The 72,089-nt window shown below is 43.9% G+C and overlaps 3 protein-coding genes across 3 annotated transcripts; 2 read left to right on the top strand and 1 right to left on the bottom strand.

Annotated features, from left to right (window-relative positions):
- Window positions 1-12,637: 12,637 nt before the first annotated feature.
- LOC149984728 (uncharacterized) lies at window positions 12,638-17,585 on the top strand. The gene is made up of 11 exons (XM_090230469.1): window positions 12,638-12,809; window positions 13,012-13,127; window positions 13,621-13,674; window positions 13,812-13,910; window positions 14,346-14,447; window positions 14,536-14,697; window positions 14,816-14,953; window positions 15,074-15,125; window positions 15,370-15,396; window positions 15,497-15,523; window positions 15,666-17,585. Exons 1-11 carry the CDS (start codon window positions 12,791-12,793, stop codon window positions 16,199-16,201), a joined length of 1,332 nt encoding a protein of 443 aa, XP_090086595.1. The 5' UTR covers window positions 12,638-12,790; the 3' UTR covers window positions 16,202-17,585.
- Window positions 17,586-37,394: 19,809 nt separating this feature from the next.
- Window positions 37,395-42,823, top strand: LOC110520654 (uncharacterized). The gene is made up of 11 exons (XM_036975309.2): window positions 37,395-37,701; window positions 37,904-38,019; window positions 38,519-38,572; window positions 38,710-38,808; window positions 39,236-39,337; window positions 39,426-39,587; window positions 39,706-39,843; window positions 39,964-40,015; window positions 40,260-40,286; window positions 40,387-40,413; window positions 40,555-42,823. The coding sequence occupies exons 1-11, from the start codon at window positions 37,683-37,685 to the stop codon at window positions 41,088-41,090; spliced, it is 1,332 nt and encodes a 443-aa protein (XP_036831204.2). The 5' UTR covers window positions 37,395-37,682; the 3' UTR covers window positions 41,091-42,823.
- An 18,386-nt stretch (window positions 42,824-61,209) lies between these two features.
- LOC110520655 (granzyme B) lies at window positions 61,210-64,228 on the bottom strand. Its single transcript, XM_036975320.2, has 5 exons — window positions 64,080-64,228; window positions 63,141-63,291; window positions 62,863-63,010; window positions 62,318-62,578; window positions 61,210-62,093 (listed from the first exon to the last, which is right to left on the bottom strand). The coding sequence occupies exons 1-5, from the start codon at window positions 64,123-64,125 to the stop codon at window positions 61,908-61,910; spliced, it is 792 nt and encodes a 263-aa protein (XP_036831215.2). The 5' UTR covers window positions 64,126-64,228; the 3' UTR covers window positions 61,210-61,907.
- Between the last annotated feature and the right edge of the window lie 7,861 nt (window positions 64,229-72,089).

The raw sequence follows: 72,089 nt of genomic DNA, 5'->3' as shown, positions 1-72,089 counted from the left end.
AGAATGGACCCAGCGACTTCGGATCCTCTCCACTCAGCCGTCGAGATCCAGGGAGCGATGCTAGGCAGACACAAGCAGGAATTGTCTGCTGCTCGACATGCCGTTGAGACCCTGGCCACCCAAGTCTCCAACCTCACAGAACAGGTTCACCATCTCCGCCTCGATCCACCGGCCACTTCCAGGGCTTTCGAATCTCCGGAGCCCAGAATCAATAACCCGCCGTGTTACTCTGGGGAGCCCACTGAATGCCGCTCGTTCCTCACCCAGTGTGATATTGTGTTTTCTCTCCAGCCCAACACTTACTCCAGGAGCACTGCTCGTGTCGCCTACGTCATATCTCTCCTTATTGGACGGGCTCGTGAGTGGGGCACGGCAATCTGGGAGGCAAGGGCTGAGTGTACTAACCAGTATCAAGACTTTAAGGAGGAGATGATACGGGTTTTTGATCGATCTGTTTTTGGGGAGGAGGCTTCCAGGGCCCTGTCTTCCCTATGTCAAGGCAATCGATCCATAACAGACTACTCTATTGAGTTTCGCACTCTTGCTGTCTCCAGTGGCTGGAACGAGCCGGCCTTGCTCGCTCGTCTTCTGGAGGGTTTCCGCGCAGAGGTAAAGGATGAGATTCTCTCCCGGGAGGTTCCTTCCAGCGTGGATTCCTTGATTGAACTCGCTATTCGCATTGAGCGACGGGTTGATCTTCGTCACCGAGCTCGTGGAAAGGAGCTCGCGCTCTCCGTCGCCTCCCTCTCCGCATCACTACCATCTTCCTCTGCCGGCTCGGGTGCTGAGTCCATGCAGCTGGGAGGTATCCGCATCTCGACTGAGGAGAGGGAACGGAGAATCACCAACCGCCTCTGTCTCTATTGCGGTTCCGCTGGTCATTTTGTCACTTCATGTCCAGTAAAAGGCCAGAGCTCGTCAGTAAGCGGAGGGCTACTGGTGAGCGCTACTACTCCTGTCTCTCCTTCAAGATCCTGCACTACCTTGTCGGTCCATCTACGCTGGACCGGTTCGTCAGCTTCCTGCAGTGCCTTAATAGACTCTGGGGCGGAGGGCTGTTTTATGGACGAGACCTGGGCTCGGGAACATGACATTCCTCTCAGACAGTTAAAGGAGCCCACGGCCTTGTTCGCCCTGGATGGTAGTCCTCTCCCCAGGATTCAGCGTGAGACGCTACCTTTAACCCTCACTGTTTCTGGTAATCATAGTGAAACCATTTCTTTTTTAATTTTTCGTTCACCTTTTACACCTGTTGTTTTGGGCCATCCCTGGCTAGTTTGTCATAATCCTTCCATTAATTGGTCTAGTAATTCTATCCTCTCCTGGAACGTCTCTTGTCATGTGAAATGTTTAATGTCTGCTATCCCTCCTGTTTCCTCTGTCTCTTCTTCACAGGAGGAGCCTGGTGATTTGACAGGGGTGCCGGAGGAATATCACGATCTGCGCACGGTGTTCAGTCGGTCCAGGGCCACCTCTCTTCCTCCACACCGGTCGTATGATTGTAGTATTGATCTCCTTCCGGGAACCACCCCCCCCCCGGGGTAGACTATACTCTCTGTCGGCTCCCGAACGTAAGGCTCTCGAAGATTATTTGTCTGTAGCTCTTGACGCCGGTACCATAGTCCCCTCCTCCTCTCCCGCCGGAGCGGGGGTTTTTTTTGTCAAGAAGAAGGACGGGTCTCTGCGCCCCTGCATAGATTATCGAGGGCTGAATGACATAACAGTGAAGAATCGTTATCCGCTTCCTCTTATGTCTTCAGCCTTCGAGATCCTGCAGGGAGCCAGGTTTTTCACTAAGTTGGACCTTCGTAACGCTTACCATCTCGTGCGCATCAGGGAGGGGGACGAGTGGAAGACGGCGTTTAACACTCCGTTAGGGCACTTTGAATACCGGGTTCTTCCTTTCGGCCTCGCTAACGCTCCAGCTGTCTTTCAGGCATTAGTCAATGATGTCCTGAGAGACATGCTGAACATCTTTGTTTTCGTTTACCTTGACGATATCCTGATTTTTTCACCGTCACTCCAGATTCATGTTCAGCACGTTCGACGTGTCCTCCAGCGCCTTTTAGAGAATTGTCTTTTTGTGAAGGCTGAGAAGTGCACTTTTCATGCCTCCTCCGTCACATTTCTCGGTTCTGTTATTTCCGCTGAAGGCATTAAGATGGATCCCGCTAAGGTCCAAGCTGTCATTGATTGGCCCGTCCCTAAGTCACGCGTCGAGCTGCAGCGCTTTCTCGGCTTCGCGAACTTCTATCGTCGTTTCATCCGTAATTTCGGTCAGGTGGCAGCTCCTCTCACAGCCCTTACTTCTGTCAAGACGTGCTTTAAGTGGTCCGTTTCCGCCCAGGGAGCTTTTGATCTCCTCAAGAATCGTTTTACATCCGCTCCTATCCTTGTTACACCTGACGTCTCTAGACAGTTCGTTGTCGAGGTTGACGCGTCAGAGGTGGGAGTGGGAGCCATCCTTTCTCAGCGCTCCCTCTCTGACGACAAGGTCCACCCATGCGCGTATTTTTCTCATCGCCTGTCGCCGTCGGAACGTAACTATGATGTGGGTAACCGCGAACTGCTCGCCATCCGGTTAGCCCTAGGCGAATGGCGACAGTGGTTGGAGGGGGCGACCGTTCCTTTTGTCGTTTGGACTGACCATAGGAACCTTGAGTACATCCGTTCTGCCAAACGACTTAATGCGCGTCAGGCGCGTTGGGCGCTGTTTTTCGCTCGTTTCGAGTTCGTGATTTCTTATCGTCCGGGCTCTAAGAACACCAAGCCTGATGCTTTGTCTCGTCTCTTCAGTTCTTCAGTAGCCTCCACTGACCCCGAGGGGATTCTCCCTGAGGGGCGTGTTGTCGGGTTGACTGTCTGGGGAATTGAGAGGCAGGTAAAGCAAGCACTCACTCAGACTCCGTCGCCGCGCGCTTGTCCTAGGAACCTTCTTTTCGTTCCCGTTCCTACTCGTCTGGCCGTTCTTCAGTGGGCTCACTCTGCCAAGTTAGCCGGCCACCCTGGCGTTCGGGGTACGCTTGCTTCCATTCGCCAGCGTTTCTGGTGGCCCACCCGGGAGCATGACACGCGTCGTTTCGTGGCTGCTTGTTCGGTCTGCGCGCAGACTAAGTCCGGTAACTCTCCTCCTGCCGGCCGTCTCAGGCCGCTTCCTATTCCCTCTCGACCGTGGTCTCACATCGCCTTAGATTTTGTCACCGGACTGCCTTCGTCAGCGGGGAAGACTGTTATTCTTACGGTTGTCGATAGGTTCTCTAAGGCGGCTCATTTCATTCCCCTTGCTAAGCTTCCTTCTGCTAAAGAGACGGCACAAATCATCATCGAGAATGTTTTCAGAATTCATGGCCTTCCGTCAGACGTCGTTTCGGACAGAGGTCCGCAATTCACGTCTCAATTTTGGAGGGAGTTTTGCCGTTTGATTGGGGCTTCCGTCAGTCTCTCTTCCGGCTTTCACCCCCAGTCTAACGGTCAAGCAGAACGGGCCAATCAGACTATTGGTCGCATCTTACGCAGTCTTTCTTTTCGCAACCCTGCGTCTTGGTCAGAACAGCTCCCCTGGGCAGAATACGCCCACAACTCGCTTCCTTCGTCTGCGACCGGGCTATCTCCTTTTCAGAGTAGCCTCGGGTACCAGCCTCCGTTGTTCTCATCTCAGTTCGCCGAGTCCAGCGTCCCCTCCGCTCAGGCTTTTGTCCAACGTTGCGAGCGCACCTGGAAGAGGGTCAGGTCTGCACTTTGCCGTTATAGGGCGCAGACTGTGAGAGCTGCTAATAAGCGTAGAACTAAGAGCCCTAGATATTGTCGCGGTCAGAGAGTTTGGCTCTCCACTCAGAACCTTCCCCTTAAGACGGCTTCTCGCAAGTTGACCCCGCGGTTCATTGGTCCATTCCGTATCTCTCAGGTCATTAATCCTGTCGCAGTGCGACTTCTTCTTCCGCGATATCTTCGTCGCGTCCACCCGGTCTTCCATGTCTCCTGTGTTAAGCCCGTTCTTCGCGCCCCCGCTCGTCTTCCCCCCCCCCCCCCCATCCTTGTCGAGGGCGCACCTATCTACAGGGTCCGTAAAATCTTGGACATGCGTCCTCGGGGCCGTGGTCATCAGTACCTAGTTGACTGGGAGGGGTACGGTCCTGAGGAGAGGAGTTGGGTTCCCTCTCGGGACGTGCTGGACCGTGCGCTGATTGATGATTTCCTCCGTTGCCGCCAGGTTTCCTCCTCGAGTGCGCCAGGAGGCGCTCGGTGAGTGGGGGGGTACTGTCATGTACTGTCATGTTGTCTTGTCTCTGTCCTTTCCCTTCACCCTGTCTCCCTCTGCTGGTCGTGTTAGGTTACCTTTTCTCCCCCGCTTTCCCCCAGCTGTCCCTTGTCTCCTCTAACTACCCATTCACCCCGTTCCCCACCTGTTCCCTTTTTCCCTCTGATTAGGTCCCAATATCTCTCTCTGTTTCTGCTCCTGTCCTTGTCGGATTCTTGTTTGTTTGTGTCATTCATGCCTGAACCAGACTGTCGTCATGTTTGCTGTAACCTTGTCCTGTCCTGTCGGAATCTGCCGGTCCATCTGAGCCTACCTATGTTTGGTAATTAAAGAAGCTCTGTTTAAGTTGATTCGCTTTTGGGTCCTCATTCACGCACCGTAACAAAAACAGAGAAGAAGAACATCTATCTCATCAAAAACAGAGAAGAAGAACATCTATCTCATCAAAAACAGAGAAGAAGAACATCTATCTCATCAAAAACAGAGAAGAAGAACATCTATATCATCAAAAACAGAGAAGAAGAACATCTATCTCATCATTTCAGTTACATCATAGGGGTTATTCAGAAGACATCAAACATATTTTTACTTTATGTTTAAAGCTGCCCAGAGAGGACATTGTTTTTATTGGCAGAGGTAACTCATTCCATTCTGAGGCTCCAGTATACAAGACAGTACCTTTCCCAGCATTACTCATTAACCTGTATAAGCAAAACTTGATCTGGTGCTGTGATTGTGTGCATCCCTAACATGAGGAAAGTAATCACTTAGAAATCTGGGCACAGGACCAAAAATACTCCTGTAAACCACACCTAGTCTAATCAGGAAAACCCTCAACAGGCAGCCAGTTTAGTTCCTGAAAGCAGCTCCTGCCTATGCGAGTACGTGGACTCACCTTCAATACTACCCTGATCAGCTTATTCTGGGCTATCTGGAGCTTCTCCTTCATAAATTTAGATAAGCCCCCAAACCAGGAAGTACTAGCATAGTCAAAATGGCAATGAATGAGGGCAGTAGCTAACACTTTCATGGAGTCCAAGCAGCTTGGACTTTCTAGCCAAAGATGTAGTCCTGGCATTAACCTTCCCTAGAACCTTATTGGCCATGCTCACACGTCCCAAGCTTCCATCAAGGATACATCCCAGGTAGCTAACAGAGGTTTTAGTAGTCAGCACCTCACCCCCTAACTTCACTCTGATTTCAGAGGACCAACACAATTTAGGTCTGGATCCCAAAATAATTTATTCAGTTTTCCCTAAGTGCAAAGATAGCTTATTATCTCCAAGCCATTTGCTAAAGTTAGTCAGCTCTGTGCTAAGTCTGCTCTCCAACATATTTTTACTTTTGTGAGACACCAGAAGTGTAGAGTCATCCGCATAAAAGGAAAAGACGGCAAGAACAAGCATCTTTCATATCGTTAATATACAATAAAAACAGTAGAGGCCCAAGCACGCTCCCCTGCGGAACGCCACAACTCACAGTTTTTTATATTGTTAATATGCAAATCCAATCTGACGTTAAAAGTAATGTCTGATCTTACAAACGCACATATTCCTCCACCGTTCCGATCCTTCCTGACGACAGAATAATTACCCTTCTCAATTTCTGAGTCAAAAACAGATGAATCCAACCATGTCTCAGTAAAACATAAGACACGCACCTCTGATTTGCAAACCAACAGGCGAATCTCATCGATCTTTGGTAGTAGGCTTCGGACGTTGAAGTGCACAAAATGTAAGCCTTTCTTCCCAAAGGCCTCTTTGAATTCCCGACCCACTTGTAACTCGCCTCCCACTGCACTGCCATCTTCCCACTGCCCTGCCTCCAGTGGCACCTCTGTTGCCATGGAGCACCCCTCCCCAAGTTCTACTCCATCGTCCTCACCACTGTGTCCCCCGTCACTTGCCTCTCTGCAGACTGGACAGGTACATACACCAGTCACCACAGACTGGACAGGTACATACACCAGTCACCACAGACATTTTTACATTTTAGTCCTAGAATAAAAATAATATTCCATGTAGATCCAGGATTTAGATTAATCTGTATCCGGGGAAACCTTCCAGATACTGTATGTTAGAGGTAAACCTAGAACCGGTTGAAATACAACAGTCAAAGTGTACACAGCACACATCATGTGCAAACATAAATCCACACACCATGATCAGAAAAACACTGAAATGGAAAATAACCACCCACAAACAAGAGTGAGAAAACAGGCTACCTAAGTATGGTTCTTAATCAGAGACAACGATAACCAGCTGCCTCTGATTGGGAACCATACCAGGCCTAAACATGGAAACACAACACCTAGACATACAACATAGAATACCCACCCACCTCACACCCTGACCAAATTAAAAATAGAAACATACAAAGCAATCTACGGTCTGGGCGTGACAGTATGGTTCATTGCCAACGCAAATATTATTCAAACGAGATAACATGCAAACTCTAGTTTCACTGTTCTAGTATGAACAAAAACTTCATTGGTTGGCTATATAACTAGGATGATTATCAATGCAAAATACATTTATTACCATCATAATAATAATCTTGTTACAAACAGCAAGGTTTCTCCTGCCACTATCTTTATAATTTCTAACTTCATTTGATTTCTTTCCTTACAGCTAAGATCACACTGGATGAAAAAACAGCCAAACCAAATCTCCTACTGTCCCCTGACAGGAAAAGAGCTTCATACTGCTGCTTTCAATCAGAGGGAAGTGGTTATACTGTGTGCACTTTTTGCTCAGTTGAATGTATTTCTGTTTGCATTCAGTTTCACTTTTCAGTCAAAATACAGAAGCCAGTGTCAACATCTGAGCATTTGTGACCGACAGGCTCAAATCGGTCTTACAGTATGTAGCAACATTTGAAATTGTATTTTTTTAATACATTGGATAAAAGTAGAGACTCAGAGCTACAAAATGGTTTATTACATACACTACAGTTGAGGAACAATCTGAAAGTAATTTTGCTTTGAAAGTTAACTTGTAAACTAATTTTTGAGAAAATGGCCTTTGAATGATTTGGTACTACTACTGGAGAACACTTCTTTGTCTACACCCATTCAGTGTTGTTCACACCCTCTTATGCTTTGGCCCCGCCCATCTCTTTAAGATCCAAACGTTCTGTACTAACAACAGCAGTCAAGCACCCAAGCTAACTTTCCAGCTACTTCCAGACATCTAAGTGAGAGAGAGAGAACAGCTCACTGAACATTATTCACCCTAGTAGAGCTGGTTAGGCTGTTATGTTATCCAGAGTGTTGGTGACTGCAACTGTGCTGTCAAATTGTCCGTTCGTAAATTCAGAGCGTTTCACACAGTGGATGCTCTGGTCAATGAGTTTACTGAAGTTTACTGACAACAGCCATATTCAACGGGTATTGAGCGTTTGTAAATTCATCAATTATTCTGTGCTCTCTGGCACACTCAGACGAGAATGCTCTGAAATCGGAGTAGAGGGCCAGACTGAATTTATTTAATCACCCGAAATGGTTACTTGCATAGTGGAGTCTTTTGTTAAGACATGTAGCTAGCTAGCTATACAATGAACCATGATCCCAACTCATGACGTTACTACCCTGAATGAATCTGCAGGTAGTTTACCAACCAGGTTGTAATGATGTGTCCTGGGAGTGAGTGTTTTAATAAATAAACACAACGTAATACAAAATAAGACACACAAACAATGCACAGAACTGACACAGGAACAGAAACAATAACTCCTGGGGAAGGAACCAAAAGGAGGCCGTCATTGACTTGCCTAGTTAAATAAAGGTAAAAAAAATAAATAATATATGTATATATATATATATATATATATTTATATTTATATATATATATATAGGGAAGATAATCAAGTATGTGATGGAATACTTATTTTCCACCATAATTTGCAAATAAATTCATTAAAAATCCTACAATGTGATTTTCTGGATGTTTTTCTCTCATTTTGTCTGTCATAGTTGAAGTGTACCTATGATGAAAATCACAGGCCTCTCCCATCTTTTTAAGTGGGATAACTTGCACAATTGGTGGCTGACTAAATACTGTTTTGCCCCACTGTATAGGGAAGGTAATCAAGTATGTGATGGAGTCCAGGTGAGTCAGATGACGCGCAGGTGCCCGTAACGATGGTGACAGTTTGGTGTCATAACGAGCAGCCTGGTGACCTAGAGGCCGGAGAGGGAGCACACGTGACACAGGCTCAACGTTAGCTAGCTAACATTAGACTATAGCTAGCCAAGAAAATGTTTCTTTCTGTCAAAATTAGAAACATTTCATATCTGATAATGTAGCTAGCCAGACTCCTCCTACCTGTATACCGTTACCTCATTCATGGATGCATCTCCTGTTGGGTGAGGATGTAATCCGGATATAATCATTCTCGAATTCCACTGATTTCAAAACTCAGTCCTCCAGAAAGTGGAGAGCAACATTTACGCTGTTTTAATACATACAATGCTTTTTTTTTTTTTAAAGCCGCGTTAAAAGTTTACGTTCAAACTGCTCTCCTGTGAAGTAGTAGCCTCATGCAGCGCAACGCATCTCCTTCACATAGAGTTGAGCAGGATGTTGATTGTGGCCTGTGGAATGTTGTCCCTCTCCTCTTCGATGGCTGTGTCAAGTTGCTGGATATTGAAGGGTACTGGAAAACGCTGTCATACATGTCGATCCAGAGCATCCCAAACATGCTCAGTGCCAAACCTTCATACCATAACTGCAACACACAGCCCATATAGTATAGTTGTCACCACATTAGCTAACATCATCATCAACATAGCAACTAGAACTAACGCATCCTAGGTTTTGTATTGAAGTCAATGTACCCAGAGGAGGACAGAAACTAGCTGTCCTCCTGCTACACCATGGTGCTACCTAACAAAGTGCTGTTGAGGCTACTGTAGACATTCATTGCAAAACAGTGTGTTCTAGTCATTTATTAGGTTGACATGTGAATAATTATTTTAGTATACTTGTACGTAAAAATGACACATTTTTCACTATTTCAATTTTTATGAAATTCATTGAGTGTGATGGTCCTCCCCTTCCTCCTCTGAGGAGCCTCCTCTGGTGTGAAATCCTCTGGTTTGTTTGGGTCATTCCAACAGCAAGTACAGTTCTTGTTTTGACTAGCTTTTTCTGTCCGTCAATGTGAATATGAATTTGCACTTGTAATTCCTTTCAGTTCAGAAAACTATTCGCTACTCTGTCATATTTGACACATTTTACATGTCCTTTTGGATACGTGGTTTAGAGGGTAGTTGACATTGTAGTTTAATGTAACAACTTCTTGCATTAGACTGTGGACATTCAAGAGTGTCTTAAAAAATGTGGATAGCTGCTTTTCCACTCAATCCTCAATCTACAGGCTGGTCATAGATCCTCAGTCTACAGGCTTGTCCTAGATCCTCAATCTACAGGCTTGTCCTAGATCCTCAATCTACAGGCTTGTCCTAGATCCTAAATCTACAGGCTGGTCCTAGATCCTCAATCTACAGGCTTGACCTAGATCCTCAATCTACAGGCTGGTCCTAGATCTTCAATCTACAGGCTGGTCCTAGATCCTCAATCTACAGGCTTGTCCTAGATCCTCAATCTACAGGCTGGTCCTAGATCCTCAATCTACAAGCTGGTCCTAGATCCTCAATCTACAGGCTGGTCCTAGATCCTCAATCTACAGGCTGGTCCTAGATCCTCAATGTATAGGCTGGTCCTAGATCCTCAATCTACAGGCTGGTCCTAGATCCTCAATCTAAAGGCTGGTCCTAAATCCTCAATCTACAGGCTTGTCCTAGATCCTCAATCTACAGGCTTGTCCTAGATCCTCAATCTACAGGCTGGTCCTAGATCCTCAATCTACAGGCTTGTCCTAGATCCTCAATCTACAGGCTTGTCCTAGATCCTCAATATACAGGCTGGTCCTAGATCCTCAATCTACAGGCTGGTCCTAAATCCTCAATCTACAGGCTGGTCCTAGATCCTCAATCTACAGGCTTGTCCTAGGTTCTCAATCTACAGGCTTGTCCTAGATCCTCAATATACAGGCTGGTCCTAGATCCTCAATCTACAGGCTGGTCCTAGATCCTCAATCTACAGGCTGGTCCTAGATCCTCAATCTACAGGCTTGTCCTAGATCCTCAATCTACAGGCTGGTCCTAGATCCTCAATCTACAGGCTTGTCCTAGATCCTCAATCTACAGGCCGGTCCTAGATCCTCAATCTACAGGCTGGTCCTAGATCCTCAATCTACAAGCTGGTCCTAGATCCTCAATCTACAGGCTGGTCCTAGATCCTCAATCTACAGGCTGGTCCTAGATCCTCAATCTACAGGCTGGTCCTAGATCCTCAATCTACAGGCTGGTCCTAGATCCTCAATCTACAAGCTGGTCCTAGATCCTCAATCTACAGGCTTGACCTAGATCCACAATCTACAGGCTGGTCCTAGATCCTCAATCTACAGGCTTGTCCTAGATCCTCAATCTACAGGCTTGTCCTAGATCCTCAATCTACAGGCTGGTCCTAGATCCTCAATCTACAGGCTGGTCCTAGATCCTCAATCTACAGGCTGGTCCTAGATCCTCAATCTACAGGCTTGTCCTAGATCCTCAATCTACAGGCTTGTCCTAGATCCTCAATATACAGGCTGGTCCTAGATCCTCAATCTACAGGCTTGTCCTAGATCCTCAATCTACAGGCTTGTCCTAGATCCTCAATCTACAGGCTGGTCCTAGATCCTCAATCTACAGGCTGGTCCTAGATCCTCAATCTACAGGCTTGTCCTAGATCCTCAATCTACAGGCTGGTCCTAGATCCTCAATCTACAGGCTTGTCCTAGATCCTCAATCTACAGGCTGGTCCTAGATCCTCAATCTACAGGCTGGTCCTAGATCCTCAATCTACAGGCTTGTCCTAGATCCTCAATCTACAGGCTGGTCCTAGATCCTCAATCTACAGGCTGGTCCTAGATCCTCAATCTACAGGCTTGTCCTAGATCCTCAATCTACAGGCTTGTCCTAGATCCTCAATATACAGGCTGGTCCTAGATCCTCAATCTACAGGCTGGTCCTAGATCCTCAATATACAGGCTGGTCCTAGATCCTCAATCTACAGGCTGGTCCTAGATCCTCAATCTACAGGCTGGTCCAAGATCCTCAATCTACAGGCTGGTCCTAGATCCTCAATCTACAGGCTTGTCCTAGATCCTCAATCTACAGGCTGGTCCTAGATCCTCAATCTACAGGCTTGTCCTAGCTCCTCAATCTACAGGCTTGTCCTAGATCCTCAATCTACAGGCTTGTCATAGATCCTCAGTATACAGGCTGGTCCTAGATCCTAAATCTACAGGCTGGTCCTAGATCCTCAATCTACAGGCTGGTCCTAGATCCTCAATCTACAGGCTGGTCCTAGATCCTCAATCTACAGGCTGGTCCTAGATCCTCAATCTACAAGCTGGTCCTAGATCCTCAATCTACAGGCTTGACCTAGATCCACAATCTACAGGCTGGTCCTAGATCCTCAATCTACAGGCTTGTCCTAGATCCTCAATCTACAGGCTTGTCCTAGATCCTCAATATACAGGCTGGTCCTAGATCCTCAATCTACAGGCTGGTCCTAGATCCTCAATCTACAGGCTGGTCCTAGATCCTCAATCTACAGGCTTGTCCTAGATCCTCAATCTACAGGCTTGTCCTAGATCCTCAATATACAGGCTGGTCCTAGATCCTCAATCTACAGGCTTGTCCTAGATCCTCAATCTACAGGCTGGTCCTAGATCCTCAGTCTACAGGCTGGTCCTAGATCCTCAATCTACAGGCTTGTCCTAGATCCTCAATCTACAGGCTGGTCCTAGATCCTCAATCTACAGGCTTGTCCTAGATCCTCAATCTACAGGCTGGTCCTAGATCCTCAATCTACAGGCTGGTCCTAGATCCTCAATCTACAGGCTGGTCCTAGATATGGAGGAACTGTTATAGTTTTTTTTATTTTTTACATCTTTACTTACGGTGAGAGTGAAAGAAACATAGGGAAGTGTTTGTGTGTTTTGTTACGGCTAGGAGTGGGTGGTGGGGGGTTAAGAAACTGCAAATCAAACTTGTGACACCTCACCATATACGCCCTATCTGATTATACAAGAGGCTATTGTATTGACCATGAATTCAGTCGTTTGGAACAGCGTGCATTTTTTCCCCAATACTGGCTTACTTTTCCAATCCATTAAGCCAACGGTGTAAATAAAGTCTTTCTTCAATTCTCCGGTTTTGGTGCTTTCCAAGTCCAACTCTCATAAAACCCAAACTTTCCAACATGTATGTAGCCTACGACTGAAATAATTAAATTAAAAAGTACTTTTGCTGCTCTCTAGGGGGCGGGGAGTGTCGAGTGTAGGGGGAGGGGAGGGGAGTGTCTAGCTACAGTTGGTATCTGTTTACTGAATATTTCCCCTTTCAGTCTCTGTGGGGAGCAGGCTTGGCTACTAACTCTGTACTAGACAATTAAATTATGTATAAAAGTTTCAGAAACAATGCAAAATTGGACTGCAGGTGAGTCAATTGATGCAGTAAGACTATAACGAGGCACATTTTATAACTGTCGATATAGCTTTCACTGTGTTTTTCCAAATATTCAAACATGCATATTTTAATTACATTTGATCCAAGCAGTATGATAAATTAATAGATGTTTTTATGTTGTTATTGTTGCTGTTGAAAGTCTATTCTCATTGGTTGTGATGATCATTTCCAGAAACATTAAACGACAGCCAGAGCTTTGGAAGTTTTGGCAAATCTTGGGAAAAAGTAACACATCCTTATGATTGTTGTTCACAACCATTTGGGAAGCCTAATCTCAGCTTTTATCAGGTAAGGAAAACAACAAACAAGTCAATTTACGCAGTGTCTGTGTGTGTGTGTGTGTGTGTGTGTGTGTGTGTGTGTGTGTGTGTGTGTGTGTGTGTGTGTGTGTGTGTGTGTGTGTGTGTGTGTGTGTGTGTGTGTGTGTGTGTGTGTGTGAGTGTGTGTGTGCGTGTGTGCATGCGTGTGTGCGTGCGTGTGCGTGTGTGTGTGTGTGCATGTGTGTGTGTGTGCGTGTGGGTGGTTGGGTGTGCGTGTGCATGTGTGTGTGTGTGTGTGTGTGTGCGTGTGTGTGTGGGTGTGCATGTGTGTGTGTGTGTGTGTGTGTCTGTGTGCGTGACCTTTATTTTTAATATCTGTCGGCGTGGTGCCAGTTTTTTTTCTTGTTCTTTTTTGGGTGTAAACAACTTCAGAGTTTTGCAACTTCCTCTTCAACTCTGCTTCGAATTCTAGAATAGGTCCAGTGTTGATGAACTTCTACCATATTTATTTTTGCTTGCAGACAATCAGAAGACCGCTGAAGAAATGTCATATTTTATTTAAGAATTTTCTGAAGGTAAATGTAATACTTTTACAAAATTATTGATTGAATGCTTTGTTTTGTTGAGTTAATCATGAGTATTGTATTGTTATTCTATGTTGTGTCAAATCAGTGAGACACTATAGAATTCCTAACAGTTGTTTTCTGTGTAGGGACCCTCTCGGATTTCCACCGTAGAAACAAGCTCATCTCTGGATGAGTGTAAAGCCATAATCAGAGAACTGGCCACCGAGCTACATCGGATATCAAAGGTAGTCCTGGTTAACATTTGAACAGGATAACCGGATTAACAGGAGTGAAAAGGATTGAACGGGATTACATGTTGAGAAATAGCAGAGCAGTAGAGATAGAACCGTCCTGACACAGTATAACAAACATTTGCATTGCAACATCTGATCGCCATGGAACATTTGAATAAATAAATACCCCCAAAAAATAGGGGAAGAACAGGGAAAGAATAAAGAGTTTGCATTGTAAAAGGACACATGAAAATTGCATGTGCTGCAAACACTGCCATTCAAAACAGACAGAGAGAGAGAGAGAGAGAGAGAGAGAGAGACAGTGAGAGAGAGAGAGAGAGAGAGAGAGAGAGAGAGAGAGAGAGAGAGAGAGAGAAGGGTCGAGGGGAACATGTAGGTGTTTTCCCTTCAACCTTTCAGTTGTATATGTCTTTTCTATCTCCATAGTATCAAGATAATTTCAACACCAGCCACGAGGATGGCTACAGCCTGGCAGAGTGTCAACAGTTCATCCTACAATGGGCGGAGGAGTTGAGCATCTTACCAAAGGTACTGTTGAGAACAACCACCAAAAACAGCAACATTATTGAATCCATGCAATGCTCCTGTAATGAGTGACAAACATCTGTGTTCAAAGATATCCGTGGGGCAAAGCAGGAGCTCACCAAAGCCCCTGCGTACCTGCTGGGAGGACTATGAGGTAGAGGAGAGAACATCTCCAAAAGAGGCTGAGAGAAGACTGGCAGAAGCTCAGCGCATCATCTCAGGATGGGCTGCAGGACTACAAACACGAAAACAGGTCTCACAACTAACAACAAACAATTTTAAACAACCTGTGCTTATTAAGACAAAAAATAAAAGCATTTCAACTTTTTAAGGTTTGTAAATTCTCATATATAATTTCTGTGTCTCTGTAGGACTCAGTGTGTCCAGGAGAGGATGTCTGTTCAGTCCTGCAGGATCTGGAGGGACAGTGGAAGAGTGGGAAACTACCCAACATGCTCCCTGTCATGGACTTCATAATCTGGACTGTGTTACAGGAACAACCTAAAGAGGTGTGGCATGATAGTAACCTATTATGATAGGGGTTTTTCCTTAATTTATGATGTTGGAATATATTTCTGAGTGATTAGTAGGACAATTCATCATTAATCATTGGTCACTTTGTCATACAGGGCTCCATCCCAGAGCTGTGGCTCAAATCCAAGCAGAGGTTCAAACACTCAGGTACCTCTCATTTGAGCTCAGATATCTATTTCATTTTCAACATGAGCTAAGATATCCCTTTCCTTTTCAACATGAGCTAACATAACATTAGTATTACACTGACTGTAGGCCTACACAATACTTTCAGTATATAGTTTGACATGCACAAAACCTGTTTTTTCATTCCTCAAACACTTTCTGTTTGATTAAGCAAATGCCTGCATGAATTGACCGTTCCTCAAAAATGCTTTCATTTTGTCCTCAGGCTTCAACACAGTGATTCCTGAACCAGGTAAGCAGTAGGATTAAAAATAAATTCAGTCGAATTCACTTTTATCAAATTACTTTTCGGTTGTAAACTCATCAGGTTTTAAAACATTGTTTTATTTCAGTATGGGACTGGATAAGCAAAGCATCAGGTAAATTAAACTACTAAACCATTGTGCTATTTCAACATGACAACGGCAGTCTTCATTCAGAATTGTTTTTAATATTTTTGTTTCATGCACCAAAAGTTTTTTATATTCCGGAAATCAAAAGTCATTTTTTTTTTACCTACAGTTGACATCCTCTTGGACCCTGAATCAGCCAATCCAGATTTCATAGTGTCCAACAATCAGAAACGTGTGAGAGTGGGCAAAATAATAGAGAGTAAACATGATCCTAGAGACGGATACCGTCACTGCCGCGCATCTCACAAGTATGACGGGTGGTGGTGTGCACTGGGAACACAGGGCTTTACCAAGGGTAGGCATTACTGGGAGGTGGGGGTGGACGGGAAGACAGACTGGAGGATAGGGATAGCTAAGGAGTCTGCACCAAGAAGAGGCTTCAGTCAACTGAACACATCAACAGGTTACTGGACACTACGGATGCAGGTCAGTGGGCTGAAGGCTCTAACTGTTCCGGCTGTTGATATCAAGATTCCAGAACATCTCAAGAAGATTGGGGTCTACCTTGACATGGAGGAGGGGCAGCTCTCCTTTTATGACGTTGTAAGACGCAGCCATATCTACACCTTCAATAACACGTTTTCTGAACAGGTTTATCCAGTCTTTGGCACAGTAGAGACAGACAGAGACCTTATCATACTGTAGTACACAGCTAAATAGAAAATAAAAGTCACAGAAGTTATTGAGGATGTCTCATGACTAAGAACCACCCTAGACCACCCTAGACAACAGTAGACCACCCTAGACCAGTCTAGACAACCGTAGACCACCCTAGACAACCGTAGACCACCCTAGACAACCCTAGACAACCGTAGACCACCCTAGACAACAGTAGACCACCCTAGACAACCGTAGACCACCCTAGACAACAGTAGACCACCCTAGACAACAGTAGACCACCCTAGACAACAGTAGACCACCCTAGACCAGTCTAGACAACCGCAGACCACCCTAGACCACCTTAGACCACCCTAGACAACAGTAGACCACCCTAGACCACCCTATACCACCCTAGACCACCCTAGACCACCCTAGACAACCGCAGACCACCCTAGACCACCTTAGACCACCCTAGACAACAGTAGACCACCCTAGACCACCCTATACCACCCTAGACCACCCTAGACCACCCTAGACAACAGTAGACCACCCTATACCACCCTAGACCACCCAAGACAACAGTAGACCACCCTAGACCACCCTAGACCACCCTAGACCACCCTAGACAACAGTAGACCACCCTAGACCACCCTATACAACCCTAGACCACCCTAGACAACAGTAGACCACCCTATACCACCCTAGACCACAGGCCATCATTTATTCTAAGTGAAGACATCCCCATATTTTTAACATTGACATTTTGGGGGAAATTACTCTGCCCACGATGGCACCAATTATGCCAAAAAAAACACAGCTAATTCCATACATGACATGGTGTATATAATATTTAGTAACTTTGTTCTGTTCGCACAGCAGGTCGATAGTAATCCATAATGGTGACCATCTATTATCCTTAATCCAGTTAGAAATCAGCTGTTTGCTAGTCTATCTTTCTAAAGAGTGTCTGCATTATGATTAATGAAGCCAGATGTATCTTTCTTTATGACTTGGGAAGCTTTACTTTCTGAATTTGAATGATAATATGACATTAGATGTTTACTATAATTTCATAATTTGAGGTTAGCTACAGTAATCATTTTTTATTTTTTTATACTTCCTCGATGAGTTTGTACAGCACTGACGAAGCTACAGAAGATAAAAAATGTTTGTTTATTCTTTGTTTATGCACTTTGCACTTTCTGTTATTCTTTCAAGTATGGATTAATGAGGAAAAAAACATTGAAGCTATTTTATAATAATGCCGTAACGTAACAAAATGTGGAAAAAGTCACTTTTCCCGAATGCACTGTATGTAAATATTAGACACCACAATGTAAATAAGTCCCTGATCCCCGTCACTTTAAACATCTTTGTGTACATGTGTATTTTCTTTTATTTTCAAATAAAAACAGACAATCAATCCAAACGGTGCCGATTGGTAAATAGAAAGAGACACCTGTTACTAAACACCAAAAAGTTGAATGACATTCAGAGATTGTCCTACAAGAATGGGAGGAATCTGTTTGTCCAGATTTACATAGTATGTTTATTGTGGTGTTGAAAATGCAAACCATGATATTGAAGAGCCCGAAGTCAGGATACTTTGTTTATTGATCGTGTGGTGCATTGGCACAGAAACCTGTCAGTCTAAAATTTGTTGCATATATTTTATATAATTATAATTATAAAATGGCATCAATTTCTCCCTAGATAATCATTGTCTGCAGCTACAGTGGGGCAAAAAAAAGTATTTAGTCAGCCACCAATTGTGCAAGTTCTTCCACTTAAAAAGATGAGAGGCCTGTAATTTTCATCATAGGTACACTTCAACTATGACAGACAAAATGAGAAAAAAAATCCAGAAAATCACATTTGTAGGATTTTTTATGAATTTATTTGCAAATTATAATGGAAAATAAGTATTTGGTCACCTACAAACAAGCAAGATTTTTGGCTCTCACAGACCTGTAACTTCTTCTTGAAGACGCTCCTCTGTCCTCCACTCATTACCTGTATTAATGGCACCTGTTTGAACAATAGTGTACCTATGATAAAAATTACAGGCCTCTCATCTTTTTAAGTGGGAGAACTTGCACAATTGGTGGCTGACTAAATACTTTTTTGCCCTACTTGTATCTCTGGTTGCAGTGTTTGAAATGGGGAGACTGAACTCGTCTGTTGTGGTCAGAAAACTCTCAACCCTTCTGATCCGTAGCACTGCGTGCAGGGTTGGGGAGTAACGGATTACATTTTAGCCCCTTGGGTTCTGCCATAGATTTATATTAGAAGTGCCCATCCAAGAAGGCTCAAGGTCATTGGCCACAGATAGAATGACATCAAATCACGTTGTATCTACAGTAGCTTTGATTGGACTGATCACGTCGACATCTAACTTTCAAAGTCTTAGCTAGCGGTCATCATCAGTTGCCATCAAGTCGACAATCTACAGGCAAATCCTTTCTAATCCTTGTCATATGAAGAGATAAAAGCTTGACTGAGACACAGGCAATGTCATGTTTGAATGAAAGACAATACAGGATTTGTGTGCGAAGTACCTATTTTCATATCATCTCACCATCTTACTTCCTGGAGTTTGCTAAATGGCATTGGCACTTGGCTTGGAACCGGTGCTTTGGTCACATGACAGGAAAAATAGAGCTCTTTGGCCACGCCCACCAGGGGTGGGTTTGTCCACTGAAAAAAAAACTCTGATTGCCGTGTATGAAACAGGGAGAGTGAGGTCATCTGTGGTGGTCAGCGAACTCTCAACCTTCTGACCCGTAACCCTGCAGGGTAACAGATTACATGTAACATATATTATTACAAAAAACGGTAACTGTAATCCGTTACGTTACCAGGAATTTTGTTTTATTGTAATCAGATTACAGATACTTTTGAAAAACTAGATGATTACATCAAGGATTACTTTTTAAAATTCAGAAAGGATGTTTGCGAGAGAAATAAAATCTTTGGCACTTCTCTGTTTTCTCAATGACATTCAAATCAAAATTGAAAAAAGGCAAGTTTATGTTTGTTCCACCTGAGCGAGTCTGACCACCAATCAGAGACCACTATCGTGACACACCAAATGATGACCACCAATTGGGGCGGCAGCGTAGCCTAGTGGTTAGAGTGTTGGACTAGTAACCGAAAGGTTGCAAGTTCAAATCCCCGAGCTGACAAGGTACAAATCTGTCGTTCTGCCCCTGAACAGGCAGTTAACCCACTGTTCCTAGGCCGTCATTGAAAATAAGAATTTGTTCTTAACTGACTTGCCTAGTAAAATAAAGGTAAAAAAAAAAAAAAAAAAAAAAAAAAAATTAGAGACCACTATGATGACACACCAAATGATTACCACCAATCAGAGACCACGATGATGACACACCAAATTGATGGGTCGCGGGGAAACTTTTGTAGGCTACAGTCCAAACTATGTCTTCCAATGGTGCGACTGGTGTCGGCATCCAAAGATTATCCAACTTGAATAAACGCTTGGAGGTAAAGGACGACAGCAGTGGTGTCGTCTACAGTGATACAGACATCACTTATTATCAGTGGTGTCGTCTACGGTGATACAGACATCACTTATTATCAGTGGTGTCGTCTACGGTGATACGGACATCACTTATTATCAGTGGTGTCGTCTACGGCGATACGGACATCACTTATTATCAGTGGTGTCGTCTACGGAGATACGGACATCACTTATTATCAGTGGTGTCGTCTACAGTGATACGGACATCACTTATTATCAGTGGTGTCGTCTACAGTGATACAGACATCACTTATTATCAGTGGTGTCGTCTACAGTGATACAGACATCACTTATTATCAGTGGTGTCGTCTACGGCGATACGGACATCACTTATTATCAGTGGTGTCGTCTACGGAGATACGGACATCACTTATTATCAGTGGTGTCGTCTACAGTGATACAGACATCACTTATTATCAGTGGTGTCGTCTACAGTGATACAGACATCACTTATTATCAGTGGTGTCGTCTACAGTGATACAGACATCACTTATTATCAGTGGTGTCGTCTACAGTGATACGGACATCACTTATTATCAGTGGTGTCGTCTACGGAGATACGGACATCACTTATTATCAGTGGTGTCGTCTACAGTGATACAGACATCACTTATTATCAGTGGTGTCGTCTACAGTGATACAGACATCACTTATTATCAGTGGTGTCGTCTACAGTGATACAGACATCACTTATTATCAGTGGTGTCGTCTACAGTGATACGGACATCACTTATTATCAGTGGTGTCGTCTACGGAGATACAGACATCACTTATTATCAGTGGTGTCGTCTACAGTGATACAGACATCACTTATTATCAGTGGTGTCGTCTACGGAGATACGGACATCACTTATTATCAGTGGTGTCGTCTACGGCGATACGGACATCACTTATTATCAGTGGTGTCGTCTACAGTGATACAGACATCACTTATTATCAGTGGTGTCGTCTACAGTGATACAGACATCACTTATTATCAGTGGTGTCGTCTACGGAGATACGGACATCACTTATTATCAGTGGTGTCGTCTACGGCGATACGGACATCACTTATTATCAGTGGTGTCGTCTACAGTGATACAGACATCACTTATTATCAGTGGTGTCGTCTACAGTGATACAGACATCACTTATTATCAGTGGTGTCGTCTACAGTGATACGGACATCACTTATTATCAGTGGTGTCGTCTACGGAGATACGGACATCACTTATTGTCAGTGGTGTCGTCTACAGTGATACAGACATCACTTATTATCAGTGGTGTCGGCTACAGTGATACAGACATCACTTATTATCAGTGGTGTCGTCTACAGTGATACAGACATCACTTATTATCAGTGGTGTCGTCTACGGCGATACGGACATCTCTTATTATCAGTGGTGTCGTCTACGGAGATACGGACATCACTTATTATCAGTGGTGTCGTCTACGGTGATCTTGACATCACTTATTATCAGTGGCGACCCGTCATTCAGGGCACCTGTTTTGAGCACCACACTTTTAGGTAAGAAAAAATAAATCTTTTTTTTTTGTTTTTTGGGGGGTTGCTTGTTTTGCTTGTTGCTTTGGTCATATGACAGGAAAAATAGAGCTCTTTGGCCACGCCCACCAGGGATGTGTTTGTCCACTGAAAAAAACAATGCACAGGTAGAAAATACCACATCCTTCCTGTAAAATATGGTGGTGGATCTTTGATGTTTGAATGAAAAGCACGACTGTTGGAATGACATCATACAGGACTTCCTGGAGCTGGGGGAGGGTGTAATGGTTTTGCTACAATGCTATTGGATGATGTTATGCAATCTGGCCATGTGCTGTGTGGTTTGTCACATGACACAACTTTAGGACATTTACTAAGTTGAGTTACGGTAAGGATCTGTGTGATGGTTTGAGGGAGAGACGGGCTGGGGGTAGCTGGTTGGGGTCAAGTCAAGAAGTGGATAGAAAACACTGTTGTTTTTCTTTGAGAATTCTTTAATTAAAAACATCATTTCAATCCACATCCTCATTGCTGATCTGAAAACTGAATTGAACCCAACCATGCCATTTGGCAGGAGATACTTGATCAATAATTACCCCACAATGCCATCTAGTGGTCAAATGCATTACAACAACAAAACACAAAGGAAAAAAATACAAATACACATTGTTTTGTTTCACCACAAGGTGTCGCTAATTGCATAGTTTTCACGAGGACAGGTTCTCTCTATAGAGGCTGAGCATGATACCCAAGACTGTGTGCTGTGTAATTTCTGGTAAATAACTCTTATTAGAAACAGGTTCACTTTCACGTCATTAGGGAACTTGCTGCTGAACTGAGCAGGGTAGTTCAGGTTTGTCTGTCTATGTAGTGAAAAGAATGTGACTCTTTGTGAGTCAAAATCAGTTGTCCTGTACCAGTCCTCGCAGACCAGAAACATCAAGTCCATACAGGAACTAGAATTCCTTGCAAACTGTGTCATAGTTTGACGTCTATATATATATATATATAGAGAGAGAGAGAGAGACAGAGAGAGAGAGAGAGCGAGAGAGAGGGGCAGAGAGAGAGAGAGGATGAGAGAGAGAGAGAGAGAGAGAGAGAGAGAGAGAGAGACGTCAAACTATGACACAGTTTGTAAGGGATTCTAGGTCAGGTGAACAAAAGGACTTGAGTTCCTGTATGTTGTTATGATCACACCACGACTCGTTAATCATAAGGCATACACCCCCGCCCTTCTTACTATATATATAGAGAGAGAGAGAGAGATGCTGTTTTGATCACACCACGACTTGTTAATTGACTCGTGGCCAATAAGTCAATATATATATATATATATATATATATATATATATATATATAAAACGTGCTTCATTTGAATGATTTGCCATTCTTTAAGGACTAAATACAAGTTTCTATTTTGTCTACCAACACAGTGATATCATCCTGTTTTTCTTCGTATTGGTTTCTCAATGTTTCTGGTTCATAATCTTGGTGCTTTCAAGACAAGGCAGAACGTCCAAGTCAAAATGTACCTATGTTTTTTTGCATAGAGCTTCCTGTTGGTTAATTCTGATACTTTCCAAGTGGGAAACTCAGAGCTCATCTTTCTACAACCAGTTCCCTAGTCTGACCATTCTGAGTTTCTGAGTTTAGGTGGCATGAGTTCTCATTTATATATTTGGGTTGTCATGAACTAACATTTTTGAGACAAAACCATGTTTAAATTGTACAGTATTGTAGTATTTTTTTAGATGGTTGTATATTGTAGTGAAGCTTAGTAATTGTAATATAGCTACATTACTGTTTTCAATTTCACTTTCTGTGTCGTTCATTTAAAAAAAAAACAATGTCTGAGATGGACGACTGGTTAGAGGTAGTGCAGAGAGGGTGGAGTCTCTGAGACGATATAAATAAGAGACGTTCTTCATTCTCTGGATGGTGATGAACAACAGGAAGGATTCTCTATACTCTCACTGCACATTAAGGACATCATTATAGAACAAAGATGGCATCACAGACAGCTGGTAGTTTGAAATGTAGCTTCTCACATTTACAGCAACAATAACAGTTGTTTTCTGAAGTGCTATTGCTTAATAAAATGGCGACTGGAAGTAGACCAACAAAGAGTGCAAAGGGCATCTTTTCAAAATGAGAACAAAAAGAGAACAATACCAGAACCTGTTCATCACAACCTTTCATCAAACCAATAATGAGTTTACATCATTTAGATTTAAGTTTAAAAACAACACGCACACATAAAACTTGAAAAAGCCATTACATGCACATGAGTAAAATCAGAGGATAACACACAATAAAGTCTGGGACTTATTTCCAATGAGGTCCTTTTGAGACAAGATGACTGGACAAGATCCAACACAGTTAAACACAGTATGGCAGTGAAATAATCAAACCAAAACATAGAAGAACATCTATCTCATCAAAAACAGAGAAGAAGAACATCTATCTCATCAAAAACAGAGAAGAAGAACATCTATCTCATCAAAAACAGAGAAGAAGAACATCTATCTCATCAAAAACAGAGAAGAAGAACATCTATCTCATCAAAAACAGAGAAGAAGAACATCTATCTCATCAAAAACAGAGAAGAAGAACATCTATATCATCAAAAACAGAGAAGAACATCTATCTCATCAAAAACAGAGAAGAAGAACATCTATCTCATCAAAAACAGAGAAGAAGAACATCTATCTCATCAAAAACAGAGAAGAAGAACATCTATATCATCAAAAACAGAGAAGAAGAACATCTATATCATCAAAAACAGAGAAGAACATCTATCTCATCAAAAACAGAGAAGAAGAACATCTATCTCATCAAAAACAGAGAAGAAGAACATCTATCTCATCAAAAACAGAGAAGAAGAACATCTATCTCATCAAAAACAGAGAAGAAGAACATCTATCTCATCATTCCAGTTACATCTTAGGGGTTATTCATATGGGCACAGAGGACACCAAACATATTTTTACTTTATTTTTAAAGCTGCCCAGAGAGGACGTTGTTTTTATAGGCAGAGGCAACTCATTCCATTCTGAGGCTCCACTATACAAGACAGTACCTTTCCCAGCATTACTCATGAACACACATCAGCAAAACTTGATCTGGTGCTGTGATTGTGTGCATCCCTAACACAAGGAAAGTAATCACTTAGATATCTGGGCACAGGACCAAAAATACTCCTGTAAACCACACCTAGTCTAATCAGGAAAACCCTCAACAGACAGCCAGTTTAGTTCCTGAAAGCAGCTCCTGCCTATGCGAGTACGTGGACTCAATACTTCAATACTACCCTTCAATACTACCCTGATCAGCTTATTCTGGGCTATCTGGAGCTTCTCCTTCACAAGTTTAGCCCCCAAACCAGGAAGTACTAACATAGTAAAAATGGCATTGAATGAGGGCAGTAGATAACACTTTAGTGGAGTCCAAGCAGCTTGGACTTTCTAGCCAAAAATGTAGTCCTGGCATTAACCTTCCCTAGCACCTTACTGGCCAAGCTCACACCTCCCAAGCTTCCATCAAGGATACATCCCAGGTAGCTAACAGAGGTTTTAGTAGTCAGCACCTCGCCCCCTAACTCCACTCTGATATCAGAGGACCAACACAATTTAGGTCTGGATCCCAAAATAATTTCTTCAGTTTTCCCTAAGTGCAGAGATAGCTTATTATCTCCAAGCCATTTGCTAAAGTTAGTCAGCTCTGTGCTAAGTATGCTCTCCAACATATTTTTACTTTTGTGAGACACCAGAAGTGTAGAGTCATCCGCATAAAGAAAAATATGGCAAGAACAAGCATCTTTCATATTGTTAATATACAATAAAAACAGTAGAGGTCCAATCACGCTCCCCTGCGGAACGCCACAACTAATTGGTTTTGCCTGAGACAGTGAACCATTAACCTCTACTACTTGCTCCCTACCTAATAAATAGGACTTTACCCAGCCTAGAGGGATACTGCTTAACCCCAGTACCTTCAGTTTGGAGATTAGGAGACAGTGGTTAACTGAATCAAAGGCCTTCTGTAGGTCAAGCAGTACCATTCCACACAGATTTCCCTCATCAATCTCTTTCCTGATGAAGTCCGTCAAGTAAAGTAGACATGAATCAGTGGAGTAGGTTTTTCTAAAACCCGACTGAAAATCATACATTAGACCCTGTTTGTTATCATATTCATACATTTGCTCGTGTACAATTCTCTCCAGGATCTTTGATGTTACACAGAGGATATATACAGGCCTATAATTCGCAGGGTCAGACTTTATCCCCTTCTTTTACAGAGGTATAACTTTAGCTTGTTTCATGTTCCTGGGAAAGGTGCCTTGTTCAAGAGAGAGATTAACGATATGCGTAATATTAAGGGCCAATTTGCTCAGCAGAATCTATTAGAAACCTTGCAGGAATATTATCCAGGCATGTGGCTTTGGAGCATTTAAACTCTGCCAGCGTACTGACTATTTTGGCTGTTGCTACCTTTGCAGATGAAAAAGAGCTTGGCCGAACCCCCCCTAACTCTACATAATACTTCTTGACTTGGTTGCTTCCATTCAAACCAGAACTGGTGGGCAGCTTGCTAACCAGCTTAATGGAAACAGAAGTAAAAAAAGAGTTGAATTCATTGACAACCTCTGCTTTTTCATATACCATCTCCCCCCTGATGTTCAGTCCAATGCTGTTTCGTTTGTTTTTGGTAGTACAACTACAGCCTAGTTCCTTAAATGATTTCCAAAGCTTTTTTAGGCTCATTTTGGTTCTCAATGATTTTCTCAGCAAAATAACCCCTCTTAGCTTCGTCCGTCCTGCTCTGTACTTCCTTTCTGTGATGTTTTTATAGGACAAAATCATGCTGCTCTTTAGAGTTCTTAGAGGCCTTATTCCTGGCTCGGATAGATTCTAGAATCTCATGATTAAACCAAGTTCTAGATCTCTGCTTTACCCTGGCCCATCTAATGTTTTTGTAAATATGTCTTTAAAAATCCTCCTTGTGCAAAATGTAATATAATGATCACTGATTCATTCATAGACTATTGCTCCACTGCGATATTTTAGATTGATCAGACACCACTATTAAGTCAATTGTACTTTGCACTGTTTCGCATATCCTGGTGTGATCTTTTATAATTTGGGTCAGAGCAAGTGATCTACAAAAGTGCATAAATACATTGTGGGTTGGGCTATTCTTTTTGCAGACATCAGTATTGAAATCCCCTAACGAAAGTATTTCCTTCAACAGGGAATCATTACAGTTTGACAACACAATTTCAAGACCTTCATAGAATGCATTCTGATTGGGCGGCCTATAACACACCCCCAACAAAATCGGCCAATTGGTTTTGGGAAGGCAGATATCCAGCCAGACAATCTCCAGATCAGCGTTTAAATCTGATCTGACGTTAAAAGTCATGTCTGATCTTACAAACGCACATATTCCTCCACCGTTCCGATCCTTCCTGACGACAGAATAATTACCCATCTCAATTTCTGAGTCAAAAACAGATGAATCCAACCATGTCTCAGTAAAACATAAGACACCCATCTCTGATTTGCAACCCAACAGGCGTATCTCATCGATCTTCGGTAGTAGGCTTCGAACGTTGAAGTGCACAAAATGTAAGCCTTTCTTCCCAAAGGCCTCATTGAATTCCCGACCCACTTGTAACTCGCCTCCCACTGCTCTGCCATCTTCCCACTGCCCTGTCTCCGGTGGAGCCTCTGTTGCCACGGATAACCCCTCCCCAGGTGCTACTCCATCGTCCTCACCACCGTGTCCCCCGTCACTTGCTTCTGTTGGCCTCCGTTCCGCTGTGGACCCCCCCTCCTCCGGTGCACTCTCCACCCTCGGTAAGTCCTCTGGACCAACTCTCCCTTCAATGCTCACACACCCTTCGGGTACAGCACACAGACAGCAACGGTAAGCTTCATTGACCCTGTGTCCAAAGTTACTATCGCTGCATTTTAAATGAATCCACTGCGCGCATTTCCTAACATACCAAGGCTTTGCTGTTACTCTTATCCCAACGTTCGCAAGAGGAGCCTGGGTGCATAGGCCGTTTGATGGGGTTCATGATAAGCTGAGTTTCAGGGCATTGATGGATATCCCCCGATAAGAGAAGGCATAGAGTTATTATAAGATCTCCGCCATTCATTTGTGATTTCAGACTGGCCTTCGATGATCGTTTTGGTTTGTGCCCAGGTGCTATGAAAGTTTGTTGTATGTAACAGTCCTTTACAAATAAGAAGTGCTGAATGCCTATCAAAAGTGTTTGCATGAGAATGTACTCTTCTTTCATCTAGGTTGCAGACGCAATTATTTCCAGTGACGTTTAAAACAAACACATCAATTAAAAGTGCTGCCACCACGCTGAACTTGCCTGTCGCCATCTTGGACCTGAATATAGTAGTCACATTTTGTGGTAGAAATTCCCTGATAGTGGGCGAGATTTGATGTGCTTTAGATGCTCAGACATGCCCTCACCCTGTCATTGTGTGCTGTGTAGTTCTGGTAAACAACTCTTGTCAGAAACAGGTATGGAGGGTTTCAAATTCACATTTGATTAAACGGAAAGATATGTGCTGCACCTTTCTTGACACGGATCACTTAAACCAACATTTCGGTCATGACGGTCTCATCTGACAAAACAGGAACCACACTAAAGGTCACTGAAACTTGAGAACGTAATAACGTGGCTTTATTAAATGACCATTAATATATTGTGAAGGAGCTCCACTATGCAGAACGTTCTTTTCGATCTATTCGTCAATACTTTGATTATTCCTTCACCTATCTGGACATCATTCCACAGTTCAGACACTATTTTCTGAAGCAATCTGAGAAGTTAATCAGGCTACGTGCAAGATACAGATTAGCAACCATAACATATGTGACAGGCAGTGACAGGAAAGGATTGTGGTCAAACCAGTCTTTTCAATGCCGGTAATCTACAGTACGAAATGTCCTTTGAACAGCAGTAGTCATTGTAATGCCCGTAATCTGTTCTATTCAACAGTTTGCAAAGGTGAAGGAAAGCCTCAGGCTGTCCCACATAGGCTGTCCCACATACACCATGGGACAGTCACAACAGACTGGACAGGTACACACACCAGTCACCACAGACTGGACAGGTACATACACAAGTCACCACAGACTGGACAGGTACATACACCAGTCACCACAGACTGGACAGGTACATACACCAGTCAACACAGACTGGACAGGTACATACACCAGTCAACGCAGACTGGACAGGTAAATACACCCTGGGGCAGTCACCACAGACTGGACAGGTACATACACCAGTCACCCCACAGACTGGACAGGTACATACACCAGTCACAACAGACTGGACAGGTACATACACCAGTCACCACAGACTGGACAGGTACATACACCAGTCACCACAGACTGGACAGGTACATACACCAGTCACCACAGACTGGACAGGTAAATACACCAGTCACCACAGACTGGACAGGTACATACACCAGTCAACACAGACTGGACAGGTACATACACCAGTCACCACAGACTGGACAGGTACATACACCAGTCACCACAGACTGGACAGGTACATACACCAGTCACAACAGACTGGACAGGTACATACACCAGTCACCACAGACTGGACAGGTACATACACCAGTCACCACAGACTGGACAGGTACATACACCAGTCACCACAGACTGGACAGGTACATACACCAGTCACCACAGACTGGACAGGTACATACACCAGTCACCACAGACTGGACAGGTACATACACCAGTCACCACAGACTGGACAGGTACATACACCAGTCACCACAGACTGGACAGGTACATACACCAGTCACCACAGACTGGACAGGTACATACACCAGTCACCACAGACTGGACAGGTACATACACCAGTCACAACAGACTGGACAGGTACATACACCAGTCACCACAGACTGGACAGGTACATACACCAGTCACCACAGACTGGACAGGTACATACACCAGTCACCACAGACTGGACAGGTACATACACCAGTCACCACAGACTGGACAGGTACATACACCAGTCACCACAGACTGGACAGGTAAATACACCAGTCACCACAGACTGGACAGGTACATACACCAGTCAACACAGACTGGACAGGTAAATACACCAGTCACCACAGACTGGACAGGTACATACACCAGTCACCACAGACTGGACAGGTACATACACCAGTCACCACAGACTGGACAGGTACATACACCAGTCACCACAGACTGGACAGGTACATACACCAGTCACCACAGACTGGACAGGTACATACACCAGTCACCACAGACTGGACAGGTACATACACCAGTCAACACAGACTGGACAGGTACATACACCAGTCACAACAGACTGGACAGGTACATACACCAGTCACCACAGACTGGACAGGTACATACACCAGTCACCACCAAACTGGACAGGTACATACACCAGTCACCACAGACTGGACAGGTACATACACCAGTCACCACAGACTGGACAGGTACATACACCAGTCACCACAGACTGGACAGGTACATACACCAGTCACCACAGACTGGACAGGTACATACACCAGTCACCACAGACTGGACAGGTACATACACCAGTCACCACAGACTGGACAGGTACATACACCAGTCACAACAGACTGGACAGGTACATACACCAGTCACCACAGACTGGACAGGTACATACACCAGTCACAACAGACTGGACAGGTACATACACCAGTCACCACAGACTGGACAGGTACATACACCAGTCACCACAGACTGGACAGGTACATACACCAGTCACCACAGACTGGACAGGTACATACACCAGTCACCACAGACTGGACAGGTACATACACCAGTCACCACAGACTGGACAGGTACATACACCAGTCACTACAGACTGGACAGGTACATACACCAGTCACCACAGACTGGACAGGTACATACACCAGTCACCACAGACTGGACAGGTACATACACCAGTCACCACAGACTGGACAGGTACATACACCAGTCACAACAGACTGGACAGGTACATACACCAGTCACCACAGACTGGACAGGTACATACACCAGTCACCACAGACTGGACAGGTACATACACCAGTCACCACAGACTGGACAGGTACATACACCAGTCACCACAGACTGGACAGGTACATACACCAGTCACCACAGACTGGACAGGTAAATACACCAGTCACCACAGACTGGACAGGTACATACACCAGTCAACACAGACTGGACAGGTAAATACACCAGTCACCACAGACTGGACAGGTACATACACCAGTCACCACAGACTGGACAGGTACATACACCAGTCACCACAGACTGGACAGGTACATACACCAGTCACAACAGACTGTACAGGTACATACACCAGTCACCACAGACTGGACAGGTACATACACCAGTCACCACAGACTGGACAGGTACATACACCAGTCAACACAGACTGGACAGGTACATACACCAGTCACAACAGACTGGACAGGTACATACACCAGTCACCACAGACTGGACAGGTACATACACCAGTCACCACCAGACTGAACAGGTACATACACCAGTCACCACAGACTGGACAGGTACATACACCAGTCACCACAGACTGGACAGGTACATACACCAGTCACCACAGACTGGACAGGTACATACACCAGTCACAACAGACTGTACAGGTACATACACCAGTCACCACAGACTGGACAGGTACATACACCAGTCACCACAGACTGGACAGGTACATACACCAGTCAACACAGACTGGACAGGTACATACACCAGTCACAACAGACTGGACAGGTACATACACCAGTCACCACAGACTGGACAGGTACATACACCAGTCACCACCAGACTGAACAGGTACATACACCAGTCACCACAGACTGGACAGGTACATACACCAGTCACCACAGACTGGACAGGTACATACACCAGTCACCACAGACTGGACAGGTACATACACCAGTCACCACAGACTGGACAGGTACATACACCCTGGGGCAGTTAAAACAGACACAGAATACATTTTAGTCCTAGAATAAAAATAATATTCCATGTAGATCCAGGATTTAGATGAATCTGTATCCGGGGCAACCTTCCAGATACTGTATGTTAGTGGTAAACCTAGAACCGGTTGAAATACAACAGTCAAACTGTACACAGCACACATCATGTGCAAACATAAATCCACACACCATGATCAGAAAAACACTGAAATGGAAAATAACCACCCACAAACAAGAGTGGGAAAACAGGCTGCCTAAGTATGGTTCTCAATCAGAGACAACGATAACCAGCTGCCTCTGATTGGGAACCATACCAGGCCTAAACATGGAAACACAACACCTAGACATACAACATAGAATACCCACCCACCTCACACCCTGACCAAATTAAAAATAGAAACATACAAAGCAATCTACGGTCTGGGCGTGACAGTATGGTTCATTGCCAACGCAAATATTATTCAAACGAGATAACATGCAAACTCTAGTTTCAGTGTTCTAGTATGAACAAAAACTTCATTGGTTGGCTATATAACTAGGACGATTATCAATGCAAAATACATGTATTACCATCATAATAATAATCTTGTTACAAACAGCAAGGTTTCTCCTGCCACTATCTTTATAATTTCTAACTTCATTTGATTTATTTCCTTATACAGCTAAGATCACACTGGATGAAAAAACAGCCAAACCAAATCTCCTACTGTCCCCTGACAGGAAAAGAGCTTTATACTGCTGCTTTCAATCAGAGGGAAGTGGTTATACTGTGTGTACTTTTTGCCCAGTTGAATGTATTTCTGTTTGCAGTTTCACTTTTCAGTCAAAATACAGAAGCCAGTGTCAACATCTGAGCATTTGTGACCGACAGGCTCAAATCGGTCTTACAGTATGTAGCAACATTTGAAATTTAATTTTTTTAATACATTGGATAAAAGTAGAGACTCAGAGCTACAAAATGGTTTATTTCATACACTACAGTTGAGGAACAATCTGAAAGTAATTTTGCTTTGAAAGTTAACTTGTAAACTAATTTTTGAGAAAATGGCCTTTGAATGTTTTGGTACTACTACTGGAGAACTCTTCTTTGTCTACACCCATTCAGTGTTGTTCACACCCTCTTATGCTTTGGCCCCGCCCATCTCTTTAAGATCCAAACGTTCTGTACTAACAACAGCAGTCAAGCACCCAAGCTAACTTTCCAGCTACTTCCAGACATCTAAGTGAGAGAGAGAGAGAACAGCTCACTGAACATTATTCACCCTAGTAGAGCTGGTTAGGCTGTTATGTTATCCAGAGTGTTGGTGACTGCAACTGTGCTGTCAAATTGTCCGTTTGTAAATTCAGAGCGTTTCGCACAGTGGATGCTCTGGTCAATGAGTTTACTGAAGTTTACTGACAACAGCCATATTCAACGGGTATTGAGCATTTGTAAATTCATAAATTATTCTGTGCTCTCTGGCACACTCAGACGAGAATGCTCTGAAATCGGAGTAGAGGGCCAGACTGAATTTATTTAATCACCCGAAATGGTTACTTGCATAGTGGAGTCTTTTGTTAAGACATGTAGCTAGCTAGCTATACAATGAACCATGATCCCAACTCATGACGTTACTACCCTGAATGAATCTGCAGGTAGTTTACCAACCAGGTTGTAATGATGTGTCCTGGGAGTGAGTGTTTTAATAAATAAACACAACGTAATACAAAATAAGAAACACAAACAATGCACAGAACTGACACAGGAACAGAAACAATAACTCCTGGGGAAGGAACCAAAAGGAGGCCGTCATTGACTTGCCTAGTTAAATAAAGGTAAAAAAATATATATATATATATATATATATATATATATATATGGGGAAGATAATCAAGTATGTGATGGAATACTTATTTTCCACCATAATTTGCAAATAAATTCATAAAAAATCCTACAATGTGATTTTCTGGATTTTTTTTCTCATTTTGTCTGTTATAGTTGAAGTGTACCTATGATGAAAATTAGAGGCCTCTCTCATCTTTTTAAGTGGGAGAACTTGCACAATTGGTGGCCGACTAAATACTGTTTTGCCCCACTGTATAGGGAAGGTAATCAAGTATGTGATGGAGTCCAGGTGAGTCAGTTGACGCGCAGGTGCCCGTAACGATGGTGACAGTTTGGTGTCATAACGAGCAGCCTGGTGACCTAGAGGCCGGAGAGGGAGCACACGTGACACAGGCTCAACGTTAGCTAGCTAACATTAGGCTATAGCTAGCCAAGAAAATGTTTCTTTCTGTCAAAATTAGAAACATTTCATATCTGATAATGTAGCTAGCCAGACTCCTACCTGTATACCGTTACATCATTCATGGATGCATCTCCTGTTGGGTGAGGATGTAATCCGGATATAATCATTCTCGAATTCCACTGATTTCAAAACTCAGTCCTCCAGAAAGTGGAGAGCAACATTTACACTGTTTTAATACATACAATGCTTTTTTTTTTTAAAGCCGCGTTAAAAGTTTACGTTCAAACTGCTCTCCTGTGAAGTAGTAGCCTCATGCAGCGCAACACATCTCCTTCACATAGAGTTGAGCAGGATGTTGATTGTGGCCTGTGGAATGTTGTCCCTCTCCTCTTCGATGGCAGTGTCAAGTTGCTGGATATTGAAGGGTACTGGAAAACGCTGTCATACATGTCGATCCAGAGCATCCCAAACATGCTCAGTGCCAAACCTTCATACCATAACTGCAACACACAGCCCATATAGTATAGTTGTCACCACATTAGCTAACATCATCATCAACATAGCAACTAGAACTAACGCATCCTAGGTTTTGTATTGAAGTCAATGTACCCAGAGGAGGACAGAAACTAGCTGTCCTCCGGCTACACCATGGTGCTACCTAACAAAGTGCTGTTGAGGCTACTGTAGACATTCATTGCAAAACAGTGTGTTCTAGTCATTTATTAGGTTGACATGTGAATAATTATTTTAGTATACTTGTACGTAAAAATGACACATTTTTCACTATTTCAATTTTTATGAAATTCATTGAGTGTGATGGTCCTCCCCTTCCTCCTCTGAGGAGCCTCCTCTGGTGTGAAATCCTCTGGTTTGTTTGGGTCATTCCAACAGCAAGTACAGTTCTTGTTTTGACAAGCTTTTTCTGTCCGTCAATGTGAATATGAATTTGCACTTGTAATTCCTTTCAGTTCAGAAAACTATTCGCTACTCTGTCATATTTGACACATTTTACATGTCCTTTTGGATACGTGGTTTAGAGGGTAGTTGACATTGTAGTTTAATGTAACAACTTCTTGCATTAGACTGTGGACATTCAAGAGTGTCTTAAAAAATGTGGATAGCTGCTTTTCCACTCAATCCTCAATCTACAGGCTGGTCATAGATCCTCAGTCTACAGGCTTGTCCTAGATCCTCAATCTACAGGCTTGTCCTAGATCCTCAATCTACAGGCTTGTCCTAGATCCTAAATCTACAGGCTGGTCCTAGATCCTCAATCTACAGGCTTGACCTAGATCCTCAATCTACAGGCTGGTCCTAGATCTTCAATCTACAGGCTGGTCCTAGATCCTCAATCTACAGGCTTGTCCTAGATCCTCAATCTACAGGCTGGTCCTAGATCCTCAATCTACAAGCTGGTCCTAGATCCTCAATCTACAGGCTGGTCCTAGATCCTCAATCTACAGGCTGGTCCTAGATCCTCAATGTATAGGCTGGTCCTAGATCCTCAATCTACAGGCTGGTCCTAGATCCTCAATCTAAAGGCTGGTCCTAAATCCTCAATCTACAGGCTTGTCCTAGATCCTCAATCTACAGGCTTGTCCTAGATCCTCAATCTACAGGCTGGTCCTAGATCCTCAATCTACAGGCTGGTCCTAGATCCTCAATCTACAGGCTTGTCCTAGATCCTCAATCTACAGGCTTGTCCTAGATCCTCAATATACAGGCTGGTCCTAGATCCTCAATCTACAGGCTGGTCCTAAATCCTCAATCTACAGGCTGGTCCTAGATCCTCAATCTACAGGCTTGTCCTAGGTTCTCAATCTACAGGCTTGTCCTAGATCCTCAATATACAGGCTGGTCCTAGATCCTCAATCTACAGGCTGGTCCTAGATCCTCAATCTACAGGCTGGTCCTAGATCCTCAATCTACAGGCTTGTCCTAGATCCTCAATCTACAGGCTTGTCCTAGATCCTCAATCTACAGGCTGGTCCTAGATCCTCAATCTACAGGCTGGTCCTAGATCCTCAATCTACAGGCTTGTCCTAGATCCTCAATCTACAGGCTTGTCCTAGATCCTCAATATACAGGCTGGTCCTAGATCCTCAATCTACAGGCTGGTCCTAAATCCTCAATCTACAGGCTGGTCCTAGATCCTCAATCTACAGGCTTGTCCTAGGTTCTCAATCTACAGGCTTGTCCTAGATCCTCAATATACAGGCTGGTCCTAGATCCTCAATCTACAGGCTGGTCCTAGATCCTCAATCTACAGGCTGGTCCTAGATCCTCAATCTACAGGCTTGTCCTAGATCCTCAATCTACAGGCTGGTCCTAGATCCTCAATCTACAGGCTTGTCCTAGATCCTCAATCTACAGGCCGGTCCTAGATCCTCAATCTACACGCTGGTCCTAGATCCTCAATCTACAGGCTGGTCCTAGATCCTCAATCTACAGGCTGGTCCTAGATCCTCAATCTACAGGCTGGTCCTAGATCCTCAATCTACAGGCTGGTCCTAGATCCTCAATCTACAGGCTGGTCCTAGATCCTCAATCTACAAGCTGGTCCTAGATCCTCAATCTACAGGCTTGACCTAGATCCACAATCTACAGGCTGGTCCTAGATCCTCAATCTACAGGCTTGTCCTAGATCCTCAATCTACAGGCTTGTCCTAGATCCTCAATCTACAGGCTGGTCCTAGATCCTCAATCTACAGGCTGGTCCTAGATCCTCAATCTACAGGCTGGTCCTAGATCCTCAATCTACAGGCTTGTCCTAGATCCTCAATCTACAGGCTTGTCCTAGATCCTCAATATACAGGCTGGTCCTAGATCCTCAATCTACAGGCTTGTCCTAGATCCTCAATCTACAGGCTTGTCCTAGATCCTCAATCTACAGGCTGGTCCTAGATCCTCAATCTACAGGCTGGTCCTAGATCCTCAATCTACAGGCTTGTCCTAGATCCTCAATCTACAGGCTGGTCCTAGATCCTCAATCTACAGGCTTGTCCTAGATCCTCAATCTACAGGCTGGTCCTAGATCCTCAATCTACAGGCTGGTCCTAGATCCTCAATCTACAGGCTTGTCCTAGATCCTCAATCTACAGGCTGGTCCTAGATCCTCAATCTACAGGCTGGTCCTAGATCCTCAATCTACAGGCTTGTCCTAGATCCTCAATCTACAGGCTTGTCCTAGATCCTCAATATACAGGCTGGTCCTAGATCCTCAATCTACAGGCTGGTCCTAGATCCTCAATATACAGGCTGGTCCTAGATCCTCAATCTACAGGCTGGTCCTAGATCCTCAATCTACAGGCTGGTCCAAGATCCTCAATCTACAGGCTGGTCCTAGATCCTCAATCTACAGGCTTGTCCTAGATCCTCAATCTACAGGCTGGTCCTAGATCCTCAATCTACAGGCTTGTCCTAGCTCCTCAATCTACAGGCTTGTCCTAGATCCTCAATCTACAGGCTTGTCATAGATCCTCAGTATACAGGCTGGTCCTAGATCCTAAATCTACAGGCTGGTCCTAGATCCTCAATCTACAGGCTGGTCCTAGATCCTCAATCTACAGGCTGGTCCTAGATCCTCAATCTACAGGCTTGTCCTAGATCCTCAATCTACAGGCTGGTCCTAGATCCTCAATCTACAGGCTGGTCCTAGATCCTCAATCTACAGGCTGGTCCTAGATATGGAGGAACTGTTATAGTTTTTTTTATTTTTTACATCTTTACTTACGGTGAGAGTGAAAGAAACATAGGGAAGTGTTTGTGTGTTTTGTTACGGCTAGGAGTGGGTGGTGGGGGGTTAAGAAACTGCAAATCAAACTTGTGACACCTCACCATATACGCCCTATCTGATTATACAAGAGGCTATTGTATTGACCATGAATTCAGTCGTTTGGAACAGCGTGCATTTTTTCCCCAATACTGGCTTACTTTTCCAATCCATTAAGCCAACGGTGTAAATAAAGTCTTTCTTCAATTCTCCGGTTTTGGTGCTTTCCAAGTCCAACTCTCATAAAACCCAAACTTTCCAACATGTATGTAGCCTACGACTGAAATAATTAAATTAAAAAGTACTTTTGCTGCTCTCTAGGGGGCGGGGAGTGTCGAGTGTAGGGGGAGGGGAGGGGAGTGTCTAGCTACAGTTGGTATCTGTTTACTGAATATTTCCCCTTTCAGTCTCTGTGGGGAGCAGGCTTGGCTACTAACTCTGTACTAGACAATTAAATTATGTATAAAAGTTTCAGAAACAATGCAAAATTGGACTGCAGGTGAGTCAATTGATGCAGTAAGACTATAACGAGGCACATTTTATAACTGTCGATATAGCTTTCACTGTGTTTTTCCAAATATTCAAACATGCATATTTTAATTACATTTGATCCAAGCAGTATGATAAATTAATAGATGTTTTTATGTTGTTATTGTTGCTGTTGAAAGTCTATTCTCATTGGTTGTGATGATCATTTCCAGAAACATTAAACGACAGCCAGAGCTTTGGAAGTTTTGGCAAATCTTGGGAAAAAGTAACACATCCTTATGATTGTTGTTCACAACCATTTGGGAAGCCTAATCTCAGCTTTTATCAGGTAAGGAAAACAACAAACAAGTCAATTTACGCAGTGTCTGTGTGTGTGTGTGTGTGTGTGTGTGTGTGTGTGTGTGTGTGTGTGTGTGTGTGTGTGTGTGTGTGTGTGTGTGTGTGTGTGTGTGTGTGTGTGTGTGTGTGTGTGTGTGTGTGTGAGTGTGTGTGTGCGTGTGTGCATGCGTGTGTGCGTGCGTGTGCGTGTGTGTGTGTGTGCATGTGTGTGTGTGTGCGTGTGGGTGGGTGGGTGTGCGTGTGCATGTGTGTGTGTGTGTGTGTGTGTGCGTGTGTGTGTGGGTGTGCATGTGTGTGTGTGTGTGTGTGTGTGTCTGTGTGCGTGACCTTTATTTTTAATATCTGTCGGCGTGGTGCCAGTTTTTTTTCTTGTTCTTTTTTGGGTGTAAACAACTTCAGAGTTTTGCAACTTCCTCTTCAACTCTGCTTCGAATTCTAGAATAGGTCCAGTGTTGATGAACTTCTACCATATTTATTTTTGCTTGCAGACAATCAGAAGACCGCTGAAGAAATGTCATATTTTATTTAAGAATTTTCTGAAGGTAAATGTAATACTTTTACAAAATTATTGATTGAATGCTTTGTTTTGTTGAGTTAATCATGAGTATTGTATTGTTATTCTATGTTGTGTCAAATCAGTGAGACACTATAGAATTCCTAACAGTTGTTTTCTGTGTAGGGACCCTCTCGGATTTCCACCGTAGAAACAAGCTCATCTCTGGATGAGTGTAAAGCCATAATCAGAGAACTGGCCACCGAGCTACATCGGATATCAAAGGTAGTCCTGGTTAACATTTGAACAGGATAACCGGATTAACAGGAGTGAAAAGGATTGAACGGGATTACATGTTGAGAAATAGCAGAGCAGTAGAGATAGAACCGTCCTGACACAGTATAACAAACATTTGCATTGCAACATCTGATCGCCATGGAACATTTGAATAAATAAATACCCCCAAAAAATAGGGGAAGAACGGGGAAAGAATAAAGAGTTTGCATTGTAAAAGGACACATGAAAATTGCATGTGCTGCAAACACTGCCATTCAAAACAGACAGAGAGAGAGAGAGAGAGAGAGAGAGAGAGACAGTGAGAGAGAGAGAGAGAGAGAGAGAGAGAGAGAGAGAGAGAGAGAAGGGTCGAGGGGAACATGTAGGTGTTTTCCCTTCAACCTTTCAGTTGTATATGTCTTTTCTATCTCCATAGTATCAAGATAATTTCAACACCAGCCACGAGGATGGCTACAGCCTGGCAGAGTGTCAACAGTTCATCCTACAATGGGCGGAGGAGTTGAGCATCTTACCAAAGGTACTGTTGAGAACAACCACCAAAAACAGCAACATTATTGAATCCATGCAATGCTCCTGTAATGAGTGACAAACATCTGTGTTCAAAGATATCCGTGGGGCAAAGCAGGAGCTCACCAAAGCCCCTGCGTACCTGCTGGGAGGACTATGAGGTAGAGGAGAGAACATCTCCAAAAGAGGCTGAGAGAAGACTGGCAGAAGCTCAGCGCATCATCTCAGGATGGGCTGCAGGACTACAAACACGAAAACAGGTCTCACAACTAACAACAAACAATTTTAAACAACCTGTGCTTATTAAGACAAAAAATAAAAGCATTTCAACTTTTTAAGGTTTGTAAATTCTCATATATAATTTCTGTGTCTCTGTAGGACTCAGTGTGTCCAGGAGAGGATGTCTGTTCAGTCCTGCAGGATCTGGAGGGACAGTGGAAGAGTGGGAAACTACCCAACATGCTCCCTGTCATGGACTTCATAATCTGGACTGTGTTACAGGAACAACCTAAAGAGGTGTGGCATGATAGTAACCTATTATGATAGGGGTTTTTCCTTAATTTATGATGTTGGAATATATTTCTGAGTGATTAGTAGGACAATTCATCATTAATCATTGGTCACTTTGTCATACAGGGCTCCATCCCAGAGCTGTGGCTCAAATCCAAGCAGAGGTTCAAACACTCAGGTACCTCTCATTTGAGCTCAGATATCTATTTCATTTTCAACATGAGCTAAGATATCCCTTTCCTTTTCAACATGAGCTAACATAACATTAGTATTACACTGACTGTAGGCCTACACAATACTTTCAGTATATAGTTTGACATGCACAAAACCTGTTTTTTCATTCCTCAAACACTTTCTGTTTGATTAAGCAAATGCCTGCATGAATTGACCGTTCCTCAAAAATGCTTTCATTTTGTCCTCAGGCTTCAACACAGTGATTCCTGAACCAGGTAAGCAGTAGGATTAAAAATAAATTCAGTTGAATTCACTTTTATCAAATTACTTTTCGGTTGTAAACTCATCAGGTTTTAAAACATTGTTTTATTTCAGTATGGGACTGGATAAGCAAAGCATCAGGTAAATTAAACTACTAAACCATTGTGCTATTTCAACATGACAACGGCAGTCTTCATTCAGAATTGTTTTTAATATTTTTGTTTCATGCACCAAAAGTTTTTTATATTCCGGAAATCAAAAGTCATTTTTTTTTACCTACAGTTGACATCCTCTTGGACCCTGAATCAGCCAATCCAGATTTCATAGTGTCCAACAATCAGAAACGTGTGAGAGTGGGCAAAATAATAGAGAGTAAACATGATCCTAGAGACGGATACCGTCACTGCCGCGCATCTCACAAGTATGACGGGTGGTGGTGTGCACTGGGAACACAGGGCTTTACCAAGGGTAGGCATTACTGGGAGGTGGGGGTGGACGGGAAGACAGACTGGAGGATAGGGATAGCTAAGGAGTCTGCACCAAGAAGAGGCTTCAGTCAACTGAACACATCAACAGGTTACTGGACACTACGGATGCAGGTCAGTGGGCTGAAGGCTCTAACTGTTCCGGCTGTTGATATCAAGATTCCAGAACATCTCAAGAAGATTGGGGTCTACCTTGACATGGAGGAGGGGCAGCTCTCCTTTTATGACGTTGTAAGACGCAGCCATATCTACACCTTCAATAACACGTTTTCTGAACAGGTTTATCCAGTCTTTGGCACAGTAGAGACAGACAGAGACCTTATCATACTGTAGTACACAGCTAAATAGAAAATAAAAGTCACAGAAGTTATTGAGGATGTCTCATGACTAAGAACCACCCTAGACCACCCTAGACAACCGTAGACCACCCTAGACAACAGTAGACCACCCTAGACCAGTCTAGACAACCGTAGACCACCCTAGACAACCGTAGACCACCCTAGACCACCCTAGACAACCGTAGACCACCCTAGACAACAGTAGACCACCCTAGACAACCGTAGACCACCCTAGACAACAGTAGACCACCCTAGACAACAGTAGACCACCCTAGACCACCCTAGACAACCGTAGACCACCCTAGACAACCGTAGACCACCCTAGACCACCCTAGACAACTGTAGACCACCCTAGACAACAGTAGTCCACCCTAGACCACCCTAGACAACCATAGACCACCCTAGACAACAGTAGACCACCCTAGACAACCGTAGACCACCCTAGACAACCGTAGACAACCGTAGACCACCCTAGACAACAGTAGACCACCCTAGACAACCGTAGACCTCCCTAGACAACAGTAGACCCCCCTAGACAACCGTAGACCACCCTAGACAACAGTAGACAACCGTAGACCACCCTAGACCACCCTAGACCACTCTAGACAACCGTAGAGCACCCTAGACCACTCTAGACAACCGTAGACCACCCTAGACAACCGTAGACCACCCTAGACAACAGTAGACCACCCTAGACCAGTCTAGACAACCATAGACCACCTTAGACAGCAGTAGACCACCCTAGACCACCCTAGACAACCATAGACCACCCTAGACAACCGTAGACAACCGTAGACCACCCTAGACCACCCTAGACAACCGTAGACCACCCTAGACAACAGTAGACCACCCTAGACCACCCTAGACCACTCTAGACAACTGTAGAGCACCCTAGACAACCGTAGACAACCGTAGACCACCCTAGACCACCCTAGACCACCGTAGACCACCCTAGACCACCCTAGACAACCGTAGACAACCCTAGACCACCCTAGACAACCATAGACAACCGTAGACCACCCTAGACCACCCTAGACAAGCGTAGACCACCCTATACCACCCTAGACAACCGTAGACCACCCTAGACCACCCTAGACAACCGTAGACCACCCTAGACAACAGGCCATCATGTGATGACATCCCCATATTTTTAACATTGACATTTTGGCGAAATTACTCTGCCCATGATAGCACCAATTATGCCACAAAAAAAACACAGCTAATTCCATACATGACATGGTGTATATAATATTTACTAACTTTGTTCTGTTCTCTTCCATCGCCAAAGCACAGCTAATTCCATACACAACATTGATCTTTGATCTGTTCTCTTCCATCGCCAAGCACAGCAGGTCGATGGTAATCCATAATGGTGACCATCTATTATCCTTAATCCAGTTAGAAATCAGCTGTTTGCTAGAGTCTATCTTCCTAAAGAGTGTCTGCATTATGATTAATGAAGCCAGATGTATCTTTCTTTATGACTTGGGAAGCTTTACTTTCTGAATTTGAATGATAATATGACATTAGATGTTTACTATAATTTCATAATTTGAGGTTAGCTACAGTAATAATTTTTAAATTTTTTCATACTTCCTCAATGAGTTTGTAAAGCACTGACGAAGCTACAGAAGATAAAAATGTTTGTTTATTCTTTGTTTATGCACTTTGCACTTTGCACTTTCTGTTATTCTTTCAAGTATGGATTAAACAGAGCATATTTTAGTATCTTGGTCTTCCTTGGTTTGATGTTTTATTTCAGCTCATGAAACAATGGGACCAACACTTTACATGTTAACTTTATATTCTTTGTTCAAACAGACCGTTTGAAGAATGTAATTCAAGAATAACCATGAGGACGTTTATATGGGCACAGATGATGTCCAAACCAATCAGATATGTTTGTCTCTCAGCATCAGTCAGTTGGCCTGTGTTTATGAGGTCGCCTGTGTTTATGAAGTAGGACTGTGTTTATGAGGTAGGACTGTGTTTATGAGGTAGGACCGTGTTTATGAGATCGCCTGTGTTTATGAGGTAGGACTGTGTTTATGAGGTAGGACCGTGTTTATGAGGCCGCCTGTGTTTATGATGTAGGACTGTGTTTATGAGGTAGGACTGTGTTTATGAGGTAGGACTGTGTTTATGAGGTAGGACTGTGTTTATGAGGCCGCCTGTGTTTATGATGTAGGACTGTGTTTATGAGGTAGGACTGTGTTTATGAGGTAGGACTGTGTTTATGAGGTAGGACTGTGTTTATGAGGTCGCCTGTGTTTATGAGGTAGGACTGTGTTTATGAGGTAGGACCGTGTTTATGAGGTAGGACTGTGTTTATGAGGTAGGACTGTGTTTATGAGGTCGCCTGTGTTTATGAAGTAGGACTGTGTTTATGAGGTAGGACTGTGTTTATGAGGTAGGACTGTGTTTATGAGGTAGGACTGTGTTTATGAGGTAGGACTGTGTTTATGAGGTAGGACCGTGTTTATGAGGCCGCCTGTGTTTATGAGGTAGGACTGTGTTTATGAGGTAGGACTGTGTTTATGAGGTAGGACTGTGATTATGAGGTAGGACTGTGTTTATGAGGTCGCCTGTGTTTATGAGGTAGGACTGTGTTTATGAGGTAGGACTGTGTTTATGAGGTAGGACTGTGTTTATGAGGTAGGACTGTGTTTATGAGGTAGGACTGTGTTTATGAGGTCGCCTGTGTTTATGAGGTAGGACTGTGTTTATGAAGTAGGACTGTGTTTATGAGGTAGGACTGTGTTTATGAGGTCGCCTGTGTTTATGAGGTAGGACTGTGTTTATGAGGTAGGACCGTGTTTATGAGGTAGGACTGTGTTTATGAGGTAGGACTGTGTTTATGAGGTCGCCTGTGTTTATGAAGTAGGACTGTGTTTATGAGGTAGGACTGTGTTTATGAGGTAGGACTGTGTTTATGAGGTAGGACTGTGTTTATGAGGTAGGACTGTGTTTATGAGGTAGGACCGTGTTTATGAGGCCGCCTGTGTTTATGAGGTAGGACTGTGTTTATGAGGTAGGACTGTGTTTATGAGGTAGGACTGTGTTTATGAGGTAGGACTGTGTTTATGAGGTCGCCTGTGTTTATGAGGTAGGACTGTGTTTATGAGGTAGGACTGTGTTTATGAGATAGGACTGTGTTTATGAGGTAGGACTGTGTTTATGAGGTAGGACTGTGTTTATGAGGTCGCCTGTGTTTATGAGGTAGGACTGTGTTTATGAGGTAGGACTGTGTTTATGAGGTAGGACTGTGTTTATGAGGTAGGACTGTGTTTATGAGATCGCCTGTGTTTATGAGGTAGGACCGTGTTTATGAGGTTGCCTGTGTTTATGAGGTAGGACCGTGTTTATGAGGTAGGACTGTGTTTATGAGGTAGGACTGTGTTTATGAGATCGCCTGTGTTTATGAGGCCGCCTGACCACCCGCCACCAATACCACACCAATTGATGGTCTCTGGGAGCACAATGCTCTCTCAACATTTTCAAACCATGGCACATTGATGAATGTGGATTAGGATTCTATGGAAGTGCAGGTCCTGCGTTTACACCTCCAGCCCAATTCTGATTATTTTTCCACAAATTGGTCTTTTGATCAATCAGATCAGCTCTTTTGCCAATAACTGGGCAAAAGATCACAATTGGGCTGCCTGTGTAAACACAGCCAACTGACAATTATTGTTCAGATTAATGTCCAAATATTTAAAGATGCATCTTTGATCACTTCTTAAAGAATGTGCCCAATAATGCCTTTTGCTTGGCCACTATCAATGCATAATATTACGCAGCCTAATCTGGGTGTCTGTCGGATGTGTAAAGGCTGGGTTCAATCCGTATTCCTGAAGAGCTGCTCTACTGCTTGATAGAAAGTTTAATAAGGCAATGTTCCCCGCGTTAGCGCAGACTGCATTCACGGTAAAAGTTGGATTTTAGCTGAACCTATCATAAGAGTTCACAGGCCTTTATGTCCCTGCCGCGCATTGGCTCTGTCACGGACGTCCTCCTCTTCATCTGAAGAGGAGAGGCGAGAAGGATCGGAGGACCAAAATGCGTGGTTTGTGTTCATCATGAATTTTAATAAAGAAAACACTGAACCACACTATACAAAAACAGTTAAACGAAATAACGACCGTGAAGCTAATGAGAACTGTGCTGAACACAAGCAATCAACTTAGACAATCGCCCACAAACAAACAGTGAAACCCAGGCTACCTAAGTATGATTCTCAATCAGAGACAACTAATGACACCTGCCTCTGATTGAGAACCATACTTAGGCCGAAACATACAAATCCCCAAATCATAGAAAAACAAACATAGACTGCCCACCCAACTCACGCCCTGACCATACTAACTAAATACAAAACAACGGAAATAAAAGTCAGAACGTAAAAGGCTCCTCAATATTGCCAGCCACTGGCTGAGACGTGAGCCCGTCTGACATTCTTCTCTAAATCTTTTGGCTTCATTATTGAAATATTATTTCCACGATTTAAAAAAAAATATTTCAACTTTATTCAGTAATGAAACTAATCTAAAAAATAATCAGTACTAATACGCTTCTGTAGGAATACTCCCATGGTGATCCCTGAGGGGTATATCTATATATATATATACAGTGCCTTGTGAAAGTATTCGGCCCCCTTGAACTTTGCGACCTTTTGCCACATTTCAGGCTTCAAACATAAAGATATAAAACTGTATTTTTTTGTGAAGAATCAACAACAAGTGGGACACAATCATGAAGTGGAACGACATTTATTGGATATTTCAAACTTTTTAAAATAAATTATCGAGGTCACCCCCTCTCCTAGGGAGGGTGACATGTTCGATGCCAATATAACGCAGAGACAAAATCGAGTGGTTTGCTTCCAAAAAGTGGGCCGCAACTGGGTAAGTCGAGTTTTTACAAGCAAACTGGCACTGTCTCTGCTTTTTATATTTGAAAGAAAAGGTGATGCATGCTGGGGGCTTCTCTCCGAGCGATGAGCCGCATGGTCCTAAAGCCAGGCAGCTAACATGCTAAACATTCCTTGCAATTTAATTGGGATTAGAATGATTCTAGTCCCCAAAAATGTTCCTACTTTTTTTTTTGGGGGGGGGGGGGGGGGGGGTCTTGAGCTAGGGTACGCGACTGCTATACTCTGCCATACCCAACTGATGCCGGGGCTTGGTCGGCCATCATCGTAAATAATAATTTGTTCTTAACTGACTTGCCTAGTTAAATAAGGGTTAAATAAAAAATGTATAAAAAAAAATGCCTCTGCAGTTTGAAGCCTGGCTTGAGATGGCAGCAGGTGTTTAATCAATATCCACCCTTATGACATTGATGAAGCCTGAGTTGGAATGTGAAACTAGCTTTAGAAAATCCTGAGTAGATGTGAAAAAAGAAACGTCCCTGTCTTTCGAAGATAATTGGTAAAAATCTAAATAACTTCACAGATCTTCATTGTAAAGGGTTTAAACACTGTTTCTCATGCTTGTTCAAGGAACCTTAAACAATTAATGAAGAGACCTGTGGAATGGTCATTAAAACCTCTCTGGGATGTGGGACGGTACAGTCCCACCTCGCCAACAGCCAGTGATATTGCAGGGCGCCAAATTCAAAACAACAGAAATCCCATAATCATTACCAACATTTCTCAAACGTATAAGTATTTTACACCATTTTAAAGATAAACTTGTTGTAAATCCAGCCACAGTGTCTGATTTCAAAAAGGCTTTACGACGAAAGCACACCAAACGATTATGTTACGTCAGTACCTAATCACAGGAAAATACAGCCATTTTTCCAGCCAAAGAGAGTCACAAAAAGCAGAAATAGAGATAGAATGAATCACTAACCTTTGATGATCTTCATCAGATGACACTCATAGGACTTCATTTTACACAATACATGTATGTTTTGTTGGCTAAAGTTCATATTTATATCCAAAAATCTCAGTTTAAATTGGCGCGTTACGTTCACTAATGTTTTGCTTCCAAAATTGATTTTGCAGAGCGACATCAATTTACTAAAATACTCATCATAAATGTTGATGAAAATACAAGTGTTACGCATGGAACTTTAGATGAACTTCTCCTTAATGCAACCGCTGTGTCAGATTTCTAAAAAGCTTTACCGAATATGCACACCATGCAATAATCTGAGTACAGCGCTCAGACAACAGAACAAGCCATACAGGTATCCGCCATGTTGTGGAGTCAACAGAAGTCAGAAATAGCATTATAAATATTCACTTACATTTGATGATCTTTATCAGAATGCACTCCCAGGAATCCCAGTTCCACAATAAATGTTGAATTTGTTCGATAAAGTCCATCATTTATGTAGAAATACCTCCTTTTTGTTTGCGTGTTTAGTACACAATCCAAACTCACGAGGCGCGGGCAAGTCCAGGCAAAATTTCAGACAAAAAGTAATATCACAGTTCGTAGAAACATGTCAAATGAAGTACAGAATCAATCTTTAGGTTTTTTTTATCATAAATCTTCAATAATGTTTCAACCGGAGACGTTTCTTTTTTTTGCTGTAAATGGACTGTACTTGTGCACCTCAGGTTTCAACTCAGGTTGCATGGCCTTAACTTATGTATGGATTACTGTGTAAAAGTATATAAAGCATGCTAATATACTGGTGTGAAGGCATTTGGGCAGTGGTGTAAAGTACTACTTAAGTATTTGGGGGGGGGGATATACTTACTATTACTATTTATTTTAAAACTATTTCAAATTTTGCAAAAATTGTATAGGAGTAGATTTATAAAAGGCATAATGTGCTTTTCGACTTCAAAACCAATGTAATTGGACAATTTGCTATATTATAAAATTGATTGAATATTTTGTTTCTGCGTCACATCCTTTAACACTTTATTTGGATAATCCATCTGTGCAACAAGGTTTCCCAAACTAGGGCTTGCAACCCCATGTGGGGTCACCTGATTATTTTATTTAACCAGGTAAGAAGACTGAGAGCACATTTTAACTTACAGCAACAACCTGGGGAATAGTTACAAGGGAGAGGAGGGGCGATGAATGAGCCAATTGGAAACTGGGGATGATTAGTTGGCCATGATGGTATGAGGGCCAGATTGGGAATTTAGCCAGGACACCAGGGTTAACACCCCTTCTCTTACAATAAGTGCCATGGGAACTTTATATACCATCAGAGAGTCAGGACACCCGTTTAACATCCCATCTAAAAGACAGCACCCCACACAGGGCAATGTCCCCAATCACTGCCCTGTGGCATTGAGATATGTTTTTTTAGACCAGAGGAAACAGTGCCCCCTACTGGCCCTCCAACACCACTTCCAGCAGCATCTGGTCTCCCATCCAGGGATGACCAGGACCAATCCGGCTGAACTTCAGAGGTAATCCATTAGTGGGATGCAGGGTGGTATGCTGCTGTGCTGGCATAAAGACTTTGAAACTGGGGTTATCAGAGAACATTTGCGCTTGGCTCATAAAACCGGGGTTATGTCAGTGGCCTCCGGTAAACAGAGCAGTTTCTGTTTTCTTCCTACAAGTGAGTCTATCTTTTGAATGGTTTAAGCTACAAAATGTTATGAACCCATTACTGAAAGATAAGAGACTCAGGAACACGTTTGTCTGTACTTTTTCCCTCTACTATGCCCATAAGCCATTAGAACTGAGTGGACAAGACCAGGCACTAAATCAGACTGAGGAAAAAAGACCATCGCCAATGATGACAGAAGTCAAATATCACACAACTGGTCTGATGTACTTAGTGTACTGTTAGTGTACTGTTTGGTGTCTGTGTAGGTTTCCTGATTGAGTAAAACTCTTCTCACCTACATCACAGCTATAAGGTCGCTGGATCACTTTCAACCCTGGAGCCTTCCCAGATGATAAGACCCTCCCACTGAGCGAGCGACCGTTAGGGTTGTCCCAACAACTTATGTCTCTCCTGAGTTCTGCAAAATAGGAAAAGTCCCAAGTTATTTTATTAAGCTCGAAGTCCAGCCCTAGTGATGTCACTGCATACGTCATTACCTTCTACTCATCAGACCAAGCTCATGCACACACAGCTATACAGACTTGCAAGAGAGATACAATAGTTCCAGTGTTTTCTAAGGGCTCAGCAGTAAATGTCCACTCCCCCAAGTTGATTTATAGAGGTCTGTCTGACTAGTCTCATCTCTTTTACTCCCCTGCAGGGTTCTGTGTTTATCTTTGAAGTGCTTTCTCACAGACCCCATGCAATAACTCAAACATCTCTCAGACCTTTTCTTTATAGGCGGCAGAGACTGGAAAAGAACTGTGAAACAATTTTAAACCTTATAATGCATATATATATATATATATATATATATATATATAGTTAATCTGTAGTCTAGGACCCTATAAATGTAGTGGGGGAGGGGTCTTATAACCCTTCACATAATACAACATATGCATATTCAATTATTATAATATATCAAACATTTGGTTCAACCCCTATCATGACCCCAATTTGACCCCATCATTCCCCCCTTTGAGACTCACCCAAAGTTTTAATCATAAAATTCTCCTCTGAAATCAAACAGATTTGGCAATCCCACGGAACCATTTGGGATGGCCTGTTATAAAATGAGTTTCCTGGAATGCTGGTGGGGGTGGGGTGACTCTGTCTATACTCCCATTCCTCCTGAGTCCTGGGAAGAACCATGGAGTTGAATAAACAATGGGATTAAGAGAAACCAGAAATGCACCAGTCTCACCTTCAGCACGATTTGTATCAACTTCCACCAACACCATCACTCCAGCATGTTCAAGAGCAGTTACAGTTTACAGTCATTTTCTTACACATATAAACAGTAATCAAAATCCCCAAACTTCCTACAAGTATAGGAGTAAACAATGAAAATAAAGTCAACAAACTTTCTCCATTACAATTCCAAATTTAGCATTTAACCAGTCACCAATTTAGTCAAAACAGATTTTTTCAGATTTGAGAGAGTTTTACTAAGATCAGCAATCCTATCAATTATCACAGTCATATTCTCAGAGGAGTCAGGGAGGAGCATAACACAATTTCAGGATCAATAATGCCTAGAACGTTACAGTGTCCTCCTTCCTTCGCCAAAAGATCATCTAAAGCCAACTCATGGCGGCCGACTACTGCTTTCAGATTTTCGACATCTAATGAGAGTTGGCTAAATCCTCAGATCGTTAAAATCATATGGGTGTCATGTTGTGTCTTGTCTCTGTCCTTTCCCTTCACCCTGTCTCCCTCTGCTGGTCGTTGTTAGGTTACCTTTTCTCCCCCGCTTTCTCCCAGCTGTTCCTTGTCTCCTCTAACTACCCATTCACCCCGTTTCCCACCTGTTCCCTTTTTCCCTCTGATTAGGTCCCTATATCTCTCTCTGTTTCTGTTCCTGTCCTTGTCGGATTCTTGTTTGTGTTTCATGCCTGAGCCAGACTATCGTCATGTTTGCTGTAACCTTGTCCTGTCCTGTCGGAATCTGCCGGTCTATCTGAGCCTACCTATGTTTGGTTATTAAAGAAGCTCTGTTTAAGTTAGTTCGCTTTTGGGTCCTCATTCACTCACCATAACAGAAGAATCCGACCAAGAATGGACCCAGCGACTTCGGATCCTCTCCACTCAGCCGTCGGGATCCAGGGAGCGATGCTAGGCAGACACGAGCAGGAAGTGTCTGCTGCTCGACATGCCGTTGAGACCCTGGCCACCCAAGTCTCCAACCTCACAGAACAGGTTCACCATCTCCGCCTCGATCCACCGGCCACTTCCAGGGCTTTCGAATCTCCGGAGCCCAGAATCAATAACCCGCCGTGTTACTCTGGGGAGCCCACTGAATGCCGCTCGTTCCTCACCCAGTGTGATATTGTGTTTTCTCTCCAGCCCAACACTTACTCCAGGAGCACTGCTCGTGTCGCCTACGTCATATCTCTCCTTATTGGACGGGCTCGTGAGTGGGGCACGGCAATCTGGGAGGCAAGGGCTGAGTGTACTAACCAGTATCAGGACTTTAAGGAGGAGATGATACGGGTTTTTGATCGATCTGTTTTTGGGGAGGAGGCTTCCAGGGCCCTGTCTTCCCTATGTCAAGGTAATCGATCCATAACAGACTACTCTATTGAGTTTCGCACTCTTGCTGCCTCCAGTGGCTGGAACGAGCCGGCTTTGCTCGCTCGTTTTCTGGAGGGTCTCCGCGCAGAGGTAAAGGATGAGATTCTCTCCCGGGAGGTCCCTTCCAGCGTGGATTCCCTGATTGAACTCGCTATTCGCATTGAGCGACGGGTTGATCTGCGTCACCGAGCTCGTGGAAAGGAGCTTGCGTTCTCCGTTGCCCCCCTCTCCGCATCACTACCATCTTCCTCTGCCGGCCCGGGAGCTGAGCCTATGCAGCTGGGAGGTATCCGCATCTCGACTAAGGAGAGGGAACGGAGAATCACCAACCGCCTCTGTCTCTATTGCGGTTCTGCTGGTCATTTTGTCACTTCATGTCCAGTAAAAGCCAGAGCTCATCAGTAAGCGGAGGGCTACTGGTGAGCGCTACTACTCCTGTCTCTCCTTCAAGATCCTGCACTACCTTGTCGGTCCATCTACGCTGGACCGGTTCGTCAGCTTCCTGCAGTGCCTTAATAGACTCTGGGGCGGAGGGCTGTTTTATGGACGAGACCTGGGCTCGGGAACATGACATTCCTCTCAGACAGTTAAGGGAGTCCACGGCCTTGTTCGCCCTGGATGGTAGTCCTCTCCCCAGGATTCAGCGTGAGACGCTACCTTTAACCCTCACTGTTTCTGGTAATCATAGCGAAACCATTTCTTTTTTGATTTTTCGTTCACCTTTTACACCTGTTGTTTTGGGCCATCCCTGGCTAGTTTGTCATAATCCTTCCATTAATTGGTCTAGTAATTCTATCCTCTCCTGGAACGTCTCTTGTCATGTGAAATGTTTAATGTCTGCTATCCCTCCTGTTTCCTCTGTCTCTTCTTCACAGGAGGAGCCTGGTGATTTGACAGGGGTGCCGGAGGAATATCACGATCTGCGCACGGTGTTCAGTCGGTCCAGGGCCACCTCTCTTCCTCCACACCGGTCGTATGATTGTAGTATTGATCTCCTTCCGGGAACCACTCCCCCCCGGGGTAGACTATACTCTCTGTCGGCTCCCGAACGTAAGGCTCTCGAGGATTATTTGTCTGTAGCTCTTGACGCCGGTACCATAGTCCCCTCCTCCTCTCCCGCCGGAGCGGGGTTTTTTTTTGTCAAGAAGAAGGACGGGTCTCTGCGCCCCTGCATAGATTATCGAGGGCTGAATGACATAACAGTTAAGAATCGTTATCCGCTTCCTCTTATGTCTTCAGCCTTCGAGATCCTGCAGGGAGCCAGGTTTTTCACTAAGTTGGACCTTCGTAACGCTTACCATCTCGTGCGCATCAGGGAGGGGGACGAGTGGAAGACGGCGTTTAACACTCCGTTAGGGCAGTTTGAATACCGGGTTCTTCCTTTCGGCCTCGCTAACGCTCCAGCTGTCTTTCAGGCATTAGTCAATGATGTCCTGAGAGACATGCTGAACATCTTTGTTTTCGTTTACCTTGACGATATCCTGATTTTTTCACCGTCACTCCAGATTCATGTTCAGCACGTTCGACGTGTCCTCCAGCGCCTTTTAGAGAATTGTCTTTTTGTGAAGGCTGAGAAGTGCACTTTTCATGCCTCCTCCGTCACATTTCTCGGTTCTGTTATTTCCGCTGAAGGCATTAAGATGGATCCCGCTAAAGTCCAAGCTGTCATTGATTGGCCCGTCCCTAAGTCACGCGTCGAGCTGCAGCGCTTTCTCGGCTTCGCGAACTTCTATCGTCGTTTCATCCGTAATTTCGGTCAGGTGGCCGCTCCTCTCACAGCCCTTACTTCTGTCAAGACGTGCTTTAAGTGGTCCGTTTCCGCCCAGGGAGCTTTTGATCTCCTCAAGAATCGTTTTACATCCGCTCCTATCCTTGTTACACCTGACGTCTCTAGACAGTTCGTTGTCGAGGTTGACGCGTCAGAGGTGGGCGTGGGAGCCATTCTTTCTCAGCGCTCCCTCTCTGACGACAAGGTCCACCCATGCGCGTATTTTTCTCATCGCCTGTCGCCGTCGGAACGTAACTATGATGTGGGTAACCGCGAACTGCTCGCCATCCGGTTAGCCCTAGGCGAATGGCGACAGTGGTTGGAGGGGGCGACCGTTCCTTTTGTCGTTTGGACTGACCATAGGAACCTTGAGTACATCCGTTCTGCCAAACGACTTAATGCGCGTCAGGCGCGTTGGGCGCTGTTTTTCGCTCGTTTCGAGTTCGTGATTTCTTATCGTCCGGGCTCTAAGAACACCAAGCCTGATGCTTTGTCTCGTCTCTTCAGTTCTTCAGTAGCCTCCACTGACCCCGAGGGGATTCTCCCTGAGGGGCATGTTGTCGGGTTGACTGTCTGGGGAATTGAGAGGCAGGTAAAACAAGCGCTCACTCACACTCCGTCGCCGCGCGCTTGTCCTAGGAACCTTCTTTTCGTTCCCGTTCCTACTCGTCTGGCCGTTCTTCAGTGGGCTCACTCTGCCAAGTTAGCCGGCCACCCTGGCGTTCGGGGTACGCTTGCTTCCATTCGCCAGCGTTTTTGGTGGCCCACCCGGGAGCATGACACGCGTCGTTTCGTGGCTGCTTGTTCGGTCTGCGCGCAGACTAAGTCCGGTAACTCTCCTCCTGCCGGCCGTCTCAGGCCGCTTCCTATTCCCTCTCGACCGTGGTCTCACATCGCCTTAGATTTTGTCACCGGACTGCCTTCGTCAGCGGGGAAGACTGTTATTCTTACGGTTGTCGATAGGTTCTCTAAGGCGGCTCATTTCATTCCCCTTGCTAAGCTTCCTTCTGCTAAAGAGACGGCACAAATCATCATCGAGAATGTTTTCAGAATTCATGGCCTTCCGTCAGACGTCGTTTCGGACAGAGGTCCGCAATTCACGTCTCAATTTTGGAGGGAGTTTTGCCGTTTGATTGGGGCTTCCGTCAGTCTCTCTTCCGGCTTTCACCCCCAGTCTAACGGTCAAGCAGAACGGGCCAATCAGACTATTGGTCGCATCTTACGCAGTCTTTCTTTTCGCAACCCTGCGTCTTGGTCAGAACAGCTCCCCTGGGCAGAATACGCCCACAACTCGCTTCCTTCGTCTGCGACCGGGCTATCTCCTTTTCAGAGTAGCCTCGGGTACCAGCCTCCGCTGTTCTCATCTCAGTTCGCCGAGTCCAGCGTCCCCTCCGCTCAGGCTTTTGTCCAACGTTGCGAGCGCACCTGGAAGAGGGTCAGGTCTGCACTTTGCCGTTATAGGGCGCAGACTGTGAGGGCTGCTAATAAGCGTAGAACTAAGAGTCCTAGATATTGTCGCGGTCAGAGAGTTTGGCTCTCCACTCAGAACCTTCCCCTTAAGACGGCTTCTCGCAAGTTGACCCCGCGGTTCATTGGTCCGTTCCGTATTTCTCGGGTCATTAATCCTGTCGCAGTTCGACTTCTTCTTCCGCGATACCTTCGTCGCGTCCACCCGGTCTTCCATGTCTCCTGTATTAAGCCCGTTCTTCGCGCCCCCGCTCGTCTCCCCCCCCCCCCCCCCATCCTTGTCGAGGGCGCACCCATCTACAGGGTCCGCAGGATTTTGGACATGCGTCCTCGGGGCCGTGGTCACCAGTACCTCGTCGATTGGGAGGGGTACGGTCCTGAGGAGAGGAGTTGGGTTCCCTCTCGGGACGTGCTGGACCGTGCGCTGATCGAGGATTTCCTCCGTTGCCGCCAGGTTTCCTCCTCGAGTGCGCCAGGAGGCGCTCGGTGAGTGGGGGGGTACTGTCATGTTGTGTCTTGTCTCTGTCCTTTCCCTTCACCCTGTCTCCCTCTGCTGGTCGTTGTTAGGTTACCTTTTCTCCCCCGCTTTCTCCCAGCTGTTCCTTGTCTCCTCTAACTACCCATTCACCCCGTTTCCCACCTGTTCCCTTTTTCCCTCTGATTAGGTCCCTATATCTCTCTCTGTTTCTGTTCCTGTCCTTGTCGGATTCTTGTTTGTGTTTCATGCCTGAGCCAGACTATCGTCATGTTTGCTGTAACCTTGTCCTGTCCTGTCGGAATCTGCCGGTCTATCTGAGCCTACCTATGTTTGGTTATTAAAGAAGCTCTGTTTAAGTTAGTTCGCTTTTGGGTCCTCATTCACTCACCATAACAATGGGCCTGTAAAGATTGAGGTTAAATTATTTACCCACTTTCCCAGGAAAGCCACACCCCAGGACTGACATACCAAAAGATCTCACCCGGGTGTAGGACATGACCATAGGCTTCCTGACTGTCTGGAATGAGTCGTTTGGTACACTTCAGTTCCCCAGATTTGGTTTTTGCCTGTTTATTGAAAAGATAGGTGACTAGAATTCTTAAAATGTACATTTCTGTTCTCCCCAAATAACAACCCCCCCCCCCCTTATCCAGGAGGTAAAGTGAGGTACCCCTTGTCACAGCATACCCACATCCAAAAGGTACTCCCATGCCTTCTTCTATCCTGGACATTTTTACACCTGTCACCTTTTGCTGTACATCTACTACACTAAAATCACCTTCAGCATAGTTTCTCCTATCACTATACTACATGCTCTCAGTTGACCCATATATACACGACAAGCTCTAGTATCTCCCATATCTTCCTTCTACCACATTAGGTAACTTTGCCCCCTTCTTGTGACCACCCCGACATACATGCGTCCCATTATCACCAAATGTTTAACAGTCTTTTTAGCTAAGCAATTTATTATACAGAAAGCAACAACAAAGCACAGTAGTCCTACCAGAAGTGGAACGATCATGGCAGACAGGAACATCATCACCTTACCCATCACGTATCCAAATACACCATTAAACCAGTGTCCAAATTTGGTCATAGATGGTGTTGACAGTAACTCCTAATTTAGCCAGGTCATAAATAAACGCTGTCATGTTGTCACAGGAGTCAGGAAGCAACATGACACAGTAATCCTGATCATCTATTCCAAGGGCCCTGCAGACACCAATATGTAATCGAGTACCATTTAGTCTCAATGGCCCACCCTCCCAACCTCTTCAGTCTACCCCCTCCTTTTTCGAACATTCTGTTAAAAATCGCGCAACATTTCAGCGTCCTGCTACTCATGCCAGGAATATAGTATATGCATATGATTAGTATGTGTGGATAGAGAACACTCTGAAGTTTCTGAAACTTTCTGAAACTAAAACTGGTTAAATAACGTCTGTGACTATAACAGAACGTGAACAGCAAGCGAAATCCCAAGAAAAACCTGGTCACAAAAACCACAGAAAAGTATTAATCCGCCAGTCTCTGAATTGTTTATTGCAAGCTGCATCTGAACTATTACCTGTTGCCCTATTGGATAATCCACCTTCCCATGCTTCTTCCTTCCCTTCCTTCCCTCCAGTGACCAACATCAGAATAGTATAATTGCTTTTTCTTTGTCAAACCTTGGTATTGTTCCTTTGCCAATTGGTATAGTTGCGAAGTAATTACAATTTATCAGATTAACACAATTTAGCAGATGATGTGATACTGGTGTGCAAAAGAGCAGAAAATAAAATAAACACAATATGGGGATGAGGTAGGTAGATTGGGTGGGCTATGTACAGATGGACTATGTACAGCTGCAGCGATCGGTTAGCTGCTCAGATAGCTGATGTTTAAAGTTAGTGAGGGAAATGTAAGTCTCCAGCTTCAGCGATTTTTGCAATTCGTTCCAGTCACTGGCAGCAGAGAACTGGAAGGAAAGGCGGTCAAAGGAGGTGCTGTCTTTGGGGATGACCAGTGAGATATACCTGCTGGAGCGCGTGCTACGGGTGGGTGTTGTTATCGTGACCAGTGAGCTGAGGTAAGGCGGAGCTTTACCTAGCGTAGTCTTATAGATAACCTGATACTACCTGGGTTCCCCACAGAAAGGCTGCGGAGGTGGATTTCTGGGAAATCATTACCCGTGTGCCAGATGTGTTCCCCTTCCCCTGTCATCCTATGTAATGTCACTGCTTTCACACATTTACTGGTCTCCACATCCCCGTCCACAAAGGGAACGAGTTGAATTTGGAGAACAATAAATACCCTGCATGTGTGTTTCCATGGGTGCATTTTTCTTGTTTCACAACCATAGTATGTGTGTATGATGGTAACATCTGATGACTGTTCAGGACCTGTGGCTGAACCCTCTGTTGGTTCTTCTTGCCTTTGTTCTCGGGCCCTCTGGCTGTGGTCTTCCCCGTTTCTCCTCTGTTCCTTCCTCATCGGTGGATCTCAGCCTCTTTTGTTGTCATGGTCACCTGGAAGGGTCCCATCCATCTTGGGTGGTTCCATTTTCTTTTATGGACTCGTAGTTTCACCCAGTCTCCTATGCAAATGGTCAGAGCATCTGGATCCTCACCTGGGATTGGTTCTGCTGCTTTCCTAGTGTTAGAGTGGAGAAAACTTACAACAGAAGTTAGTTCCTTCATGTACTCAAGATGGTCACACTATGTTTTAGTTATGTCTATCTGTCGGTCAGTCATAGGTCTCACCCCTGGGGTGTTCATTGGTCGTCTTGTTAACATCTCGTAAGGTGTACACCCAATACCTTTGTTAAGGCTGCTGCGCATTGTCATGAGGACAAGGGCAAGCATTCCACACAGCTCAATTTTGTGGAATGGCAGGCTTTTGATCCTTTAATTAGGCCTCTCTGTAATCCCGTGATAGATGGACACAAACTTCTGGTCAACACCCATCATTTTGGTCACTTGGGAAACCACATCTCCTATGAGATGGGTCCCATAGTCTGCAGACAAAACCTCAGGCACTCCGAACATGGGTATGATTTCCGTCACTAGGAATTTTGCAACTGTTTGCGCATAACAGTTGGTGGGTGGGATGGTTCCACCCACCTGGTAAACCTGTCAATTATAACCAAGCAGTATCTCTTTCTTTGTTTTCGCTCTATCGTGTCTATGAAATCCATAGCTAGGTGGAAAAAATGTCATTTTGGAGTGGGGAACGACCCTGTGTTGCAGTGGAGTTCCCTTGTTTATGTTATATTACAAACACGCAACGATAAATGAACTGTTTCACGTGCTGATTCAAACCATTGGGCCGAAATCTTCTCCTCCTCCTTTCCCATATCCACCCTTTGATGAATGGCTCACTCCATGAGCCAATCGGCAAATAGTAGAGATCATAGTTGATGGTGAACAGGGCATGTCGTACAGAAGATGTAGCCATAAGCCAGACGTAGGACAGAGAGCACACCCTCTCTCCCTCCACACCTGGTGATTGAGAATATCAGCCTGCAGCTGATTCTCAAGATCAGTAGTTTCAGACGACACAAACGACTAAAAATAAAATGCATGTGTGTGACACAACGGGAAACAGCGAATTTGGCCGCGTCATCAGCTATGCTGTTACCAATTCTAGCATAATCACTCCAACCCGTGTGTGCCTCAACCTTAACAATAGCCAATGCGTTAGGTTTTCACATAGCTTCAATCAACTGTTCAACATAAGGTCTGTTTTTAATAGGTGTGCCTGTGGTATTAGTAAACCAGCAACGAACAGCACCATGTCAGGCAGAGGTTCATCAAAACAGGTCTTTGTCCGGTGCACATTCCTGGGCTGTCCCGATGTCCCTGTTATTGTTACTGATGATTTGCTCAGGGAAGCTCTCCAACAACTTGTCCTAAACAGGAACAGTGAGCTCCAGTGTCTATTAGAAATGGTAGATCATGTCCATTAACATCAAGAGTAACCATTGGCTCTTCTCTTCCGTCATTGAATTCGTACAGGGGACACTGGAGCAAGGGGAGTCGGGCACCTTCATTGTGAGGGAAATAAGAACTGTTGGCGTTCTGATTTCCCATTGGCCGTGGTTTTCCTCTATCATTAACTTGTACTCCTTGTCCATAGGTGGCTCAGGGGAGCATATTCAGCTCCGGGCGAGTGGTACTGCGGCTGAGTTTCCTCTTCCTCTGCCATACCCAAAGTTTCCTCTTCCTCTGCCAGACCCAAAGTTTCCTCTACCTCTGTTGTAACCTCTACCTCTTTCATTTTCCCCACACTGCAAACTCACATGCCCCAACTTCCCACAGGTCCAGCATTGTTCTAGTCACGAAAGGCTCTGGCGGGCCCACCTCTTCCAGTCCATGTTTGTGGGTCACCATAATGCTCAGTGGTGAAAAGCACATACCTTGCAGGCACCGTGTTCAACGAGTGTGACTGATGTGACTGTGGGGGAGCTGCAGGCTGTGGTTGTGGTGAGCCTGTAGAAACAACTTTAAGCAGCCATCATATTGTGAGTAAAATAACCACTTCCTGTCTCGATCTGTGCAAGCTGGGCCTTCTTCAGTGCAGTGTCTAGTCCTCTTCGTCACACTCTTCTATCTCCCTCTGGTATTGCCTTTACCGTATCCGTGGCTTGTCCCGACCTCCTCTTTTAGCTTTTTACTTTAGACCACATCATCTGTGTCTCTTTTAATCGTATCAGCAATTAGCACCTGCAGATCTTCTATCAACTTCCTCTTCTCTTTTCATAATGTATACAAATTATAATTTTCCAGTCTTCTTTCTTCTCGCTTTCTTTCTTCCCTTTCTCGCTATTGTTCTCTCCAGCTTTAAATTATGGTCACGGGTAGCCTTGTTCATGAAGATCTTTCCTTCCAGCATCATCATTCCTATCAGAGTTTCTGATACAAGGGCACTTTTCTTCTTCCCCTTCTTTTGGTCAATTTTTCTTGTCTGAATTATCTCCTTGACTCAATCCAACCTAATTTCTTTAGGGTTATCCTAAAGTGGGTGTAATATGTATGTACATGCCTATATAAATGATTCTCTATCTCCTTTCAGTGTGTGTTAAAACTTGTTATGGCTAGGAGTCCCTCAAAAGGAACACCCCACCCCCCATTCAGCTGATATATTTCACTTTCACACATTAACAAGTCCAATACAGCAAAACGAAAGATAAACATCTTGTTAATCTACCCATCGTGTCCGATTTTTAAAAGGTTTTACAGTTTTACAGTCTCGAAGTCCGAAGTAATGTCTGCATACGTCATTACCTTCTACCCAACTGACCAAGCCCAACAGACCAAGCCCATGCATACACAGCTATACAAACTTGCAAGGGAGATACAATAGTTCCAGTGTTTTCTAAGGGCTCAGCAGTAAATGTCCACTCCCCAAGTTGATTTATAGAGGTATGTCTGACTAGTCTATGTCTGACTAGTCTCATCTCTTTTACTCCCCTGCAGGGTTCTGTGTTTATCTTTGAAGTGCTTTCTCACAGACCCCATGCAATAATGCACACATCTCTCAGACCCTTTCTTTATAAGAGGCAGAGACTGGAAAATAACTGTGAAACCATTTAAAACCTTATAATATATATATATATATATATATATATATATAGTTCATCTGTAGTCTAGGACCCTATAAATATAGTGGGGGAGGGGTCGTATAACCCTTCCACATCAAACATTTGGTGTAGCCCTTATCATGACCCCAATTTGACCCCGCACTACACAGAAGATCATACAACATTATTGCCTGATGATTTTCTGAACATCCCAATACCTTTCAGATGCATTTCAGTCACATCAAAACCATACTGTCTTCAGATTGAAATGCTTTCAAAAATACTGTCAGACTTATTTGTTTTCGATTGTCATAGCAATTGTCATTGTCATAAAAAATTTTTAAAAAGTAAATAGATGACATAATTATTTTTTTTTACATGGTGTGGGTCTCGCATTCTTTAAATATCAAAATTGGGTTGGTCATGGGTATTTGAGGTATTGTGATGTCATTATGAGCTATTGTGATGTCATTATGGGGCCAAAGGAGTTTAAGAACCCTACAGACCATCTGTAACATCCCAACTAACTATCTACTAACGCTAACCCAAGCCGTAAACCCTTTATCCTAACCTTTAGTCCCTTATGCTAAACTTTAAACCATAACCCTTATTCTAAACATAACCCTAACCTTAGCAAGCAGTTGCTTATCAACAGATAGTTTGTTGGTAGTATGACCAGATTGTAACAATCGTCGTAGGTGGAAGAAGGAGAGGACCAAGGTGCAGAGTGGTAAGTGTTCATGTTGTAAATTTAATCAAAACTGAACACTAAACAAAATAACAACGAGGAATAACGAGAACGAAACAGTTCTGTCAGGCGATACAAACAAAACAGAAAACAACTGCCCACAACTCAAGGGCGAAACCAAGCTGCCTAAGTATGGTTCTCAATCAGAGACAACGATTGACAGCTGCCTCTGATTGGGAACCACACCAGGCCAAACACATAGAAATACAAAACATAGAACAAAAACATAGAATTCCCACCCTCATCACACCCTGATCAAACTAAAAATAGAAACATACAAAGCAATCTACGGTCAGGACACAGATGGACTATCCAAAAATAGCAACAATGACAGAGTAAAGGTTTTGCTTTATCTTTTAAATTATTTTCTAATTACTAATTACCAAAAAAATATATAAAAACAAGAAAATCAGTTATAATCAGTTAAAATCAGTTACAAATGTGTTTTAAATGGAAACAAAATGATAAAAATAAGAAACTTGTCCTCTATCCAGGGCATGATGAGAAGTGTATTTATGCAGGAATAGATACCATTATGTTAGTACTCTAACAACTATGAACGGGTAAAGGTTTAGCTTTATCAGAAACTTGTCCTCTATCCAGGGTATGATGAGAAGTGTATTTGTGCAGGAATAGATACCATTATGTTAGTACACTAGCATCAATGTACTTCCTAGTCCTTTATTCCTGCTTGTTTAAAGACATGTTGGCACCATATCCGTGTAACACCTCTTTAATCCAGGGCATGAAGAAAGGGATTTTCATGAACACATGAGGATATCGGGAATCATCACATCTCTCAAGATAATTAAAAGCAACGATACCCTGTGCCTTGTTGTTACAAATAAGAGGTCCCCCTGAATCTCCCTGGAACACAGAACAACAGGAATTAGAGAAGAGACATACAGAAGTGAGATTGTGAAAGGAGAATAAGTGAACACTTCCAAGTCTGTTTTAGTGTTTCAGTACAGTAATGTTACAGATAAATAAACACTGCTTATCTGATCAACTAAAACCTGTACTGGTTGTCCTCTACAGCATGTTGTTTCTACCATTACTATAATCATTTGATCCAAATTTAATTTAGTTACCTGACAAAATCCTTTCCCTCCGGTAGTACGAGTGCACATCATTTGTTTTTTGTCAAAGTAATTCTGCCACACCTTCTTGCATTCAGAGACATCCTCCACCGTCACCGCCACTTCCATCAAAACGCCAGAACCCTGGTTGTTGTTCGAGTTAGTCTTGCCCCAACCGGCTACGGAGCATTTGATGTTTGCTGGGGTTGATCCATCCTTCTTTGGGAGTCCAGTGACTTTTACATTCCTGTTCAGTTTTGCTTTAGTCTTTAACTGTTGAAAGACAAGAAAAATAACACACAGGGTTTAAATTGTGTTTAGTAGTTTAGTAGTGGATGTTTATTATTTTTATTTTTTTTTATCTATGTAAGTACTATTAGCTAATTCAGACAAAAAGGGTTACATCAACAATATTGAAACCTTCAAACGATCGTATTGAAGGTAAAACAAATCCATGTCATAAACCCTCAATTTAAAGCTAATCTACTGTCAAATGTTTAAGTAAATACCGCAAAGAAATGTATAAAAGAAAGATGTTTTAAAAAAAAAATGTTTACCTGGAGTAGCATGATGTCATAAGTGAGCTGGCTATATTGTCCGTGCAAAGGATGGCGATGGTGATGTACCACCTGAATCTCTTGCCGACTCTTTTTCTCTTCTTTGGTTAGGTCGTGAGCTCCAAGAACCACCGTTAAAGGATAAGCACTAAAAATAACATTAAAAATAAAAACGAGTCACATTAAAACAACGAGACAGTCAACATTGAGTTATTACTCATAGATGCCCCTTCAAGAGACATGTAAACACGATGCATTTGTATTCGTTGTTAACTCACTTTTTCAAGCAGTGTGCTGAAGTCAGGACAAAGTCCTCCCGGATGAGCATTCCTCCACAAACATGGTGTCCTCTGTGTTGCAGAGAGACCATATAGGGCCTTGAGTGGGGCTTAGCTATCTTACCACCCACAATACCACTCTCAGAGGCTCCTTGGAAGGAGGAGGAAAGAGGATACCATGTTAACTATGTCTTCTGGGACACACAAGGAGCAAAACAACAACAACATCATTTGTGTTCAATTTGGTTAACAATTAGCTACCTTCTTTACTGTCTGCTACCAAGTGATTATTTTAGGGAATAATCAGCTGTACCTTCTTTACTAGCTGGTTCTTATATAGAGAATAATCAGCTATACCTTGTTTACTAGCTGGTTCTTATATAGAGAATAATCAGCTATACCTTCTTTACTAGCTGTTTCTCTGTAGAGAATAATCAGCTGTACCTTATTTACTAGCTGGTTCTTATATAGAGAATAATCAGCTATACCTTCTTTACTAGCTGGTTCTTGTATAGAGAATAATCAGCTATACCTTCTTTACTAGCTGGTTCTTATATGGAGAATAATCAGCTATACCTTCTTTACTAGCTGGTTCTTATATAGAGAATAATCAGTTATACCTTCTTTACTAGCTGGTTCTTATATAGAGAATAATCAGCTATACCTTATTTACTAGCTGGTTCTTATATAGAGAATAATCAGCTATACCTTCTTTACTAGCTGTTTCTCTGTAGAGAATAATCAGCTGTACCTTATTTACTAGCTGGTTCTTATATAGGGAATAATCAGCTATACCTTCTTTACTAGCTGGTTCTTATATAGAGAATAATCAGCTATACCTTCTTTACTAGCTGGTTCTTATATAGAGAATAATCAGCTGTACCTTATTTACTAGCTGGTTCTTCGTAGATATATAATGTATAGAATAGATCAACTCACCAGCAGAGGAAAGGAGTTGGAGGAGGATGAGGAGGTTCAGGTACATGGTGGTGGACTGGCAGAGATCTAGATGATTTGAGAGACTGCAGGTTTCTCCTCTCTATATATACCACCTTAACATCATCTCCCCCCGTTCCATACTACCCACATACACAGCAAGAAGGTGTTTGGTGGTCTAGCCGACTATTCATACTGAAAGTGAAAGTTTAAGGTTGAGATAGAGGTATGTGATAGACTTGGAAATTCTCAGATAATTCATTCCAAAAGCATATTTTTAAATTTAATATATTAATTTAATATTCAAACAATTATTACTTACATTTATTGCAAAAATAAACGTTAGAAACACATACAGTAAGTTGACACTACAGCCAAGTAAACACATCGTATAATTGTCCACATGGAATCGATTCAATGTGCTTTTAAACTGTTTCAACTTCCCAGTTGAGCTGCAATGTATTTGTCCCAGTTGACTTGTTCCAGTCTGCTCCATAAAGTACTAGAACCGTTTCGTCAGTGGGTCCTTGGAGTAGAGGTGGTCTATAGTTTGTGAGTAATTTACTAGGATCCCCATTAGTTGTTGAGAAAGCAACAGCTACTCTTCCTGGGGTTCCACAAAAAAACAGTAAACATGATACAGAACATTAATAGACAATAGAAAGCTCAGTAGATAAGAAAAGCTCAGTAGATAAGAACAGCTCAGTAGATAAGAACAGCTCAGTAGATAAGAACAGGACAGCACAAGACAGTAGGTCAACAATACATTACAGGACAGTAGGTCAACAGGACAGGACAAGACAGTAGGTCAACAATACATTACAGGACAGTAGGTCAACAGGACAGGACAGGACAGGAGGTCAACAGGACAGGACAGTAGGTCAACAATACAGGACAGGACAGTAGGTCAACAATACAATACAGGACAGGAGGTCAACAGGACAGGACAGGACAGGAGGTCAACAGGACAGGACAAGACAGTAGGTCAACAGGACAGGACAGGAGGTCAACAGGACAGAACAGTAGGTCAACAGGACAGGACAGTAGGTCAGCAATACAGGACAGTAGGTCAACAGGACAGGACAGTAGGTCAGCAATACAGGACAGTAGGTCAATAGGACAGGACAGTAGGTCAACAATACAATACAGGACAGTAGGTCAACAGGACAGGACAGGACAGGAGGTCAACAGGACAGGACAAGACAGTATGTCAACAATACATTACAGGACAGTAGGTCAACAGGACAGGACAAGACAGTAGGTCAACAATACATTACAGGACAGTAGGTCAACAGGACAGGACAGGACAGGAGGTCAACAGGACAGGACAGTAGGTCAACAATACAGGACAGGACAGTAGGTCAACAATACAATACAGGACAGGAGGTCAACAGGACAGGACAGGACAGGAGGTCAACAGGACAGGACAAGACAGTAGGTCAACAGGACAGGACAGGAGGTCAACAGGACAGAACAGTAGGTCAACAGGACAGGACAGTAGGTCAGCAATACAGGACAGTAGGTCAGCAATACAGGACAGTAGGTCAGCAATACAGGACAGTAGGTCAACAGGACAGGACAGTAGGTCAGCAATACAGGACAGTAGGTCAACAGGACAGGACATGAGGTCAGCAATACAGGACAGGACAGGAGGTCAACAATACAGGACAGGACAGTAGGTCAACAGGACAGGACAGTAGGTCAACAGGACAGGACAGTAGGTCAACAGTACAGGACAGGATGCCAGGAGAACATGACCTGCCCCAATGCATAGTGCCAACTGTAAAGTTTGGTGGAGGAAGAATACTGGTCTGGGGCTGTTTTTCATGGTTCGGGCCCCTTAGTTCCAGTTAAATGAAATCTTCCCACTACAGCATACAATGACATTCTTGGCTATTCTGTGCTTCCATCTTTGTGTCAACAGTTTGGGGAAGGCCCTTTCCTGTTTCAGCATGACTATGTTCCCGAGCACAAAGCAAGGTCCTTACAGAAATGGTTTGTCGAGATCGGTGTGGAAGAACTGGCCTGCACAGAGCCCTGACCTCTTTGGGATGATTTGGAACTCCGACTGCGAGCCAGGCGTAATCAGCCAACATCAGTGGCCAACCTCACTAATGCTCTTGTGGCTGAATGATGCTCCAACATCTAGTGGATAGCCTTCCCAGAATAGTGGAGGCTGTTATAGCAGCAAAGCGAGGGGGACCAACTCCATATCAATGCACATGATTTTGGAATGAGATATTTGACGAGCAGGTGTCCACATACTTTTGACCATGTAGTGTACATACCTCCTCACTGTGTCCCCCACTGTTTCCAGGCTGATCAAGACAGAACAACTGTAATGTAATCCAATAAATTGCTATCCAGAATCTTCACTCTCAAACATTGTCATTTACATCCAGCAGTCTGATCGTGGTTCTGGCTCAAAATGGTTGCTGTGCATCACCCATGTGGGTGAGAGTGTAACCTCCAGGATCAGAGAGTTAACTTCAGGATGAGAGTGTTACCCCCAGGATGAGAGTGTTACCCCCAGGATGAGAGTGCTACCCCCAGGATGAGAGTGTTACCCCCAGGATGAGAGTGTTACCCCCAGGATCCGAGTGTTACCTCCAGGGTCAGAGTGTAACCTCCAGGATCAGAGAGTTACCTTCAGGATGAGAGTGTAACCTCTAGGATGAGAGTATTACCTCCAGGATCCGAGTGTTACCTCCAGGGTCAGAGTGTTACCTCCAGGATGAGTGTGTTACCTCCAGGGTCAGAGTGTTACCTCCAGGATCAGAGTGTTACCTCCAGGATGAGAGTGTTACCTCCAGGCCAGGATGAGAGTGTTACCTCCAGGCCAGGATGAGAGTGTTACCTCCAGGCCAGGATGAGAGTGTTACCTACCTCCAGGTCAAGATGAGAGTGTTACCTCCAGGTCAAGATGAGAGTGTTACCTCAAAGCCAGGATGAGAGTGTTACCTCAAGGCCAGGATGAGAGTGTTACCTCCAGGCCAGGATGAGAGTGTTACCTCCAGGCCAGGATGAGAGTGTTACCTCCAGGCCAGGATGAGAGAGTTACCTTCAGGATGAGAGTGTAACCTCTAGGATGAGAGTGTTACCTCCAGGATCCGAGTGTTACCTCCAGGGTCAGAGTGTTACCTCCAGGATCAGAGTGTTACCTCCAGGATCAGAGTGTTACCTCCAGGATCAGAGTGTTACCTCCAGGATGAGAGTGTTACCTCCAGGATGAGAGTGTTACCTCCAGGCCAGGATGAGAGTGTTACCTCCAGGCCAGGATGAGAGTGTTACCTCCAGGTCAAGATGAGAGTGTTACCTCAAAGCCAGGATGAGAGTGTTACCTCAAGGCCAGGATGAGAGTGTTACCTCCAGGCCAGGATGAGAGTGTTACCTCCAGGCCAGGATGAGAGTGTTATCTCCAGGCCAGGATGAGAGTGTTACCGCCAGGATGAGAGTGTTACCTCAAGGCCAGGATGAGAGTGTTACCTCCAGGCCAGGATGAGAGTGTTACCGCCAGGATGAGAGTGTTACCGCCAGGATAGGATGAGAGTGTTACCTCCAGGCCAGGATGAGACCCATGGGGCGCCACACAACTGACCCAGCGTTGTCCGGGTTAGGGGATGGTTTGGCCGACAGGGATGTGGCCTCTCCCAAGTCAAAATGGGAGTTGCAGCAATGAGACAAGACAGTAACTGCCAATTGGGGAGAAAAAGGGGTAAAAGTAAAAAAAAAGTATATATTTTTTTTAAACTTTTATAATAATAATAATAATAATAAACTCAACAAAATTAAAAAGTAGGTTTGAATGACACTGAGGGGCAACACTGTTACATCCAATGCCTATTTGCCTGAGGCAGGTGCACCCGCATTCAAACGCACTCGTGCAAACACACGGATACACACACATACGTGTACAGTTGAAGTCGGAAGTTTACATGCACCTTAGCCAAATACATTTCAACTCTTCTTTTTTTTTTTTTTACAATTCCTGACATTTAATCCTAGTAAAAACTCCCTGTCTTAGGTCAGATAGGAACACCACTTCATTTTAACCTCTTGCGACGAGCAAACCCGTATCCGGGAGCGTAATCATCGCCTCAAAGGCATTAGCATAACGCAGCGGACATAAATACGCAAAAAATCGCAAATGAAATGAAATAAATACATTCAAACACAAGCTTAGCCTTTTGTTAACAACACTGTCATCTCAGATTTTCAAAAGATTGGAAAAATGGCTACCTCAGTATTTTACGCAAGATTTTCTGCGGGAGACACCATGTTATATATGGTCCCTTACAGCCATTCTTCAATGGAAATGCCTAAAAAGACTTCACAATGCTGTAGACACCTTGGGGAATGCGTGGAAAATGTAAGCTCATTCGTAGCTCATTCACAGCCATATAAGGAGTCATTGGCATGAGGCGGTTTCAAAAAATGCGGAACTTCCTGGTTGGATTTTTATCTGGGTTTCGCCTGTAATATCAGTTCTGTGGCACTCACAGACAATATCTTTGCCGTTTTGGAAACGTCAGAGTGTTTTCTTTCCAAAGCTGTCAATCATATGCATAGTCAAGCATCTTTTCGTGACAAAATATCTTGTTTAAAACGGGAACGTTTTTCGTCCAAAATGTTTAATAGCGCCCCCTAATGCATAACTGAATGTGAAATGTCAGAATAATTGTTGAGAGAATGATGTATTTCAGCTTTTGTTTCTTTCATCACATTTCCAGTGGGTCAGAAGTTGACATACACTCAATTGGTATTCCGTTTCATTGCCTTTAAATTGTTTAACTTGGGTCAAACGTTTCAGGTAGCCTTCCACAAGCTTCCCACAATAAGTTGGGTGAATTTTGGCCCATTCCTCCTGACAGAGCTGGTGTAACTGAATCAGGTTTTTAGGCCTCCTTGCTCGCACATGCTTTTTTCAGTTCACCTTACACATTTTCAATAGGCTTGAGGTCAGGGCTTTGTGATGGCCACTCCAATACCTTGACTTTGTTGTCCTTAAGCCTTTTTGCCACAACTTTGGAAGTATGCTTGGGGTCATTGCCCATTTGGAAGACCCATTTGCGAACAAGCTTTTAACTCCCTGACTGATGTCTTGAGATGTTGTTTCAATATATCCACATAATTTTCATTCCTCATGATGCCATCTATTTTGTGAAGTGCACCAGTCCCACCTGCAGCAAAGCACCCCCACAACATGATGCTGCCACTCCCGTGCTTCACGGTTGGCATGGTGTTCTTCGGCTTGCAAGCCTCCCCCTTTTTCCTCCATTCATAACGATGGTTATTGTGGCCAAACAGTTCTATTTTTCTTTCATCAGACCAGAGGACATTTCTCCAAAAAGTACGATCTTTGTCCCCATGTGCAGTTGCAAACCGTAGTCTGGTTTCTTTATGGCGGTTTTGGAGCAGTGGCTTCTTCCTTGCTGAGCGGCCTTTCAGGTTATGTCGACATAGGACTCATTTTTACTGTGAATATACATACTTTTGTACCGGTTTCCTCCAGCATCTTCACAAGGTCCTTTGCTGTTGTTCTGGGATTGATTTGCACTTTTCGCACCAAAGTATGTTAATCTCTAGGAGACAGAATGCGTCTCCTTCCTGAGCGGTATGACGGCTGCGTGGTCCCATGGTGTTTAAACTTGCGTACTATTGTTTGTACAGATGAACGTGGTACCTTCAGGCGTTAGGAAATTGCTCCCAAGGATGAACCAGACTTGTGGAGGTCTTCAAATTTATTTTTGAGTTCTTGGCTGATTTATTTTGATTTTCCCATGTTGTCAAGCAAAGAGGCACTGAGTTTGAAGGTAGGCCTTGAAATACATCTACAGGTACACTTCCAATTGACTTAAATTATGTCAATTAGCCTACCAGAAGCTTCTAAAGCCATTACATAATTTCTGGAATTTTCCAAGCTGTTTAAAGACACAGTCAATTTACGTAACTTCTGACCCACTGGAATGGTGATACAGTGAATTATAAGTGAAATAATCTGTCATTTAACAATTGTTGGAAATATTTCTTGCATCATGCACAAAGTAGATGTCCTAACTGACTTGCCAAAACTATAGTTTATAAACAAGACATGTGTGGAGTGGTTGAAAAACAAGTTTTAATGACTCCAACCTAAGTGTATGTAAACTTCCGACTTCAACTGTACTTACGGTCACACACACACGTCACCGTAAAGTTGGTTCCAGAGAACTTATAGCCTAGCAACAGAGACCACGTTGCGCTGTGTGGGTTTAAGGGTCCGGGCTATTTCTGAGAAGTTGTAGGTTCACAGGAAAAGCATAGAGGTGGTTGGTGGTTTCTCACTATCTAGGTGAGAGGTAGACGCGCATGACAGGTTTCAGTGGAACAGAAGAGGACACACACACACACACCTGAAGACGAGAGTGCAGGTAGTCTGTCCCAGGACATAGTCAGGTACCACCTATCCAAACTCCCAAGGTACACCCCTCACAAACTTCGCCATGGGGTTTCCTCTCTGCACAGGAAAGAACAGCAAGTATATGAAGACACATTAGTAAGCTTTATTAAGCTATTGGTAATCTTGGTTAACCCAACTAAAGTATTGTGTAATTGGTCAGGTGCTCGATTAAGTCCTTAAGAACTAGGGATGAAACCGGAATGAAGAGCTCCACCCTCTCTCTTCGCAAAGTCTGGTGTCCAGATGTCCCCCTGCCCTTCTGAATATCCAAAGATGCTAACCACCTGAGAAATTGTGATTTGTCCAAAGCTCGTTATCTCTCTCATCCAATTGTATCATGATCTACTGTTTCTTTGTTTATCTAATTGGTAATGTCTTTCTGAACAGACTTTCAACTCAATTATGATGTTGTAGCTCGGCCCTAATTTATGAGCTCTCTGTCTCCTCTGGCCACACGGCAAATGGCCCAAGACAATGTCTAAGGTTCAGCACGTCCTTCCTCCCCACTGACGGGCTAAAATATATCTCTCTCTACCAGTGGAGGCTGCTGAAGGGAGGATGGCTCATAATAATGTCTGGAGCGGAACAAATGGACTGGCACCAAACACATGCAATGAATGTGTTTGATACCATTCCACTGGTTCCACTCTGGTTCCACTCCACTGGTTCCACTCCACTGGTGCCCACCAACCTCCTGTGTTCTCTACAGTATCCAGAGGACTGACTATTAAACGTGTGATAGAATAATCCTATGGTCTCCATACCTGGTATCCATCTGAAACGTATCCTCTGAGTAGAACTCTGAAGCCATTTACGATATATGGATGTATGAACTCTGTGGTAACTTGTGTCTGCGTGTAACGGATGTGAAACGACTAGCTTAGTTAGCGGTGCGCGCTAAATAGCGTTTCAATCGGTGACGTCACTTGCTCTGAGACCTTGAAGTAGTGGTTCCCCTTTGCTCTGCAAGGGCCGCGGCTTTTGTGGAGCGATGGGTAACGATGCTTCTTGGGTGACTGTTGTTGATGTGTGCAGAGGGTCCCTGGTTCGCGCCCGGGTATGGGCGAGGGGACGGTCTAAAGTTATACTGTTACATTGATGCTGTTGACCCGGATCACTGGTTGCTGCGGAAAAGGAGGAGGTCAAAAGGGGGGTGAGGGTAACAGATGTGAAACGGCTAGCTAGTCAGCGGTGGTGCGCGCTAATGACTCTATGCGAAAGGATTTATATTATCTATTTACATTGGTGTCATCCCTCCACAAGCCTTTAGATGCTGTGGCACCCTGTAGAGAAAGACAATATTCAGCTGGGTATGATTGAGGTTACTGTGGTGTCATCCCTCGACAAGCCTTTAGATGCTGTGGCACCCTGTAGAGAAAGACAATATTCAGCTGGGTATGATTGAGGTTACTGTGGTGTCATCCCTCCACAAGCCTTTAGATGCTGTGGCACCCTGTAGAGAAAGACAATATTCAGCTGGGTATGATTGAGGTTACTGTGGTGTCATCCCTCCACAAGCCTTTAGATGCTGTGGCACCCTGTAGAGAAAGACAATATTCAGCTGGGTATGAGTG

The sequence above is a fragment of the Oncorhynchus mykiss genome, chromosome 3, assembly GCF_057628025.1.
Source record: "Oncorhynchus mykiss isolate SJ-2025 chromosome 3, ASM5762802v1, whole genome shotgun sequence".
Classification (NCBI taxonomy): Eukaryota; Metazoa; Chordata; class Actinopteri; order Salmoniformes; family Salmonidae; genus Oncorhynchus; species Oncorhynchus mykiss.
This window is presented reverse-complemented; position numbering and strand designations above follow the sequence as displayed.

Excerpts from the sequence above, each read along its gene's own strand:
- LOC110520654 (XM_036975309.2), top strand. Across the intron at positions 38,573-38,709 it reads TATTTAAGAATTTTCTGAAG|GGACCCTCTCGGATTTCCAC; the intron begins GTAAATGTAATA and ends TTTTCTGTGTAG. Across the intron at positions 40,414-40,554 it reads CTGGATAAGCAAAGCATCAG|TTGACATCCTCTTGGACCCT; the intron begins GTAAATTAAACT and ends TTTTACCTACAG.
- LOC110520655 (XM_036975320.2), bottom strand. The coding sequence starts at position 64,125 with ATGTACCTGAACCTCCTCATCCTCCTCCAACTCCTTTCCTCTGCTG. Across the intron at positions 63,292-64,079 it reads CCAACTCCTTTCCTCTGCTG|GAGCCTCTGAGAGTGGTATT; the intron begins GTGAGTTGATCT and ends CCTCCTTCCAAG. Across the intron at positions 63,011-63,140 it reads TCAGCACACTGCTTGAAAAA|TGCTTATCCTTTAACGGTGG; the intron begins GTGAGTTAACAA and ends TGTTATTTTTAG.
- LOC149984728 (XM_090230469.1), top strand. Across the intron at positions 13,675-13,811 it reads TATTTAAGAATTTTCTGAAG|GGACCCTCTCGGATTTCCAC; the intron begins GTAAATGTAATA and ends TTTTCTGTGTAG. Across the intron at positions 15,126-15,369 it reads GCAGAGGTTCAAACACTCAG|GCTTCAACACAGTGATTCCT; the intron begins GTACCTCTCATT and ends TTTTGTCCTCAG.